Here is a 72,079-nt window from a genome sequence, read left to right as displayed (position 1 = left end):
ATCCGTTTGGTCATTAACTTTAAATGCATCATTATGCATTAATATGAGGAGAGTCTCTGCATGAAAGACCCACGACTGCAGGTCAACGTGCTTCTGCATTTCTATCCGATATTGTATGAAATGAAATGTGGAGGATTTTATCTTTGACAAGATGATTGACAGGTCAGTTTACTGTGACAGGAGGCGACAGAGAGCAACCGTTAAAGACGCAATTGTATGATGTGATAGAATGTCCCAAAGCTTGTCTACTCTTCTACTACACACTCAAAAGTACCTACTTTTTCTTCACAAAAAGAGTACATACTTTTAGGGCGTAGTATAAGTAGGTGAATTGAGACGCAGCATCTGTCTCATCTCTATCCCGAGGTTACAGCAGTCAGCCAGGGATGCGTTTCCCGTACAACGATGTAACTTAACTGAAGAAATCAACTAGCTAGTCACAACTGTTTCCTGAAACCGTATTGTCGCAAATTTGTCGTTCCTACCACACAACTTTGCAATGCTGTTTGCGAGTGTTCACTGGAAACATCATAAATGTAAACAAACCTTTGTATTAAAAGTCAAAGAAAACATGTGTTTTAAGACAGGATTTCAACTCAGATAAGGTAGAAGCCATTCTGATATGATTTGATAGACTATTCCATAGAGTGGGACCAGCCACGGCTCTCTAGGCGGGCTCTAGAGATCTGGAGTAAGTTTTTATCTTCAGATCTAAGACCTCTTGAGGGAGAGTTGGGGTGGAGTAAAAATGTGGTCATGTGGTAAAACAGAGGCCATAGGAAAGACTCATAGCCCTTAAAACAGACTTTCCTGCATTCATTTATAGACAAACATCTATAAATGAACATGCATCCCAGGACATTGTGTGTTTGATATTATTATTTCTTGTATAGTGTCTCTTGCACTTGTATTTATTTCATGCATGCTTTATGAGAGAACTAATGTAACCCCACCTAGGCTATATCATGTCTCCTATCTAATTAATACTCATTTAATGACTCACACTTTAGTGTACATCACCTTCTCATAGAATGCAGCATGTGTTTGTTATATTAATCTGAGTATAAATGGACACAAACGGCAAGGCCCATGTCTAACCACACTTGAGACAGTCATAAAACCTCCCAACAGAGGAATTTTCCTGCTTGGAAATTCCACCTTTCTTATTGGTCAAGCCGATCCTGAGAGGTGGGACCTTTCTCAGGCTTTAAGAGCGTCTACACAAGCCTTTCCCTCTCTTGGCCTTCTCGGTACCTTCGGGTTTGTCGAATGTGTCATTCCCTGTTCCATTTATTAGTTAGTTGTGTTTGTGATTTAGTTAATAAAACTTGTGCACAATACGTATTTAGTTCTTATTCTATGCTTGCAACAAAGTCAATTTAACGATTTCTGATTTTGTGACGCTCTAAGCGCAAAATTACGTCACGAAATATGTCAAAAATGAAAGTCATATTGATGTCAAAGTGTCGATGTCAATTTGATGTCAAGATTTTGACCTCTGCTGATGTCATTTTGATGTTATTTTGATGTCATGCTTTGTTGGTATTTGATGTCAATTCAACATTTATTTGACGTCAAGATGTCATGATGTTGATCCCAGCAGGCACAGGATATAGACTACAGCGTCGGTCAGACGTTGGATTTTGGTTGAAAATGAAAGTCGGGTTGATGTCTAAATCCAATGTTTGTTTGACGTTCAAAGGTGAAATGCATGGCCGTACACTTATTACCAGCTTCACTTAAAACTAACCAGATTTACTTTATTTAATTTCCGTTTTAATGAAATCATATTTTGTATTTTAAAGTCACCATGATGGTGGTTAGCGTTTGCTTTAGTTGTGCTCTTGACCCTTTACTCATTAATATAAAAATTTCTCTGGCTGCTATAATTGTGTGCTTATAAAGCACAATTGTTGTAACAAAAAAAGCCATGATAAAATGAGATCAGGTGATGTTGGCTGTTTATTGATGATGATGACAATATCATCATGTAATTGCCTGAATCCCTGGTCTTATTCAGCTTTGACTATATAGGACTTGTGGTTTTAATATTGTTTTATTCATAATAGAAATCATTTGATTCTACAGCATATCTAGCTGTGTTTATCAAATAATATACTTGGATTTTGAAACAGTTTAAGGATAAAACAGTCGAATGACTGAAAGAACCCCCCCCCCCCCCAAAAAAAACCCCTGTAACATTAAAGGAAAACATCCTAAATTTGTTATTTCCTGAATTATACCAATAATTGTATGTATTAGCTGAGTTTATTAGCTGAGTTTATGTAATATATATATATATATATAGAGAGAGAGAGAGAGAGAGAGTATGTTAAATGTAACAAATTTCCACATGACCCTTGAGATATTTTGTTATCAGTATTATGATAATCTGAAATCAAAAATATATTAATATATATATCATACAGAAAATGTTTTGCACTGTTTTTTTTTTTAGGAGTATAGAGACATCAAGAATCAACATATGAATCTCAACACTAGTGACAATCAACAAAGCTTTTTTGTGACTTTAGTAGCTTGTTTTGTGACGAGTTCAGAGTTGATCTGAATTTTTTTCATTGTCACCATTGTTGCGATTCATATGCTGATTTTTTATGTCTGTGTGAGTCTAGGTGATTCTGTCAACATTTTTTTATATATAACTTCATAAAATCTTTCAGAGCACTGTATTTGCAAGCAAAGTTTATAACCAATATTTAACAACTTAATCCGATATTAAAGTTCAGGTGGTGTCAATACATCAGGCCATGATGACTAACATCTCTAAAGTGACCAACATCATCTGATCTGAGTTTCTCTTGGATTCCTACCATAACAAATATGTGTCAGAGACACAGTTAAAGAAGCCAGAGAAAAACTAATGTTAAAACTGAAGGGTCAAGAGCCCAACTAAAGCAAACACTGATCATCAAACTTTATTATTCTCAATAAAATAGAGAAAAAATTCTCAACTTCTAAACCTCTGTTCATTCTCAATAAGAATGTTAGTATGAAAGAAATAAAGTCTGGATTGTAATAAGTGAAGATGCTGACATCTTGAGAGATCTGTTAGTGTTTAATGTTCTGATGGGATGTAAAGTGTTTCTGTATGGTGTGTTTGTGGGTCATCATTGAGCTGGAGAGTAGAGCCTGAGCTTCAGTCCAGGATGAGCAGAGAAACACTGATGATATGCTGTGTGTTGCTTTGTTTAAAATACAGTAACTGTGTAGTTGCTGATGCAATTACATATAATCACAGTAAATCACAAATGAAATAAACTGATCAGTAATTCTGAAAGTGAATAAAAATCATGAGCACAATATCTTTTTCATGCAAGTTTAAGTTTAAACACAAGTTAATCATGCAGTCACACTCAGACATCAAGATTTTGCATTTGAATCACAACACCGGTAACAACCAAAACAAAAAAAGTTTCATGCTGCAATGCATGATGGGTGGCTTCATATATAATACAAAACTCATCCTTAATTCCCAAGCTAATTTGTATTTATTGTCACCATTGTTGCAACCATCAGTGGTTGGAGAGAGCTGTGGTGAGGAGACCTGAAGCACCAGCCAGCAGCGATCAACCTGAAGCTTTCGCCTGCACTCCCACCGAAGCTCAGGTGGGTTGAGCCCAGTCTTCATCTGGATGGGAAACCTCTGGGAGACTGGGTTGCTGCTGGAAGAGGTGTTAGAGAGGCTACAGGTCTGATCAACCTGAGGCCTGAGTGGGTCCTAACGCCCCAGTACAGTTACAATAAGCTGTCCTGTATAAAGGGAAACCCTGGTGTAAAATAGTCTTTATAACACATATTGTCAACCTCCCAGTACAATCTTCATAAGCTGTACTGAATAAAGGGTTCAAATAAACCCCAGACAATAAGGGGTGTAACCCTGGGGCAAAAAATAATCCTAAATATAACATACTTAGTTAGTTTATTTCAAATCACAAATGATATAGTACTATATTTACTTCTTACATGGAAGCCAAAAAAAAAATGCCATGAAACAAGTTTCTTATGCTTATCAAGCCTGCATTTATTTGATCAAATACACAGAAAAAACTATAACTGTATTGTAAAATATTATTACAATTTAAAATAATGGTTTTCTATTTGAATATACTTTCAAATATAATTTATTTCTGTGATCAAGGCTGAAATCCGATTGATCCAATCGGATACGCAAATAATCGAAGTTGGACTGACAGTCTGAACGTAGCCTTTGAGTCCACACTCAAGAAGCAGTGTTAAAGTTAATGAGATAATTAAGTGATTAATTGAGTGTTGATTGACAATTATTGATGAACACTTGATGTTAACAAGCAGAATCACTGAAGGAAAGAGTCAAGAGTCCTTTTTTTAAGTTGCCATTATGGAGATCAGTGTTTGCTTTAGTTGGGCTCTTACCATTGATTACTTTGCATAACTTTTCTTCTGGTTGTTATAACTCTGGGTTTTTGGCTATGGTGAAAAAAAAACAAGAAAAAAAGTCTGGTCGTTTGTTGGTGGCTATGGTTTAACCTCATTAATGTTTTTCAGTGTTAAAACTTTAGAGGTGAGGTGAATTTATCTAGTTGATTGTAACAGCCCTAAGAATCTTAATCTGAAGAAGTTTCAGAAGTTGGTTTGATATATTCTATCACTTACAGTGTATAAATCACAACAATGGTGACAATAAAAAAAGTATGCTGCAGTGTCTTCTGGGTGCACCAATCAAAACTAATCCATGGCTCCCAGCATGCATTGCGGCATGAATAAATTATGAGCCGAATTCTCTTAGTAATTTCTGTTAATTTGACTATTTTCTTTTTTCTGTTTGCTCTTTTGATGTGACTTTTTAGTAGCTTACTTTGTGATGTTCAAAGCTCTGCTTATCTATTTGACTGCCATTGTTGAGATTCATATGTTGATTATTGATGTGTGTGTGTCTGAATGCTATAACAGTCATCATGTCTAAATTCTTCAAAAGTCACAGGGCTGCTTTAAGCAATAATGTAAAAACAACACATCATCCATATGAGCAAATCTCTTTGAGTGAAATCATTGATTTAAGCACTACATGGTGATCACACCCATCAAAATATAAACACCTTATTCATTTTTTGCTGTGCTTTCTTTGCTATAACAAATATGCTTTACAAACACACTATTACACCAACCAGAATAATAATAGTAATAATGTTAAAAAGTCAAGGATCAAGAGCCCAACTACATCAAACACTTAAAACAGTGAATCTTTCTTTCAGTGATTCTGCTTGTTAACAGCAAATGTTCATTACTAAAGTTCAATCATCACTCAATGAATCACTTTAACTCTAACACTGCTCGGGTGTTGCTTTTAACACCTGCTGGTGGCCATATAAACACAGTGGTGTTCATTTTACACCGGGGATTTAACTGGGGATGAGACTCGAGAATGGATTTGAAGCGCCCAGGTGGCAGTTAATGTCCACTGCATTGAATCAACATCTCTTTTGCTCCCGCATTTAATGTTGAAATTTTTTCGAAATTTCGTCCATAAATCAATGATAATCAATGATAATGGCATTGAGTCAATGTTAATGTTAATGTGTTGTTGGTTCAACATCATGCCTGCACTCTCAGAAAATGAAACAACAATTACAACAGACTTAAAGCCACACAGCCTGAAACCAACTGCAAATAAAATAAGACAATACATCTCTCAAGATCTCAGCAGAAGGTTTTTTTTTTTTTTTTTTTTTTTTGAGAATTAACAGATGTTTAGTAGTTGATGTTTTATTGAAAATATTTGGTCAACATTACAGTGATCAGTGTTTGCTTTAGTTGGACGTTTGACTCTTGGCTTTTATGTGTGTTTCAGGTCTTTGTAACAGTGTTTAGTTGCAAAGAAAACTAGAAACAAAGTTAATCAGACAAAACAGTTTTCAGCATAATTAGACGTAGACTGGTTTACTAATTTTATCCCTGAACAAAAATAGTTTTCCTTTATCAATAATAACATTCATTATCAATTCAAAAACTATTCTTGCAACATATCAAATTTTCAGATTTTTGATTAATAAATACAAAGCAAGCATTTTCTTTGCTTGACACACATTCATCAAGAATCAGCATACAAATCTCAATAATGGTGACATGCTGGTTTTATACTATGGTGGCTCCCAGCATGCACTGCAGCATGAAGAATATCACCATTGTTGAGTTTCATATGCTGAATCTTGATGTCTGCATGTGTATCCAACAAACAGTTTTCCTTTAATGTATTTAAAAATCTCACAATGTCTGATCTGTGGCAAGACAGAACTGTTTGTGAATAGAACTTAATAACAAATTATCACTTTTGGTCAGTGGTAAGATTAGTGAATTATGATGCTGAAAACTATTGCACCTGATAATTTCTGTAATTTCTGTAAATTCTTTCTTTGCAGTAAATTATGTGTTTTAGAATACACGGTTGCAAACATCACAAACTAAAGGAAACACTGATCAACATAATGGTTACCAAACATTTTCAATAAACCATCATCTAAACCTCTGTTAATTGTCAAAAAGAACTTCTGCTGAGTTCTTGAGAGATTTATTGTCTTCTTTTATTTCTAGTTGATTTCAGGCTGTGTGGCTTTAAGTCATTAGTTGTTGTGTTTCATTTTCTGAGAGTGCAAACATGATGTTGAACCAACTTTACATTGCAACATTGATTCAATGCCATTACCATTGATTTTTGGATGAAATCTTAAAAATATTTCAACATTAATTGTGGGAGCAAAAGTGATGTTGAGTCAAAAATGTACATATTAACATTGAATTATCATTGTTTCGATGGTTGCTGTCTATCTGGATCCCTAATCAAACACACCTGAAACCAGCTAATCAGTGTCTTCAGAGAAAGCTACAGGCAGGAGAGTTTATCAGGGTTGGAGCTAAACTCTGCAGAGCTGTGGCCCTCCAGGACCGAGTTTGCCCATCGCTGGTTTAGAGGGAACTATAGGGCAGACAACAACAGAACCCTTACGAAAATGGTTTTTACTACAGATTTCCCAGCCTGAAATTTTGTCCCATTCCGGCCCTGTTCTACATGGTGGTTGTTCAGTCTGGATACATTCATCAGCTAACAAAATTTGAAATGTAAGTTTGTTTGTATTAATGTATTAATATGATGTGAGGTCCAGTTACCAGCGTGACACTAAAACAGGTGGTAGTACTGACTACACTTTTTTACTCTAGACTTTTTAAACATGAGTATCTGTACTTCTACTTTAGTGAAGGATGTGTGTAGCTACTTTTGCCATCTGTGAGGACAGAACAGTAGTGATGGGAGACAGGAATACTGTTTTGTGGGCACCTTTAAAAAAAAAAAAAAGATTTACTTTGACTTTAGTGGACAAGAATGAAAGTCAATGTTTTACACAAAATGATGGTGCATAACATTATACTTTCAATAAAAACCAAAAAAAGTTAAAAAGTTTAATGAAGATGTCTGTAAAAGTCTTTTGCCATTGCTGACAGGTTTTTTTTTTTTTTTTTACAGTAAAGATAATTGACTGTTATAATTCAGGAAATAGCTGTAAAATAGCAGTGTTTTTCTGTAAAACATTTAAGGAAAATATCTGTAAAAGTTTTCTTCACTTTATTTAAATTAGGATATTTTACTTTATTTTGAAGGTTTTTGTTTGGCAGCCGCAGCTGACAGTCATTGACAGCTGATTGACAATCAGTACATTTTTTTTTACAGTGTAAAGTGTAATGTTTACACATGGATAAATGTGTGCTACTGAAGTTCACAGTATGACACTTGAGTTAATTATATTATGTCTTCGTGTTTTCTAAATGAGAGTATGGTTATACCTGTGCAAAATGAGGACATTTTTCTGTAGAGTTTTGCAGAAAACATTGAGAAGCTTGGAATGCTTGAAAACATGTGTTAAACGTTTTGAGAAACGTGTCTGTTTCAAGAACTGCATTAATGGTTTGGGAAATTGGGCCAACTGAATTAGTTATAATGTGTTAGCAATTGATAAAATCTGTAAACATTTTAAAATATTGCTTATTACTTACAAAGCACTAAATGGTTTAGCTCTGTTTTAAGCGAGCTCTTAACGCATTATAGTCCTTCACGTCTATTGTGATCTCAAAACTCTGGCCAGTTGATAATACCTAGAATATCAAAATCGACTGCTGGCTGTAGATCCTTTTACTATTTAGCACCAAAACTCTGGAACAGTCTTCCTAACATTGTCCGGGAAGCAGACACACTCTGTCAGTTCAAATCTAGACTAAAAACACACCTCTTTTACCTGGCATACATTTTTTCAAATCAGTTGAATAATAAAATGATTATTAGGCTGCATAAATTAGGTCAGCCGAAACCGGGAATCACTTCCTATAACACACAATGTACCCGTTACATCATAAGAAGAATTGCATCTACGCTAATATTAGTATCTATGCTTATTCCGAGGTTTACCACAGTCTGCTGGATCAAGGCCGTATTCAGATCAGATGGTGGACCTGCACCTATACACGACCACAACGCATGATGAAGTCAGCCGGATCCGGGCCGTATCCAGATCAGATGGAGGACCTGCACCTGGACACGACCACAACACATGATGAAGTCAGCCGGATCCGGGCCGTATCCAGATCAGATGGTGGACCTGCACCTGGACACGACCACAACGCATGATGTAGTCAGCCGGATCCGGGCCGTATCCAGATCAGATGGAGGACCTGCACCTATACACGACCACAACGCATGATGTAGTCAGCCGGATCCGGGCCGTATCCAGATCAGATGGAGGACCTGCACCTGGACACGACCACAACACATGATGAAGTCAGCCGGATCCGGGCCGTATCCAGATCAGATGGAGGACCTGCGCCTGGACACGACCACAACGCATCCCTGAAGTGTCAGCAGAGATTGTGTCAACTAGACTCTCCCCTGTGAAGGCCTCATCGACACGACAGCCATCAGCACTGATCCTCAGCAAACCCTTCTCCATACCGGCGTGACTCCGATCTTCAACCAGATGAACTGGATAATACTCTGAATGTTCTGATCCAATCTGACCTCTGACCTGTAATGCTGCCTGGATCATAATCATACACTGTTTGCTCGTTGGCCAGAGGAGAACTGGCCCCCGACTGAGCCTGGGTTCCCACAAGGTTTTTTTCTCCATTCTGTCACTGATGGAGTTTTGGTTCTGTGCCACTGTTGCCTTTGCTTTTGGCTTGCTTAGTTGGGGACATTTAATATTCAACAATATCATTGATCTGCAGCAGTAAGAGAAAAATTAATGTTAAAAAGTCAAGAGTCCAGAGCCCAACTAAAGCAAACACTGATCTCTACAATAGTAACTTCAAACCAAACATTTTCAATTAAACATCTCAATAACAACTTCTTTAGATGTATGACAGAAATAAAGCCATACTGTTAATAATAAGTGTAATAATGTGTAATGGCTGGAAGTCAGGTGTAGTTCTCGTGTTTCTCTGTTTCCCGTTCTTGTGTTTCTCTTTCCCTCAGTGATTCTGCTTGTTAACAGCAGGTGTTCATCACTAATGCTCAATCATCACTTATTTCACTTATTAACTTATTATTCAACATATTCACTTAATTATCTCACCGCAACATTGCATCAATGTTACTTTTGACTCTTTGTAGTGTGGATTAATCGTAAAAAAATTATATTAGTTCAAGTTTGCTCTATGTGGATGTATTGCTCTGTTCCAGTGATTTTCTATGACTAAACCTTGAAGGGAAAATATATCTCCTATGGGGTCAAAGCCTGTTCCCCAATGGTATCTGCTGAAGTCTTTGCAAGAGGCATATATTCCACTCGGGTCCCAGCAAGTTTTCACCAAGGTGGTCGGACCCAGCGATCCTTTGCGTCACTTTGCATACCTTGTTTATTCGTGTAGCCTGCCCTCCAGATAATAAAGATGAACTTGCTTTGCAATTCATCCATTGGGTTATTATGGAATCAAACTAATCAAGAGTTCTAGACTCTGACAGGTTCTTCTTATTTGTTTTCATTTTGCTGTTCTCATGATTGCTGCATGATATTTGTATAGACAACTACGCGTGTTTAGCTCTAACTCTAACCAAAACAAACGAACAAGATTAATCAAGAATTACTCACAAATTATAGTCAGGTGGCTTAAATTGGGATTGCTACTAAAAGGTGTGTTGGACATCTGCAGATGGATGTAGCCAGTCGGCGAGAGTTGCCGCTTGCAGTCGCGGAGGAGCTGAAAACGGAGATGTGAAGTCAGACACTTTCTGCTTCCCGTAGTGACGCTCATGCAGTGTTTGCATATTTTATCATAGCTGAAGTTAAATAAATGCAGTTGTAACAAAGGACGAAGAAGTCAGCTCAGCAAGTTCTCAGATTATTGATTTATTTCTCTCAAACAAAACAAAATGTAAATCAAAATAGCACTGTCTAAATAGTGGGGTCTACATTTTTTTATATCAGTTTTATTTTGATAAACATGACAATATAACATTGCGACTACAAAACTGCACACCTGCAAAACACGGATTTGTGAGCATTATTGTACGAATAAGCATGAAACACACGTGATTGTTGTCATGTGGTGAATCCGGCCAATCGTGGTCAAGTGTTAAGACAAAATTTCTAACCAGCATGCACTGGTTCAAGTCAGAAATTTCAATCTGGTTTCCGTTCCCGACAGCACTGAGACTGCTCTGGTCACCAATGACCCACTGCTTGCAGCAGACACTGGCCTGTACTCCATTTTAATTCTCCTTGACCTCAGCTCAGCCTTTGACACAGAGTTGGTTGGCAACAGGCGGCCCGCGGACCAAAACTGGCCGTCAGCAATAATATCTGTCCCGCGCCCGCAGCCAGATCACCCTGATAGAGGCTGGTTCTGAAATACAACTGTTACTCACAATCACTTCGTCTTTAGTTTTTGCCTTCAAAATAAAAGTATGGGAACGTTTTTGCAGCAATGTTTTATTTTGAGATGAATTGAGAGCTTTTAATTTCTGAAAGACATTCAAAAGAGTCTGTGGATCGCTTCGTTGCAGATAAGACACACCGGCTTTGCATTCACAAAACTAGGTAGGATGAACACAGTTGTCAAGTCAAGTCAAGTCATCTTCATTTATATAGCGCTTTTAACAATGTAGATTGTTTCAAAGCAGCTTTACAGAGATAAGCGTATAATTTAAGGTAACAGAGATTGTTTTGGCTTTATAGCGGTTCTTTAAGTTATTTTCCATCTAAAGTTAGTTTTGATTGATTCGCTTCCGTCGCAACGATCATTTGTTATTAAATTAGGGGCCGCTAAGACGACACCATTCTCTCTACACAGACTTTAAACGCGAACCTGTGAGAAACGCTGATGGCGTTCACGTGCGCATTAAGAATTGGTTCTATAGTTATGTGCGTTTGAATATGTGTGCGCAGGTTTGGAATTCCCTACAGACCAAGCCTAAACAAAGTACTGGTGTTTCCTTATAAATTTTGATAAAGAATTTTATTTTATTTTGTCACTTTGGGGTAGGAACGCGAAACTAAATTTCCCGACAACGCTTTATCTGGAGTGGTAAAGGGATCCTCCATAGGGAGAGACTAGTTGACACTTCAGCACTGCGTTGTCATCGGGTCCAGGCGAAGGTCCTTCGTCAGATCTGGATACGGCCTGGGTCCGGCAGGCTGCGGGAAAACCTCGGGATAAACACAGACACTAAAATTAGCGTAGATGCCATTCTTCTCATGATGTAACGAGTACATCAGGATTTATGGGAAGTGTTCCCGGTTCCGGCTGACCTAATCTATGCAGCCTAACATTGAACTATAGAAGTCTATAATGTATTATGTGAATGCTAGGTCAAAGAGATGACCTAGCATTGTCTTTCCATTCTTCTTTGTATGCCCTATTTTCGGCGTCAGTTTCCTCTTTAGACTCTTTGATAGTGCCATTTTCTGTCACCAGCTAGCTTAAATGTTAACATCACTCTTCACACGACGTAATAGCGTACCTCCAGCACGCAAACAATAATTAAAAAAAGCAGTTTAGTATGTGAGGATGCCAAGGAATAATTCTGAGTATAAAAATTGTCTATGTCAAATAATTATTACAATAAGTTAGCCTCCATTGTGTAACAATCAAATTAAAATGATACAAATGTATTATTCACAATATGGAAAGAGTAAATAAAACAGTTTAAGAGCATGACTCAAACATGCCATTAATTAAACATGCTTTTATTTTCTGAGTTACTTTCATTCATCCCGCATCTCCCACATATGTGTGTTTTAGCACGGCGGTGCAAGTTGCTGAATGAAGACACTTGCTAGGTTACGTGTCACTACTGCTTTATTAATTTATCCAGTGTAAAACCTGGACACCGCCACACAAATGTGGCTTTTTGTTAATGACTGTCCTACTACAGGATTTAACAGAGTAAACGCTCACTACCAGTTACAAAAGACACTGTAACAGTCTGTCACAGGCAATTCTAGTAATCAATTAATGTCTTAAATTATCATTTGACTATGTTCTGGCCCGCCATCTAGTGGCAAATGTTTTTTTTTTGCCCGATGCCAGACGTACTTGCCGACCCATGCAGTAGACCATAATATCTTAATTAACCGTCTAAAGACCAAGCATCAGTGATGTGGCTTTGGATTGGTTTACTCCCTATTTATCGAACGGGTCCTTCTCAGTAGTGCTTGGAGTTGCGTCCTCCTCCTCTCTTGCTCCTCTATTTTGTGGGGTCCCCCAAGGATCTATTTTGGGTCCCCTTCTGTTTACCATTTACATACTACCCTTGGGTCAAATTATGCATAGTCATCATGACACAGATTTCGACTGCTACGCAAATGACATGCAATTGTATGTCCCGATAAAGCCTGGTACCACGGATGCATCCTGCATCATGTCCTGCTTCACCGAGATTAAAAATTGGATGTTGAAAATAATTTCTGCAATTGAATGACTCCAAATCTGAGGTACTTATAATCACCCCAATTGTCCCCAGTACTAGTAGCATTAATAATCTCTCCTCTAGTCAGGGTGCCTTATCTAATAATGTTCGAAAAGAGGCCCGCAACCGAGGTGTCATCTCTGATTCAGGACTGTCCTTCGATGCTCAGGTGACTAAAGTGGTGAACTCCTGCTTTGCACAACTGAGACAGCTAACACAGTTCAAGTCATTCCTTTCTTCTGCAGATTTAAAAAAGGTCATTCATGCTTTTATCTCCTCCAGACTTGACTATTGTAATGCACTTTATCTGGTATAAGCAGGCAAAACATCCACAGACTGCAGCTGATTCACAATGCTGCCGTCTCACTAAGAGAAGTGACCACATTACACTGACCCTTGCTGCCCTTCTCTGGTTACCTGTGAGTTTTACTGCTTGTTTGTAAAGCCTTGCATGGTCAGGCTCCTGATCTGCTAATTCCCCATGAGCCTGATCGCTGCTTGAGATCCTCTGCTAGGGCCTACTAATGGTCCCAGAATCTCGAATGTGGGCTTTTTGCAGTGCGGGCCGCTCAGCTGTGGAAGACCTGGGCATCTCAGGCATTCAAGCACGCTATCCTCCTTTACATCTCTTCTCAAGACTCAGCTTTTACTTAATCTGATGGTATTTGTTGTAATTATTTAAATGACTCTATCATTTTATAAGTTTTATTATATGTTCTTATTGTTAAGCACTTTGTAACTTTGTTTTGAAAGATGCTATATCAATATAGCACAAATAAAAATGAATTATTAAAACAAACAAATAAATAATCATCTCGGCAGTGACAATTTTAAGGGAATTTTGAGCACATACACTGGATTTCAGACTTTCATCCTTCAAAATGATGGGATCTAACTCCTCGCTATATGCAATGATGCAGTCTCATATTGTGGCTAAAATCAAGCACAATCAGACTTTTTCAACCAAAGTTTTGTTTTCCCAGTAGTAAGTATATATATATATATGTGTGTGTGTGTGTGTGTGTTTTAACGATAAAAGCAGAATACAAAATAAAACACAAAAAATCTATTAATTTTGATCTCTAACTGTATGTCTCCAGAACTCCTCCAAGAGAGGCACCTCCTCCTCTCTAACACCGTTTGCTGTCTTAAGCATAGATTCATGAGATTTAATGTACATTCTTTTAATTCTGGGGCTTTCAGTGTTTCCCAGTGTCTTAGAATAATCCTGCTGGCCATTGTGATGCATGCCATAATAACAGAACATACACCTTTTGAAACATCTGGTATTTGGGACTTGCTTAAATTAGGGGTTAAAGATCATCCAAAACGGTTTGACCAGACTACATCCCCTTATACAGTACCGGCCAAAAGTTTGGAAACATTATGATTTGTTTTTGTATATTTATTTGAACAAAAATTCAGCAATATTGTGAAATATTACACTTTAAAATATCTGTTTTAATATAATATGTAATTTATTCCTGTGATCAAAGCTGAACTTTCAGCATCATTACTCTTCCTTGTACCTTCAGAAATCATAGTAAAATGCTGATTTTGTGCTCAATTATTAATAATAGTTCCTATTTTTATCAATGTTGAAAAACATTTTTGCATGCTTAATATTTTTGTGGAAACATTTTTTTTTTTGATGAATAGAAAGTCAAAAGAACAGCATTTATTTGAAATATAATCTTTTGTAACAATATTAATGTCTTTACTGTAACTTTTGACCAATTTAATGCATCATTACTAAATAAAAAGTATTATATATTAGCATATAGCATTTTTTCATATTTATTACTCATCCCAAACCTTTGAATGGTAGTGTACCGCTTAACACACTAAAAGTAGGAAGCACAACTGTTTTCAGCATTGATGATAATGAATGTTTCTTGAGCATCAAATCCTCATATTAATGATTTCTGAAGGATCATGTGACACTGAAGTAATGATGCTGAAAATTCAGATTTGATCACACAAATAAATCACAGCTTAAATTATATATATATATATTTTTCACAATATTAGTTTTTACTGTATTTTCAATCAAATAAATGCAGCCTTTGTGAGCAGAAGAGACTTCTTTCAGAAACATTACAAAAATCTTAGTTTCCAAACTTTTAACTGGTATAAATTATATATTAACACACACATAGATATCCCAAAGCTTCATTCCTGTCAAAAATTAAATAAGGTGCTACTCTGACTAAGATATATAGGTTACAAATATGGCCAAAACATATATAAATGCAAAAATGATGTCAAAATCAAACCACACCCTTGCAAATAAATATTCCAACAACACTTCTGTTCTTGATTTGAAATCAGTTTATTGAAACACATTTGTTAAGAGCATATGGACCTTCGGGATGAACTGTATTCAACAGGTACGGCTGGCAGGAACACGCATCACACTGAGGGAAGGTTAAGATCACGTGATGTGAACCGGTGACCGCCACACCCGGTCTCATGGCTTCCTCTATTCCTGCGCTCAATGACAGTCAGTAAAGCACATTCAGGCAGATTGACGTCCGCTCCCATTCCCTGCAGTGAGTCCAGCCATTTTGTACATTGTGAACAGTGTTTTATTCTGTGTCGTGTTTCTGCGAGCCTAGCGTTGAGTCAACGGCTGCATGATCAGATTTACACATGACCATAAGATGTGAAGCCCAAGAAATCCATGTGTAATCAAACATTAGTGAAAAGCAGGGTTTATTTGTCAAGAGTAAAATTAGGACAAAAAACAGTGACTACAAAAGGGATTATACAATTCTTTACTGAAATAACAGCTTCCACTGCAGGTCTTGGCCAGTTCACACTTACTCCAACTCAAACTGGGATGGTTTGCACTAGAAAGCTTTAAAGCAAATTATGCCAAGTTACAAATGTAAAAAAGTCTAGTAATTAGTTTGAATGGATTAATCAAAATCACATGATTGCCAACAGGTACTAAACAGAAACACAGATGATTCCACCTATTCACGTATGAAGGCAAAAAGAAATAGAAATTCATAATGAAACATTTAAATCCAGCAAGAGACAAATGTAAATATTAAGAACTAAAAAAGCCAAGCTGATCTCTAGAAAGTACAGAGAAAAACACAAATGATTTAAGAATGTGAATGTGTCACTCATTGGGATTGGGATTGGCATCAGGATACTGGGAGAGGTCAAAGGTCAGGACTTTACTGATGACGCAGTCTCCTTGCTGTTGAGACAGAAATGCATAAATCAAGTCAGTTATTTGTACAGTGCCTTTATTTAAAACTACAGTTCACATGGTTTGAAAACAGCTTTAAAGTGTGTCATACTGTTAAAGGGCACAGGCACGTTTAGTTCGGTTTCTGTAAATATACACTCACCGCCACTCTATTAGGTACAGTACACCTGTTCATCTGCTGTTAATGCAAATATCAGGGTTCGTACACTTTTTCCAAGGTCAAATTAAAGCACTTTTCAAGCACTTTCCAGGTCCATTTTAAAGCTTTTTCCAGCACCTTACATACCAAATTACGTAAATTACATACCAATACATACTTAAAATTATTATTTAGTGTTTTTATCACATCAAAAGAGATAAACAGCCAAATGTTTCATAATAGCAGAGGGCTGCACGATATTAAAGAAAAATGAGATATGCGATAACTCATTAAATAATGCGATATTCAATATGCAATACGATAATGCTTAAAGTGTGTCAAATTAACTTAAATTATCTTTAAAATGATATAACCTACACATACGTGTTTCACATTCTTTTTGTGATAAGAAAATATCCCTACAACTTCAAGACAGTGAACATCAGTGTTTTACTGTAGCATAAGAAGTGTTATTTTAACACCACTGGGGTTTAGGGGTTCAGGTTATCCTACATTAGGTTTATTTAACAACAGAAACTGATTAATCAAATGTAAAAATAAACACTGCTTAGTTTTCACTGCATGAATTAAATATCCTGATTCTTATTAAAGCTACAAAAGTTATTCAGCCAAAAGCAGTGAGTGATTTTCTTTGTCTTTTGTTCATGACCCCAGTTATTGCAAGCCGTTGCGATATGCAATTATGCATATTGTAATATATACATTTGCAATATTTCGATGTATTGTGCAGCCCTAATATTTAAGCCAATCGCAAGTTTTATTCTTCAAAATGTATCACTAAGTATATGAATAATATACTTTTCATTATATTAATGTCCAAATATTGCTTACCAGATAATGTGATTTATAGGCTGTAAAACTGAATTAATTTCAAATATGAAGACTTAGAAATATTTGACAGGCCTTCCCGTTTTGGGACACATTCTTGATATAGACGAGGTTTGAACAATATCTGAGTGCACAGGCACCTGCCTGATAAATGTATTTCATTGCCAAGATGTCTTGGGCCAAGACACAACGTTAGCTAATACGTTTACTGGAATAGAGCAGTGTAAATATTGCATAGGGCCATCCTAACCCTTACAGTAACAGTATACTAACTTAAGACACTGACTGATTTCAGTTCAGCAATCAACGACTGTTGTTATGCACTGGGCTAACGTTTGCAGGTTAATTTGCACGTTACAGTTCTGTAATTCTGGCAATGTTCACTGCATATTCCACAAATGAACATAACGGACATGCAATACTTACATTACATTATCACACCAAGTACTCTCAGTCACTAATGGCCCTTTAGGACGCGGCCGCGCTGCGCTATGAAATGAAACCGATATATTTCAATGGCTTGCGCCGCGCGACTCGGACCAAAGCGGAGCTCAGCAAGCTTTAAAATAGTTCAACTGTTGCCGCTGCGTGGCCAATAAAAACGGTGCATCCAAACAACCGCGGAAATCAAAATGAAAACTCCGCCTACTTTTGCTCTGGCCAGCGTAACGCAAATCAATCTGTATCTGATTCTGAAGGGCTACATTTTTTTCTCCATCTAATAAAGAACTATTTCGTCAAAGATATTTCTTGTGAAAGAAATACAGTTACAAATTCAAGCATTTTCAAGTATTTTATCCAAAATTCAAGCACTTTTCAAACCTTGAAAACACAACATCAAAATTCAAGCACTTTCAAGGATTTCAAGCACCCGTACGAACCCTGAAATATCTAATCAGCCAATCACGTGGCAGCGCCTCAATGCCTCAAGCATGTAGAGATGATGAGACGATCTGCTGGAGCTCAAACTGAGCATCAGAACGAGGAAGAAGAAGATTTCAGTGACTCTGAACGTGGCGTGTGTTGTACTCCAGAAACTGCTGATCTACTGGATTTTCACACACAATCTCTAGCTTACAGAGAATGGTCTGAAGAAGAGTAAATATCCAGTGATCTGCAGTTCTGTGGGAGGTCAGAGGTCAGAGGAGAACGGCCACACTGGTTCCAGTGGATAGTAAGACAACAGAAACTCAAATAAGTCTGCAGAAGAGCATCTCTGAACGCTCGACACACACACACACACCTGTGAATCTCAGCAGACTGAGGCCACAGTTCACACAGGCTCAACAGGACAGCAGAAGACTGGAGAAGCGTTGCCTGATCTGACGGGTCATACTGTGAGAATGTGCCGTGAAAGCCTGATCATCCGGCCTCGTGTCAGCGGTTCAGGCTGCTGCTGATGTCATGGTGTGTGGGATATTTCCCTCAGTCCAGCTGAGCACCATTTACACACCAGAGGACTGTCCATCCCTTTATGACCACAGTGGACACATCTACTGATGGATCCTCCCAGCAGGGTAACACGCCGTAACCAATCATCATAACCGGTCTCTTGATCATGAGTTCACTTGAACTCAGCCGGCCTCCAGTCTCCAGATCTCAGTCCAGGAGAGCAGCTCTGAGATGTGCAGGAACGGGAGATTCACATCATGATCATGACGATATGGACCCGAAGCTCTGAGGAATGTTTCCAGCAGCTTGTTGGATCTGTGCCATGAAGAATTAAGGCAGTTCTGACGGCAAAAGCGGGTCCGACCCGGTACTAGCAAGGTCTACCTAATAGAGTGGCCGGTGAGAGTATATCGCTGTATAGTCAGCAGGTAAAGCAGAACACGTGTATAATAGCTGTCAATTCAATTTAATCATTTATTTTTTCCATGATATTGAATATTATCTGTATGTTTTTGGGTAAATGTACAACATTGTGTAGTGAGTGACAAACACACTTCCCCCAGAATTACTAGGCGATGAGTATCACTGCCATGATTAAATATTTTGGTCATATTGCCCATGCCTAAGCAGTTTCATCGAGAAGCTGATTTAAAGTCATTATACATCACAGTAATGTACAGAAATAAAGCATGCGTGTGTGTGTGAACCCTGACCTCAGGATACACCCCGATCAGGGAGTCTGCCTTCGTGTAAAACTCCTCTTTCAGAGAGATCACGATCGCCTGGAAGTTCTGCACCGACTGATCCTTGATGTAGTTTGCGACCTACACAACACACACACACACACACAACACACGTCAATCTCAGAGAATGAAAATCAGGAGCATTCAAGTTTTGTTCATGGTAATGGTAACGCGGTCACAATCATGATATTAGGGCTGTCAATTCAAAAAAAATTTTTTTTTTATTTCTAATGTTAACACGTAAGATTTACACATAAACCTTAAAGGGATAGTTCACCCAAAAATGAAAATGATGTCATCATTAACCCACTCTCATTACAGATCTGTATGACTTGGAACATAAAAGATGATATCTTAAAGGAGTCATGACCTGTAATTTTCACTTTTCCACGAGAAAAAATGTATGTTATGATTGCCTAACGATTATACACTGGCCGGGAAGCCGATATTTAAAAGTGAAGCGTTTGTTTACCCCTGGGTTCGTCAACCAGCCCACGCGCACTCAAATACGTGATGTTAATTTCAGGATATGCCATATATGGACACCGCAGACCTAAGCTGCAGGAAGCCCCGCCCCTCCCCCCCTCATATTCAGTCGAGCGCCGCCATTACTGAATCCCGATTCGAAGTACGCACTCGACCGTGACAGATGCAGAAACGTGGTGCACACGTGAGTTGCTCTGTTGTTGACTGCCAGAATCAACATGGAAATGTTTTTTCTCTCGCAAGAACGGACCAAGCTATCAGGGACCAGTGGATTAAATTCATTTTTATAAGGTTGAATCCCGTAGGTCGCGGCCAGGTCGGGTTCATTCACAACTGAAGCGTCACCTGCGGTGTCAACCCCCCTCCTTCCTGCCACCAATCAACGCGCCCCTCATTTGCATTATTACAATGACCGTCCATGACAGCCAAAATATCGCATCAGATCTCGCGAGACAATAATGCCTTCAGAAATAAGGGTCAGAGGAGCTCTGTGTTTATTTTTTTTCCACTTTTCTTTTTTAGAAGGGCCTGAAAGACTATAATAGAGCGTGGGTATCCAAGGTAATACTAGGTTATGACTCCTTTAAAGAATATTTATAACCAAACCAAAACAGTTTTGATTACCAAAAAAATCCTGAGTGGGGGGAAAAAACAACAACTATTCCTTAAAATGCCTCTTTCTGTTTTCCACATATAAAATCATCATATAGGTTTGGAGTAACAGATGACAATCTCTTCAAGAACAAGTCATTGATCAACATGAACTATGAATCATACAGTAAAGCAGCGGTTCCCAAACTTTCTCTGCCAGCCCCTGTGTGACGGGTTTCTCCTGCGTTGAAAATGTTTTGGCCGCCGCCAAAATTACTCTTTTTCCTGATCATGTATGTGACAATATCTGCCTGTACCCACTGACAGCTGTCTGCTTTAAAACACTCCCATGAGTGTTTGTGTAAGCACTCTGTGAAGAGCATCAAAGGTTTGTGAATCTCCAGTGTTGAGATTTGTAGCCGATCACAGACACACCGCTGAGCGCGTGAACTCAACGGATGTGTTTAAGTTAGTCAGAATCCACTCAACTCCTTTCAAAGCAGGAGTTTCTGTTCAGTGTGAGTTCTGCACACTCACGAATCCTTTCAATATGACTAACAAAGTATAAGCACAATGTTAATAAGATTGATTTTACAGCTTCACTGATTATAGTGGGAGTTTTCGTGAGAGTGCAGATTTGCCATATTTCTGTATATAATGTATATTTTTCATGTGGCTAACTACACATGTACAAGTGTCTGGATGACAGCCGTATTTAAATGCATGATTGAATCCGACTGACAGTGGACGAAGTACACAAATCAAGTACTTGAATAAAAGTACAGATATTTATTGCTAATTAATTACTGCTCCAGTAAAAGTATTAAGTACTCCTTTTCAATTTTACTCACGTAAAAGTACTTGATTTTCAATGTACTTAATTATTAAAAATAAAAAGTACTGATCAATGAATGTTTATTTTGTAATTATGTTCACTTGTATATTTGATATTTGATAATTACATCCAGCGCTGCTCAGCATGGCTACACACACACACACACACGTTACAGCACAGCGGGGCTGGTGCTAACAGACAACTCTACTACTGAGACATTTCATGTCGGCACGTTATTTGAGCGGACTTCGCTTTCCCGGTGAGCGTGATCGGTGCATGAGTGGAGCGTCGGCATGGAGCAGAGCGTCACACTGAACACTGAGGGCTGGGGCGGCATGTGTGTTCGGCCCTTTCTCTCTTTCGGCCAAGAACCGAAAATTGGGTGCATCCCTAATGGGTGCTTCGTACTGTGTGTGGATGTACGGATGTGTGTGACCGTGTTTGTCTGCCACCGCTGAAGACCATTTTGACCCAGGAGAAACCCTGGTGTGTTGTGTGCCTCAGAATATTAGCTTCTGACTATATAAAGCTGAACAAGTTAAGCTGCTACCTAGGCTTCTCTTCTGTGTTTATGGTGTGAAGTGTCTGTTACAGCTGAGAAGTTGTAATACTGTATTAATTACAATGTTTCAAATAAATCCTATAGGATTTGCAAGCAAGGTCATGTCTAAAGAGTGTCTCTATGTGGGTGGGTGTGGGTGTGGGTGTGGGTGAGTGTGTGTGGGTGAGTGTGTGTGGGTGGGTGTGGGTGGGTGTGGGTGAGTGTGTGTGGGTGTGGGTGAGTGTGTGTGGGTGAGTGAGTGTGGGTGGGTGTGGGTGAGTGTGTGTGGGTGTGGGTGAGTGTGTGTGGGTGTGGGTGAGTGTGTGTGGGTGAGTGTGGGTGAGTGTGGGTGAGTGTGGGTGAGTGTGGGTGAGTGTGTGTGGGTGGGTGTGGGTGAGTGTGTGTGGGTGAGTGTGTGTGGGTGAGTGAGTGTGGGTGGGTGTGGGTGGGTGTGGGTGAGTGTGTGTGGGTGTGGGTGAGTGTGTGTGGGTGAGTGAGTGTGGGTGGGTGTGGGTGAGTGTGGGTGAGTGTGGGTGGGTGTGGGTGTGGGTGAGTGTGGGTGGGTGTGGGTGAGTGAGTGTGTGTGGGTGAGTGTGGGTGGGTGTGGGTGAGTGTGTGTGGGTGTGGGTGGGTGGGGGGCTTCTCTACAAAAGGAGCCCGGCAGAAAAAGCTCGGAAACCGCTGAACGCAAGTATGTTGTTCCATGCATGAAAATATGAGAAGTTAAATGTTCATCATGTTGCAGTTTAAATTGCAGAAGCAATATGACACAATGATCACAGTGACAAAACTGCGTGGCCCTTAATGACTGTGTGTGACACTTATTTTAAACAGGTTTTGTAATAAACTCTGGTGAGAAACAGACCTTGCCAATGTTTGTATTGTCCAGCGCTGCATCAATCTCATCCAGCACGAAGAAGGGAGCAGGCTTATAGCTGTGGAGGTGGAGAAGGTCGTCAGGTACACACTGGTGAAGGATCTGACATGAAGGAAACGCACGTCTACACACCTGTGAATGGCAAACAGCAGAGCTAGAGCAGCCACAGTCTTCTCTCCTCCAGACAGGTTGTCCATGGGCCTGAAACGTTTGCCTGGGGCCACACAGTTATAGTTGATGCCATCCAGGTATGGCTCCTCGGGGTTCTCAGGCCCCAGAAAAGCCTAGCAAAACACACCAGTGGAAAGATTTGTCTTAGTGTTCAGGAGAGGATTAGTTCTGCACTGACTGTAGCAGAGGCAATGCAGGTTTACACAAGCACGATACACACTTCATGGGTTGTAAGCATATGGTTTCATGTGGCCAGGCTATACACAGTTACTTTTGTTGTTTATGCAATCAAAACCACACTTGCTTTGCATGATGACCCCTCTAGATGACCAGTGGTCCGTGACGTCTATGTAATAGGTAGTAGGAGTGCTCTGAGGCTCCGCATTTGTAATGTGGACATTTTCTTTGCTTCATCTCTTCTGATCAGTCCATTGAGGTCGGCATCCGCGTGTAACAACTGTTTTTTCACGTTTAATACTGTAAAGCTGATTACTTTTAAGTTATACACTGTGTAAAAAGTGGTATATAAATAAACGTGACTTGACTGCCGAACTGGTACAAACATATCTATGATATTCAATTTTTCCCCCCTAAGCGAAGAACGAAAAAGAAGTTCGCCGTGAGTGTATGGTGGCCTTTAGAGAGGAAGCATCACTGTACCTGGGCACTGCTGTTGCGGGACAGAGCTTTATAGATCTCGTCGATGTTGGTGGCCACAGACTCAAAGCAGGCATTGAAACGGTCAAACCTCTCCTTCTTTATCTGTTCAAACGCCTGCTTGGCTTTCTTCGCCCTCTTCCTGGCAGCTTCAAACTCTATGACATTAAAAACAATTACATTCAAATGACATTAAACAAACAAACATACAGAAAATGTTAATGCAATTCTGGGTGAGCTGCAAAAACAGACAAGCTGAGTGATACAAACAGTGATGAAAAGAACTATGGCGCTTGTAAAAGTTTGTAAAGAGATCGTGAAGAAATCTATATGAATCGAGTGGTTTAATCAAAACTTCCGCTGACCATATTTAATGTGTTTTGGTGGACCAGACATCTCCAGGTTTAAATAATATCTTCATGTGTGTTTGACAGATTAATGAAGACCCCTGCACTATTGTGTTTCTGCTTTACAGCTGAACTGAACTCTGTTTGCACTGATTCTCTTATTTTATCCCTGTAAAGCTGCATGAAACAACCTGTTCTGTAAAAAGCGCTATAGAAATAATGGTGACTTATTGCGCATAACTTAACACGAATCCTACTTATTATAATTATTATATATTGTATAATGTTTTGGGGTTTGTTGTCAGTTTAATTTATAAACCTGGATTTTGTGTTAAGTTTACCTGTCTGATTAAATGTGTTGGGAGTGTATATATATACACATACACACACAGTACCGTGCATGTGTCTTAAAGGTCCCGTTTTATGCCCCTTTTCACAAGATGTAAAATAAGTCTATGATGTCCCCAGAGTGTGTATGTGAAGTTTCAGCTCAAAATACCCAACAGATCATTTTTTACAGCATGTTTAAATTGTCATTTTTTGGGGCTCAGAAAAACGCGCTGTTTTAGTGTGTGCCCTTTAAATGCAAATGAGCTGCTGCTGGACGACCCAGGGGGCGGAGCTTCATGAGCTCGCTCAGTCTCTCAGGACAATTTCATCTCACGGAATGATGATAATATCAGAAACTCTCAGTAACGGTGTTCATTTCGAGTCGGACAATAATGTCTACAGAGTCAGAGTGCTGTATAGAGATGAAACAGGTATAGTTTAGTAGTTTAATTACGGTTATTATAACGTATTTGTCATCTGCTTGTATGTATCCATTTATTAATAGCCTACAAGTCTGCTGTCCGAATGATGATCAAACATATACTGATGAGTTTAATAAAGTTTATTGTACATCACACAAAAGATGAAGCGTCAGTTTTACTTCAGAAAATCACCGTAAGAGCTGAGTAAACAGTAAGTTATAAGAAGTGCGCAAGTACATAAACGAATTTCGGTAGAGTTGAGGGAGCATTCCTGTGGGCGGAGGTTAGTCAAAAAACGGTTCTAGTGACGTCATTAAAGAAGGAAGTAGAGGGATGTAGTCCAAACGGGCCGTTCGATGTAGGCGACTTCTGTTAAATAAAATATCTCCCTTGGCATTGAACTTTGAGCTTTATAATTTTACAGATATTATTTATACTCTAACAGCAACATTACACACTAACTAAAGTTTGAAACATGGGATCACGAAGAACGGGACCTTTAAGGCTATAGGAAGGTTATTTATATATTTTGCTTTAGTTAGCCAATATTAACGGAATTTTACATTTTAAACAATTTTTTCTATGCACAAGGAGTAGGACAACAGACGTATGGTCCATCCGATCTCATCTCATCTCATGAATTAGATTAAAGGGACAGTTCTCCCAAAAATGAAAATTCTCATCATTTACTCTCTCTCAAGTTGTTCCAAACCTGCATAAATTTCTTTCTTCTGCTGAACACAAAAGATGATATTTTGAAGAATATGGGTAACCAAACAATTGATGGACCCCATTGACTTCCAAAAAAGGGAATGAAATAAAATAACGTGAATGTTAAGTCAATTTAATGTGTTTTCGTCTTGATCTTCATGTGTGTGTCAAGTTGTTCAGCTGTTCGGCTACTGACATTCTTTAAAATATCTTTTTTTTTTTGCACGTGTGTTCAGGAGGAAGAAATTCATACAGATTTGGAACAACTTGAGTGAGAGTAAATGGAGAATTTTCATTTTTGGGTGAACTGTCCCTTGAAGAGAGAAAAAACTGACCGACGAAATCCATTAGAAACGTCTTTCTTAGTGCCACACTAAAGCAAAAGTATATAAATAACTGTTTTAAAACAATTTCTAGCATGCCTAAGACTTTTATCTGTCAACTTTTTATGCCATAAGCACATTTCTTTTCCATGAGAATGGATAATGAAGTTTAAAGTACTAGGTAAATAATATAAAGTGGCATTAACTGCTTAGACTAGTCTTACAAGTTAGTCATCTAACTTTTTTCTTTAAGACTGGTCATCATTTTTTTAAGCAAGTTATTAAAACCCCCAAGGGTAGATACCATAGACTGTAAAAAAAGATGGACGACGCCCCTTCGCTCTCTTCCATTGATGAGAACTGAAGCCGCCGGAGTCCCGATATGGCGCTGACATATTGGAACTTGAGTCTGCGCAGTAGCGATCTCGGGACCAGACCCGCGCAGTAGCGATCTCGGGACCAGACCTGCGCAGTAGCGATCTCGGGACCAGACCCGCGCAGTAGCGATCTCGGGACCAGACCCGCGCAGTAGCGATCTCGGGACCAGACCCGCGCAGTAGCGATCTCGGGACCAGACCCGCGCAGTAGCGATCTCGGGACCAGACCCGCGCAGTAGCGATCTCGGGACCAGACCCGCGCAGTAGCGATCTCGGGACCAGACCCGCGCAGTAGCGATCTCGGGACCAGACCCGCGCAGTAGCGATCTCGGGACCAGACCCGCGCAGTAGCGATCTCGGGACCAGACCCGCGCAGTAGCGATCTCGGGACCAGACCCGCGCAGTAGCGATCTCGGGACCAGACCCGCGCAGTAGCGATCTCGGGACCAGACCCGCGCAGTAGCGATCTCGGGACCAGACCCGCGCAGTAGCGATCTCGGGACCAGACCCGCGCAGTAGTGAACAGGAAGTAAAGCCGTGTAATCTACGCTCCGCCCTCACTCTCGCAGAGAGAGTGCATTCTGTACACTTTTTTAAAAATTGATTGCAGTACGACAAGAGGCTTGTTAAATACAATCTCCTCAGTCCTCCGAAGATCCCGAAAAAATGTCTGTTGGTGCTTCAGTGACTACTTCGCTCAGAGAACCTGTCAATCACGGCTGTCAATCATGACGTTACACCACCGCATCACGTAACTAACTAAAAACCAACTTATTTTTGAAACGGACACTTGAACTTACATCAGCGTGATAAAAACGACAGCAAATGAAAGAAACCACCTTTGGAAAAAAGATATTTGAAGTGTAATTTAATTGTTTAGTTGGTCTCACGTCCCGTTGAATAACACGGGGAGGCGGGGCTTATGACCTATACTAGGACCAGTCACCAGGGGGCGATCGAGACGTTTTGGCTTCACTTTTCAGGGCTTGTGCGGCACGCTTGGTAGATACCCCTTGGCTAACTGCTAGTGGGTCAGACTAGTCCGCAAGACTCAGTCTGAACATAATGACTGTTATTGCATCTCATGCATGTGAATGGCTGACCGTCACTGGTCTCCTGGAACTTGTCTCTGACGCTCTCCAGCTTCTCCATGGCCTTCATGTTGGGCGCACTGATCCTCTGCAGGATGCTCTGCTGCTCATTGAGTCTCTGCTGTAACGTGTTCATCTCCGCCTTGAGCTCCTCCTCTGACAGAGAGTCCTGCAAGCAGCATCGGTCACGTCACATTCTGAACACAACGACGTGCTTCTGAGAGTGTACACAGTAATGCAAGTCTCGATGTACCTTTAGGTCTTCTGACAAGCTGCTGAAGTCGATCTCAATGAGCGCTTCCTTGGCTAGGACAGTGCTAGATGCCTTCTGACTGCTGCTGAGGGTCTCCTCGGCCTGAGAACTGCCCTGCAACACACACACACACACACACACACACACACACAAGCAGGATATCCGGTGGAGTTAGCAGATACACTGGTAGAAAGCTTCAACACAACTACATGCTCTTTATTAGGATTTTTTTACCACCACTTATATCCCAATAATAGTAAAGTTTTATTTCAAAAATTGTTATAATTCATGAAAACTATGAAATAAAACAAATGTGGGACATTATAAGAATGGCAATTATGTAGTCAAAAATTGTTTGTTCACACAATTCATAACCATCTTATATTTTCGATTCTTTGGGTTATAGTTTAAAACTGCTTTCAACAACAGTGAAGTCACCTCTTCCTGGCTGATGTCGTCCATAGTGCCCGAGCGCAGCGGGAGTCTGATGTCCTGCATCTTGCAGGCCTGCAGCAGATTGTGTCTGTCACTGCGCTTCTGCTCCAGCTTGGTCTCGATGGCCGTCACCTCCTTCTGCAGCTGCGTCAACTCCCTGACCACACACACACACACACAGGTTTCTCCTTACAACATCATACTCGTTTGCTTGGAAACATCTACGCATGTCTGGAATGAAGCAGTGAAAGGTCTCACTTGTTAGCTCCCCCTAGTTTCTTGCGGATCTCCTCCATTTCGTGGTTTTTATCATTAACCTCAGATTTCTTGGCCAAGTGCTGGTTTTTCAGATCCTGCAGCTGTGCCATGGTTTCATCAATGATCTTCATATTCCTCTGCTCTTCCTGTTTAAAAATATTAAATGAAACTCAGCAAGCATTATTTCTAGGCTCGATCATCATGAGAGTGTCTGAATGATCTCTACCTTCTTGAGTCTCTCGATCTCGTTCTCATCTTTCTTGACCGTCTGTTCCCACATGATCACCTTCTCCTGGTCTTCCTTCAGCTGATTCTTCTCGTAGTCCAGCTGGATCGCCAGACGAGTCTTCTGAGTCTCAAATTCCAGGCTACCAGAGAGAGTTTGAGGAAAGGATGAATTATCAGTTACAGAGAATAAAATGGTTATCATAATTGTCATAATTCTCCATCAGATGAAAATATTCAAGTACTCTCCACAAATTCTGATTGACCTTGTTAAAAATATAAAGAATAATGATAAAAAAAAAAGGTTTTTTTTGTGCCATTTTCTTTGTTGTGATGTAAGACATCTTTGTTGAAACAATGTATCCACAACAAGCAGATTATTTCAATGATCGCACCGTTTTTTTGCAATCTCATTCTGTCTCTTGACTTTCTCTTCTTCAAATTCACGAATGTTACGAACTCCAATCTCTTTGCAGAAGTCCAAAAACACCTCGTCCTCCACCTGGAATGAAAGACAAACACCCACATGACCGCTGAGAGGCGATAGATAAACCACAGTAAAGCTGTTTTAGATGACTCTACTGTGTCCTACCAAGTTCATGCGGTCCTTCAGGTCTTTCATATCTCTCTCTCGTGACTGGACGATTCTCTTGATGTCATTAATGCGTGGACTAAAGTTAGCAAGTTCACTCTCCAGCTTTGATTTTTCCTGAAATCACCACAATAACAAGATATTTTTCACACTTACATATGAGAAAAGCAAAAAAGCAGGAAAACACACTGCTTTTGACAATCACTTTTGTATCATTATGAATCAATTTATATTTAATTCATTCAGTGAAGACTATACAGGGTTTTATTTCTGAAGCATTTCTTATAGCATGTTAAATAAAACATTGTTTTGTACCTACTGTACCTGAACAAATTAGTTTTTTATTTATTTATTTATTGACCAGTTTTACATTTGCAAAAGTTTTTTGTTTTTGTATCAAGGGATTTTATTGATGTACTAAGTAGTTTTTCTATTTGTCTCAGGCCTTACAGAAGACTGCCAGTCATGCGTGTAACGACTGCAGTCAGCTTCAATAATATTTGTTGTATAATATTGGGTTGACTAAAATGGGAAGAAAAAAACGTTCCAAACGTTGTATGGCTTGTAAACCCTGAAATGAGAAGTGGAGTAAGTGGTGGTACCTGCATGTTAAGGGACAGGTGTCTGGTCTTGGTTTGCTCCAGATCACTCTGAGAGTACTTGAGTCTCATCTGCAAACCATGAGCTTGAGACTGAACCTGACGCAGCTCTGCCTCCTTCCTCTTGGCCTTCATTTGCTCCTGATATTAACACGCAAACAGTCAGTCACGGCACATTTGCTCAAATCCCATAAACACCCTTCTAATTCAGCATGACTTACTTTAAGCTCCTCTGTGAGTTTTTCCTTTCTGTCTTTCAGTTTATCAACGGCCTTCTCATCCCAGCGCCGAGCCTTGGCCTTCAGATCACTGGCACCTCCGGAGATCACTCCAGACTTCTGGAATAACGTCCCATCTAGAGCCACAGTCTAAGCAATACATAAAACATGTCCAGAATCAATAAACTACATCCATTCTTACATTTCCCACAAAAAGTGAGCAGTGCTTGCCTACACAATAATCCCCAACTCTATGGTGTTTTGGGTTGCGGAAGCATTCAGATTAGTCGCTGGGGTGTGTGATGGATTTTTAATAGATAAGATAGTAAACTATCTTTTAAACTGACCATGATTCTACCATCTAATCCTTACTTCCCTTTTTTAGGCCTATCATTCTAACACTTGAACAAAATGTACTAAAATGTTCTGTTATTTGAAGATTGTCCATGGAAAATTCTGAAGTGCTGACCAAGACAATATCAAACATATACTGCCTGGAATAGCCTCATGGCATATTGAGTAATCGACTCTTAACCCTTTTCTTATTTTTTCTGATGATTCGAGATAATTTTGCTCATGCCAGTAACAGAGGGTGAAAGGCTTGCTTTTACAAACTGAACCAATCATATTGAAAGAAGGTGACGCGAGTTAAGTCATGAGTTGGTCACGTTGATCTTATTGTTGTGTCTGTCTTTATCCCATAAAACCTGATGTATTATTCTTTTTGGGTGAAATTCTCTGAGAAATGCTCGAGAACTCTCCCGGCCGTGATTAAAGCATGTGAAGGACATTGTCTGAAGACTGTCGGATATTATTGCTGCGCAGCAAGTTATTTAGTGAAACACTAGAGACCTTACTACCAAGTGATTGTGTTCGATAGGGGGCGAGACGTTGTTCGACTCTTTGTGAGACTCTTAGGTTATGTTAGATTGCGGTCAGGTAACTAATTCTCGGGCATTTATTTATGCGGTAAGAATAGCTATGCTTAGGCGTTCAGAGGCAACTCAACCGAGTATAATAGTTTCAGGTGTCAAGCACACTCTGTTCACCCTAAGTCAGGTGCGTAGGGGAAAAGTCTACCACTACTGCCACAGTCCTCATTCGGCACAACTATGGACCATCTAATGCATAATCCACTCAAAACTAGGGAGAAACAGATCCGATTTAGTGACTTTTTTCTCTGTACCTTGTGTCTGTATGGTCCCCCGAAAGCGATCCTGCGAGCGTCCTCCACGTTCTCACAGACCAGGGCGTTTCCACAGGCATACTGCAGGGCTTTCTTAATATGTGGAGGCTCATATCGAATTACATCAATCACCAATTTGGCACCACGCAGCTCACGCAGCTTCTCATCTGTGGGCTTGACCTGTTGAGGGCATTATAATACATCAACATGCATGGTTCACAACACATTCAGTGAAACACACTCCAGTGACGTCACCTCCAGGTAGTCCAGGGGCAGGAAGGTCTCGGGCTCGCCACGCTGCTCTTTTATGTACTGGATACAATCACGACCTGTCTTCTCAGAGTCCACAATGATAGCATCCATGTTTTTGCCCAGCACCTTCGTGACAGCGATCTGGAATTTCTTCTGTGTGGGCTGGCACAGGTCAATCAGTCTCCCGTACTGGAGTGTGAGAGGATCATATGTGAGCATACAAATATATAAGACACATTCATATACAAAAAAAACATCTACAAACCCCATCAAAACGGCAGCTTTTCAAACAAAGATAAATCATTATCAGACCTTTTGCACCTAAAAACTACAGCCTATGCAATGGCAGTGAAAACCAAAGACACATTTCAGAGAATAAATATGTGCAACCCTTTTATAATTTGGTATGTGTCCATGTTCAGAATTAACTAATCAAGCTCATGTGAAATAGTACACAGCCGTCTTCACTTACTCTGATTAACTCTAAATAAATCTTAAATTGTTACGAAGAATCAGCTGGATCTCACTGTTGAAATGTATCACTCAGGTGAGGGTTACAACATTCCCAAGTAGGGATGGGAACCGAGAACCCAGTGAATCGATTCCTTGGAACCGTTAGTATGCCTGCTTAACGATTCCGCTTATCGGTTCCGCTCGTTCAAATGTGACACGACGTCACACACGTGCTGCGTTGTTTTGGTTCAGAACGTAGCAAACACTATGAGCAAACATGGCATCGAGGCAGAAGCGCTCTGACCGCGTCCTAACAACATGCGACGCGACGGCGCGACACGCGATAAAAAGTATAATTTTCCATGTTAATCAAAGTTTAACCAGCCGCGACACGCGACGATTCTATTTGAAACGTATCCTATTTTACTGCGACGTCGCGCTGGAACAACAATCTCAAAGTGTGGCAATGATAATATCAGGTACTATTTTTGTGCTTTATTTAATGTTAAAAGCGTGTATAAAGTGACTGAATATCATTTAGTGCTCCCAGCTTTGTAGCTGTAAAAACAACAATGGATAAGTCACATCAGATCTTGAAATTAAACAAATGGAGACAAAAACGTTCAAAATGTGAAGAAAACCCGTGTATTATTTGACAAAGATTGTTTTAGTAACTCAATAGCCTAATCCAAATGAGCACTGTTAATATTCCAAAAGACACAAGCTCTTCCTTAACTGTTTTCAGTCTGTGTTTTTAGTTTTTATGGCACATAAATGGCAGTTTTATTTATTTTTTTGTCCGGACCAATGAATGTGAAAATTGTCAATTTCCTAATCCTAAGGCACTCTTGATAATCTTTCAAGGCACACACTAGCGTGCCATGGCATACTGGTTGAGAAACACTGCCCTAGGCTATAGGTCCCTGGACTTTACTTTGAGAAGTAGCTCACCTACTTTTAGGTTTGTTCTGAGGTTGCTACACATCATTTGTGTATACTCTGTGCTGTGTCTTCTGATCAGATATTAAAGCGAGTTAATACAAACAAATTTGTACTTATTCCCTCACCCAATAAGAATCGATAAGAGAATCGATAAGGAATCGGATCGATAAGCAATATCGATAATGGAATCGGAATCGTTAAATTCTTATCAATTCCCATCCCTATTCCCAAGGCATGAGATATACCATGGCACACATCAACGAGTGAAGAAAGTATGGCACATCAAGAACAGGTCATCCCTCTAGAACTGACCATGAAACTAAATGTTCAGGGAGGCTTTCAAAAGGCCAACAGCAGCATTACATGAGTCGCAGCTGTTTCTAGCACGTACTGGTTGCTCTATACATGTGACAAGCCTTTTCTGACTAAACCACAAACAAGCCCGGCTAAACCTTGCAAAAACAAACTCGGTCTCCTAAAACCATGTGGGGAAATGTGTTACGGTCTGAGACAAAGACTGAACTTTATGGTCAAGACTAGGGCTGGGGCGGTTACCGCATTACCGCGGTCACATGATGCCTACCGCGGGTCTGAGCTCGTCACCGTCATCACCAAAAAAAAAAAAAAAAAAAGCATTGGCCTGCATGTGTGCACGTTGTGTCTAATTACATTGATTCTAATGACATGGATTGTGTCTAATGACATTGTGTCTTACATAAGTTTTGTTTAGAAAACCTTGAATCCATTAAAAGATGGAGCACATCCGACCTTTCGCGAGTTGGGGAGCGCAATGTTCCATGACACATAATAACATTCCATTCGTATTGACTATTAGGCCTATATGCGAGAGTACCTACAGACATTGGGGTTGATTTAAAGCGGTTTACCGCTATACCGCGGGAATTTCTTGCTTTTCAACCACGGTAAGAAAAAATCCATACCGTCCCAGCCCTAGTCAAGACTGTAGAAGGAATGTCTGGCACAAAGACAACAGCACATCAGAAAAAGATCACTAACATTGGGAACAACATGAGAAACTCTGTGTCTGGGGAACTGACCCTTGAATAGCTCCAAGTACCAGACAAGTTGGGCACAAGACCTTCTGGCGTCTGCTAGAAAGCTGAAAATGAAGAGAACGTACACCTCTCGGCATGACAATGATCCAAAAGCCACTCCACTTGAAGATTTTTGCCGGTGGATGCTATGGGTGGACCTGAGAAGGTATAGGAGACCTCCGTGCAATTTAACAGATCGGGATCATTTTTGTAAAGAAGAGTGGGAAAATATTCCCAAGTCAAGATGTGCCTTTCTAAACAGACCGCTGTAATCGAAAGGGTGCCTCAAGTAATAGTTCAGGGGTGTGTACACCTGCAATCAGTTAATCCAAGCTTTTCATTTATCCTTTTCACTTTGCCTTTTAGGCATAGGTTGCAATTTCACAATTCATTAATTATACATTAAACATGCACAAGATCTGATATGATTAATCTTCGTTTTGTTTTTTACATCACAAAAACAGCCCCTATATCTGAATATACATCTACATATACGCTAATATACGCTACATCTCTCCACTATATATGAAATGAAGGCTAAAGGAGCCCCTTCTCACCACTGATCCAGGATACAGCCTCTTGATGCTCTCCAGGATCTCAGCCTTGCGCTGCTGTCTGCTGTTCTCCTGTCTGTCGATGCGAGCATCACCCAGCTGCTCCATCACCTGCACAACACACATCACACACTTCAGCAAACACAGCTCTTGTTCACGCCGTAACCTTTCACTCCTCTCAAAGACTGCCTGAGTTCAGGCCGCTGTTCTCTCAGGTATAGCGTGATAATGTACACCGTGTCAAAAGATGGCACAGCCTCGTGTCATTCTTGGCATGCCTGTGGACAGTCTGTCAAGTGGGTGAAAATGGGGTTTAATAATAAAAACGATGCGTTTAATTTACATAGCATTTTTCCCAAGCTCAATCAATAAATACAAATACATCAAAAACAAATATAAGAAACAATACAGTATACACATCAAACACCAGACGATCATGGAATCTGAGTTAAAAGCATAGTCTGGAGTGACACATACATGATCAACAACCCATGGTTGCATCACTATTACTCTATCAAAGAATCTGCTGACTTTCTATCAGAGTTAGTACTGGCTGCAGATAAAGTCCTAATTGTTGGTGATTTTAATATCCATGTCGATAATGAAAAAGATGCATTGGCATTTAAAGACATTCTGAACTCTATTATTAGACAACAGGTGTCAGGACCTACTTATTGTCGTAATCATACTCTAGATCTAATATTATCACACAGAATCAATGTTGATGCCGTTGAAATTCAGCAGCCGAGCGAAGACATCTCAGATCATCATCTAGTCTCGTGTAATGCTAAGAACTCGATGATGCGACAGAAGCTTTTGACTCTCTCTTTTCCAGCACTTTACACACAGTTTAAAAGAAGATTAAAGAAAATAGTCCAACACCGTGGTACACAGCATTTGATGATAGGACAGTGTTATTGCACACATAAAGGCTTTAAAAACTAAACTAACGAGAAATAAAGCTTCAACACCAAACGTTTCCAAGCAGAACTGCAGTAATGACTTTATAAACTTCTTTTCTTACAAGATTGATAATATTCGAGAGAAAATTATAACCATGCAGCCGTCTACTACAGTATCGCATCAGACGCTGTGCTGTAGAGCCCCTGAGGAACTATCCTCTTTACTCTTTGCTCTAGGAGAGGAAGAACTGTCCAATCTTTATAAGTTCAAACCTAAATTTGAGATTGTAATAAAACGTGGAGTCAGATAAAAGTTTAATTGGAATTAAATTACTTTGCTACACTGAAAAGAAAGAGCGCTCTGCGCAGGAAACCGTCTGCCACGCCACTGGCCACTGTCCTTGGGCCAATATACATGGTGGACCGTATACATGCATTTGGTCTCAGTCGAGAGCTCTGACTCGGTGTCTTCTTAGAGCTGCTTTAACGCTTCCTCTCAGACTGTACCTGGTTCAGCTCCATGTTGATCTCATCTATCCTCCGCTTGGCCTGTTCCACCTCTTCGGTGAGCTCCTCTTCCATCCTCTTCTGCTCGTCCAGAGACTGTCTGAGGAGCAGAGCGAGAGCGTGAAGCGCACACACTCACAGCTGTGTGCCGGGTCAGATGTGGTGTGTGATGTGTTTGTACCTGCTGGTGGTGATGTAGTCCTCCAGCTTCTCAATGCGCTTCTGGTTCTCCTCGATCTCTCTGATCTTCTGCTTGATCTTGGCCTATAACAACAATCACAGCAAATCAAGCTACTTACTCCGTGTGTTTATTTTCACTTAATGAGTGAAGTTTGCAGAAACGCTTCGCACCTCCGTCTCTATCTTCTTCCTCTCCTCCAGGTCCAGGCGGTCCTGGTCCGCTTTCTGGTCTCTGTTGAACTTCTCCAGCTCTTGAGCCAGTGTCGCCGCTCGCTTACTCGCCTCCTCCTTCAGGCGGTGATATGCCTTCACCTGAGCACAAACACACACCACAGTTATATTGCACGCTAAGGAAGCTGTTATTTAATCATTTTCAAGGCAATGCTCTGCAAGTTTACATTTTACCCTGGTAGAAGTATACTTTTACTATGCAAAACTAGATGCAACCAGATGAGTCCTCTGTATGGTCAGCTATGACCGTGTCATGCCAGGACCAGCTGGGGCCTAAACACAGTTTTTAACAAGGATGACGTTCTCTTGTGTGTGTGTGTCTTCCCCTTAGTTGCTTGTAGAGGGAAAAGCTGCCCATAACTGCTGCTCTAGGATCAGTTTTCTGCATAATAATAGCAGATCCGGCAGGCGATCTAGCGTTTCTATTCACAACGTCTTTTTGCAATGTTGACCAATATAGCCAATCCCAAACAAACATAAATGTTGATTTCTTGAACGCAATGGCCAATCAGAGGCGTTTCAGTTATTCAGGTATTTCATGTTCAGTGTAAGGGGATTATTATGAGGCCATGATTGGCGAGGGCCACTGGAGGGAAAGTGTCCAGGACACCGGGTTACACCCCGACTCTTTACCGGAAGTGCCATGGCATTTTTAATGACCACAGAGAGTCAGGACCTCGCTTTAACGTCTCATCTGAAGGATGTTAGACATTAACGTATCCGTAGACATTATGAGAGATTCTTTGTGCAGTCAGCTTTACTGATTATGACAGAACTTTAGATTAAATGAGTGACAGCTTTTTAGTGATTATAAAGCGAGAGCTCCCTGCACGCTTTCAGTAGCCTTGACTTGCTTTTCTGTTCAAATTAGCAGTGGTTTGAGCGTGTAGATGATGTGAACAGACGGTTAATGCTGGGATGTGTAGGGTGGAGCCGTCGATCAGCTGTACCTGGTTCTCTTCCAGCTGCAGATCTTGCCCCTGGCTCTGGGCCTCCTCCTCCATGCGCTCCTCAAACTCCTGTCTGGCCATCTCCACCGACCCCTGCTCCCGGTCCAGCTCGTCCATGTCTCCCTTGCGCTTCTTGTAGCACTTCTGTGCGTTCTGCAGAGACTTACGGGCAGCCTCCAGTTTCTTTATCTTGTGAGCAGTATTCTCCTTGGCTTTAATGTACAGAGGCCTCTTCTGATTGAGATCTGCATCCTTCTCCCTGTACACACGTCAAACACAATCAATTTACATTTCACAGCTCTAGCGGAGCGCTAATCGTGTATAATCATGTGTGATCATTTAGAGATCGCCATACTGTTTTCCATATCCTTATAGATAATATGGAATAAATTCTGCAAGAGCTCAGGGCTCTACATTTTTGTTTGTTATTTTTTATTTATACATTTTCATAGTTGAACTTAGGGACTTTCTGCTTGGTCGGGTGATCAAGCAACATTTATCATATATAAAAGCTGCCTCACGATTGTTTTCAGAGGTCCAACAAAACCTGCAGATATACTCGGTTTAGCTTTACTCGGTTTACTTTACTCCTATACTTATGGTCAGAAACTTTTGTCAGGCATTCAATGAACAATCTCCACAGACTGTGGTGACGTATTTCAACAGCAACTAACTTATTATTATATATTAAAATGTTTTATTTTTAATGAAATAAAATGCTGTGTGTGTAAAATATACACACAAACACTCAAACAAACTGATGTGCACACACACATGAACGGGTGTTACTGTAACTTTTATTCCCTAGATTTGTTAAATGAAATCAGTGTAGCCATGATGCAGTGGAAAGTGCACAGCAATGAATGGTTTACACTAAAACATCCAAGCCAGGATTAGGCTTTAGTTCAGTTAGGATATTTAAGCAGCTTTTATAAATGTGCCTAAGAAAAAAACATTCCTGGTGTGCATCTTGAGACAAAACGACACTGATATATTTTAAAATGTATCAGTGCAAGTTGCTTTCAGTTAAAACAGATCAAACATGCGTTTTAGTCTGGGACTAGCGTAAGCCTCGTCTGTGACACTGGGGGCAAGAGTGTAAAACACAAAGAAAGAGATAAAAAGATCATTTGGAGACTGTTTGACCAGACAGTGGAGCCAGAAGACTCAACAACAACATTTTACAAAGTAAACTAGCCAGAAAATATGATATATAACCTTTCTTTTAGTTTATTATGTAACACACAGACAGGTAGCCTATACAGGCTCTAGCACTAGCCAAATCAAACCCGAGTTCGCAGGGGTTTATTTCTTCAAAAGAGCCAGATTCAAACACCCGGTGTGAACGTGAATCTGTCTCTCGTCTACTTGTGCTCCGGCTGACCAAGCGCATCTTAACACACTCAGACTCACTTGATCTCCTTCTCAATGGTCTGCTGGTCCCTCATCATTCTGCCCAGCTCCTTCTTCTTGTCTTTCAGCTCGTCCTCCACGCGGTCCATGCGCTTCCGGTCCTTGTCGATCTCCTTGTTGCGGTGGGCGAGCTCTCGGTTCAGCTTCTCAATCTCTGACTCTCTGTGGAACAGTTTGAAGAGCTGTAGCTGTACATGAGCGCGCACCACCTCGTCCTTCAGCCGCTGGTACCGCTCCGCCTGCACACGGCACATGGAGAACACACAGGTTCAGGGTTTCTGACACTCACATCAATTAGAAGAAAGAGAAGATGTACATTAGGAGCCCACCTCTTCTTTCTCCTGCTTGGCCTCCTTCCGCTCAGCAGCGATGTTCTTCTTGCGATGGTAGTTAAACTGTGTGTCCTCCTCGGCCTTCACCATCTCCTTCTTGAGCCTGTCGTACTCCTGCGCGAGCTCTCCGGAGCGAGAGATCTCCTCAAACAGAGCCGTTCTCTCTTTAGGGTTCTTCATAGCGATCGACTCCACCGCACCCTGAGGGAGAAACACACCAGAGAGACATCTGCACTTACTGGAGATACTTCCTGCATGTTCTGGTTTATGTCCATTTATCTGACCTGTACACACTTAACGCGTTTTTCTAAAACGTGAGGCACACAGCACTGCCCCATCACACAGAACAAGCAGTGCGCTGCGTTTTTTATGTTGCTAGGCAACCACTGAAACAGCTGTCCTGTCAGTCAAGTAAACACCAAATCAGCCTTTTATTAACTTTATTTACTTTGTTAACATTGTGGTAGTTAGGTTTGTGAAGTCGTTAAGCTCCTGGTAACCCGCGAGAGCACCACAACTTTATCCTCCATCATCGCACTCTCCGGGTGATGAAGCAACTGTAGCTGTCATCAGTAAAACGCAAGGCCCACCTCTCCATTCATTCGATTGGACAGTGGAAAGAAACGCTTTTTCCGCTCGGAGTTGCTTTTTTTTCAACTGCAAAAACGCGAGGCGCAGCAGGCGGTAAAACGTGAGGCCCCTGGGGTGCGTAAACAGCGCGCAGAATGCTCACGGCCAAAGGAAACCAATTGAAAAAAGGCGCCTCACTGCAAAAAACGCGTCAGGTGTGATCGGGGCCTTACAGGGTCTTATGAGACCTTTGTCAGACCTGAAGATATAGAAATGAATACTGTACATTAGGGGTGTGCAATATTGACAAATTACATCTCTAAAGATTTTGTTGATAATAATTAGATCATATTATTCATATTCTATGCGATGTTCAGTTCACAGTGAACGGAAATTGTCACGTGAATAAGCAAATCCGCAAAGAAAGATTAATACAAATCTTTGTTAGATAGTTTTAATTTGGTAAAGTGTTTATATATGTCTAAGTCAAAGTGTAATCTAAAATGTAAGACATTGCATAAGTAAAAAGACTTTATGACCTTACATTTTCTTAAAAGCATCATGAGCTAAGTTGATGGTAGGGACCACTGGTGCCAGTGTTATATGATGGACTTATGCTTACGATGCAGCCCAGGACTGCAGAAACGACACACTCCACCTTTAAAACTGAACAAGTATAAAGCAGCAGCTCTAATAACCTGAAAGACGAGGAAGTTTCTGGCCTTGATGAGGATTCCCAGTTTCTCCAGTTCCTCGCTGTATTCAGCCAGAGCCACCACTTTACTGTTGATGCGGTACTCTGAGGAGGAGCCTGCACAACACATGAACAGTTCAGACACCATGCAGAAGACAAGCACTCCTCTCTGTTCTAGGGCTGCACACTTATTACACTGAAACAAATTTGGAGTAGGATTTACTTGAAAAAAGCTAGGCAACTTTTTTCACTCAGAAAATGCTAGTAAATTTACAAAGATTTGCCAAGTAAAAACCTAAACACATTTATCAGTAGCTTTAATTAGAAATCTTTAAGTTAAATTTACTTGGAATATGGAATTAAGTAAACTTTACTTAACCTAGTTAAGTGAAAGTAACACAGAAAATAAGTAATTTTAACTTGCCTAGTAAAAGGTTGATTAATATCGATTTAGTTGAAATTTCCTTTGCATTACATTTGACTCAAACAATAATATTGAATTATACCAGTCATTTATAGTATGTGCTTTACTTAGATTATCTAAGTAATTTATACTACAGCATGTCAGATGTTAAGCCTCATGTGAATGCAAAGACCTCAATACTTGGTAGACAATACACAATGACGGTAACATTTGATGGATCGTTTTTGTGTTTGAATGTGTCATTTTGAGCAGAAAATGTACTCGAAATGTCACAAAATGGCAAGTTACTTAATCCTGACAACAAAAGCAATGATAAAACAGTGTAAATACAGCTGGTGGAAACCAGTGAAAAATGAACCTCATTAATTATTCAAGGTCCAGTGCATGATGGGAACCCCAGTATCAGAAAAGCTGAGTAATTTTTACTTAATTTTATTGAGTTGATATTTACGCTTTCATTTCTACTCGCTTGAATTAAGTACTGATATGGAATTTACTTCGTTTTTTAAATTCTTGCCTGAACTAACTTTTTCATGTAAATTACATTGTTTTTTTTCAGTAGTATTTACTTCACCAAAAAATCATTTTTTACAGTGTAATAATAATAATAATAACAATAAAGTCAACTCCTGTGGTTTCACTGAAAGTATGTTATTGAACAGCCAAACATGTAATCAAACACACTCATGTCCATTGAGCGCATGAAAGGACATCTGGACAAACATGTTTCAGTCCTGAGACTTCCACAGAAGATGTGTGTGTACATGTTTTAATATTTAGACCAATCAGAATCCAGTAGAGATGCATCGACCGGCCAGGGACCAAAACTGATCAAAATTTGTTTATTTATTCTTATTTATAACTGACTGTTTACTTGTCTTTATTAATGTTTGAAATGTATGTTAAACCATAGGCAAAAGTTCCTAGTGTAAGTGCTGCCGATTCTTGCTGATGTTACTCAGCAATATAATGTTTTGCAAAAACACAGAATAAATAATTGATATCTAAATGACTGACTCTTTTTTTTTTTACCTTATTGGAGTCAAAACTGGGAATCGATAAGCAGAATGGGAATCGCTAAAACTCAAAGATAGCCTGTTGTGTGTGCAGGCCTAAGGCCAGCGTGAGCAGTGTGTGCAGTACCGATGATGATCCTGGAGAAGGTCAGGTCCTGTCCGCTGTCCTGCTGGTACACCATGCTCACAAACGCCCGGTTGGCTGCAGGCTTGCCCACTGGAGCTCCATGAATCAGATCCTTCAGAGTTTTCACACGCAAGTTGCTGGTCTTCTCTGCCAGAACAAAGCTGATGGCGTCCATGAGATTGGATTTGCCTGATAATAAAAAAATATTCATTAGATAAACGTCAATAAAAGACAATAAAAAGAAAACTAGATTTGATTCAGAATCACAAGCTTGGGGTGTAACGACACCCTCACGTCACGAGTAGTTAAATATCACAAAACTGAACTCACGATACGATATTATTGCGACCCTCCAAGACATTAGGTTATCAAAAAATGAACTGTTGATTTAAAAAGGTAAATCTGGTTTCACATTGTGTGTGTAAATGAACAGGCTTGGACTTGGTGCTGAAACCCAAAGCACAGGACAATAGAGACGCCAGAATAACAATATTCATGATTCTGAAGCTGAAAATACAGGATTATTGTAGATGAATATGCTTGATCTCTGTCACTGACTAGATATATTTATAATAATGTAGGACACTTTTTACTGGTAACATCAGACATCTGGCTTTATCAGGACCCACAGATATTCCCCCATTGCATTATTATACATTATATTCAACATTATATACAGTAGTTTAATGTAGTACTGACACTAAAACTCTGAAAACTTAATTTTTTTCTCACAGTCATTTTTATTTTTAACCATCCACGATACATCTTGTTGCATTCATGTATTGTGATATAATGTGGCAGGATATATGTTACACAGCCCTATCACAAGCTCTTCATTCGATTCGGATCTTGATTTGATATTTATTCATTTGGATATATCAGGTACAGTACACATAATTTTTCTAAAGAAAAAAAAAAATCTCTGTCAAATAAAGCTGTAAACTACACAGGGAACTGTAAGTACACACTGTTAAAAAACGAACAAAAACAGATATCGGCAGGTTGCAACTGTGTACAAGTCAATTCAGTTTTTTGGGGAAAAAGTTTCAATACAAATATTCTCACTTCTTGCTCTTGCACTGAATACACACACTGTGAATTAAGAAAATGTTAAAAATTACAATGGAAAACTATGTTCTGGAATGTTGATTATATGTGCTTTGGTGTGCATAGTTTTGAGCTATATTAACTCCTTATAGCCTTTGGATAGCGGGTGTCCTTTAGGAGTCTCCAAGTGAACCTCCTCAAGACTCCTGAAGGCTCCGAGGTCCTCCAGCCAGTCTAAACTAAATCAGGTAACACTAATAATAATAATAATTGCATATTGTCATGTTGGATGGCTCAAACACAGTAAATGTGGCCTTTGATAAGTCAAGTAGTGAGATTTTTTTTTTAACTGATCACTTTATTGGCACTGAAAGAGGTCTGAGTTATGTTTTGTAAAGAGTATATCCAAGAGTAAACACCCTTTAAACACCACATTTACACATGTATACCACATCTGAGCTGCATTAGTCTGTACACATCTGGATGAATGCCACTTCATATGCAGCTTTAGTATCACCCTTTACAGTGCAGAGATGGGGTTCACTGATACTGACTTTATTTGATTGGTAAATTACTTTAATGAACTATTAATATGCTGAAGAATTTGACAAAAGAGGACGGGGACGTCATAAACTGATGGACATAAGGGATATAAATTAATGCGGTGATATGTGCATATATTAATAAGGTTAAACGTGTAATTATCCTTGATTGTTTATTAAAAGTGTTGTTATTATTATAAGCGAACTGTGAACACGCTTACCTGATCCATTCGGCCCGATAATCGCTGTAAACTTGTGGAAAGGCCCGATTATCTGTCTGCCTTTGTAAGATTTAAAGTTTTCGATCTCTATTAACTTTAGGTAGCCCATGGCGAATTACTTGTTCCGGAGAGTTTGATAAAAAATAAAATAAATAAATGTGAAGCTGTTCAGAGCGCCTAATGCTAGCACGAAAAAAGCAAGCAGGCTAACATCGACTCTGAGCACTTCAGATATATTCAACGGCAGACTAATATAGCTATAAAATAACCTGCACTTCAATAGTGCAATCCTGCACTGCACTAAAAAATAAACTAATATATATTTGTGATATTCGTTATAATAACACAACTAAAACAGGCGGCCATTGAATCCCGCCGCAGCGCGCGCGATAACTGTCTGTTCCATAAACACAACACATATCGCGAGAAGATGCTAATACTCTCTTAAACATGAAGGATATCGCGAGAATGTAGTACTGCGTCAGACGCCCCGCCCCAGCAAGCCCCGGCCTAGCGCGGTTTGTGTGTGTGTGTGTGTGTGTGTGTGTGTGTGTGTTCCTTCTCCAGATTGAAGTGATGTCCTATGAGGAGGTCTTTAAATCTTAATATTGCTGGGACTTAATGATATAATTAATTTATCCCAAATTAAGCTTTAATGTACGGTGAAAATGCATCACTATGGATACAGAGATATCGCAAAGGCTCCCTCTAGCGGCCATTGGCGGATGCACGATAGAGTTGCGGGAAGCTCGTTCGAGAAGTGTTTGTTAGTGATGGGCATTCCGGCTCTTTTTCGTGAGCCGGCTCATTTGACTCGGCTCACTGAAAAGAGCCGGCTCTTTTTGACTCACAAACGGCTCTTTAAAAAATATATGTTTTAACTCGCTGAAAGTCCACCAGACAACTGTGCAACGTGAATATTCACATTTTTAACTGTCCATAACAACCCAAAAACTAGCCTGCTTGCCTTGCACATCTAATTAATGGGCAAAGTTATGACTGACTATTTTTCTTACCTTCTTTTTTACTTTTTAATGTGGATATTATTGAGCTTGTAGAAGTTTAGCTCTTGCGTTCTTCTGAACATCTTGCGCTTCAATTGCCCGATGTCATTTCTGAGTCATATCAGACCATAATCTGTCTCTCTTTTAAATGCATATTCCACAGTGGTAGTAGGCTACGATTGGCTGTTTTAAAATATTATTAATATCGAAACAAAATAACACTCATCTAAGATACGTTTAGGCCTCCTCCAATAGTACTGACAGCTGGGCATAGCTTGCAGGTTTGCTTAGTGGCAAACTTTTTTCATTTGATTGGTTCAACCGCCACCCGCCCGAATTTAATTAAAATATTATTTTTCGTCACGTCATCCGCCTGATCCGCGGTTTATCCGCATCTCTAGTGTGTGTGTGTGAGTTTGCTCAGCCCTCCCTCATGCAGTTTAATTGGTTGAAATCGCGTGTATGATTGACAGGAACAGAATGTGAGGCTGATCAGACAGTCGAAACAAATGTGTGTGCGCCTTTAGGCCTATATAATTATGTTTTTGTTGGTTTTTGAATTAGTCAATTATTTTAAATGCATTTAAAATCATTCATTATTTCATTATTAGCCTACATAATGATTTAATTTCTATAGGCTATATTTTTAAAAATAGAGTCGGCTCTTCAGATATGCGAGCCGGCTCCCGTCGTTCACCTACAAGAGCCGGCTCTTAGATCCGGCTCATTCGCGAACGACCCATCACTAGTGTTTGTGTTGTTGTTTATCAATAACTGTGTGCGTCCATTCCAGAAATCCGCACACACGTATAATGTAAACCCATCATCTCTATCAATATAAGCTGAGCTGCATGTCCAAATCAGTTGAAGAAACACTCAGTGCTCAAACTAACCCCTGCCTCATGTCTGTGTACTGAACTACACTTAGCGCCTGTGGTCCTGCTCTCACACATACATGAAGAGAATAAACACTGCTTATCCCTCCATATAGCAGAACTGAACGCAAGAAAACAAGTTCTAGTTATGCCACTGCCACTAAACAAGTCTTTTCTGGAGTATTTCTATGATCCCATCACAAGATACATCTCATAACTTCATTACCAGAACTCTACTGTACATCTGCAGATTGTAGATACTGTAAACGTGTGATTTATTAGGATGAACCCCTTGAGATGAACCATCTCGTTCTCCAGGGAGTCCTGTACACCACACAGCGTGTAACAGTCACTATATCAAAAACACAAAACAAATTAACAATACATCGACAAACAACAAACCACAAACATTGAGAAATAACACCACAAAGTTGAAATAACAACAACTAATAAATGTACAACAAAGTATCTGTATCAATCTAATTATAAATAACATCCAATATAAAAATAAAGTGTCACCTTCAATGATAGCATGTACAGTCCGACGCAAAATGAGAGTTTGTTTAAACATCCAAAATGATGTAATAATTGAATTATTCCAGTCTATTGGGCCTTTAAACATAAAAGCTCTTTTACCGATTGTTTTTTGTTTTGTTCAAAAATATTGTTGAAAATAACTAGGATATTTCAAATAAATACATTTACATATAAATTGAAGCCAATGCATATGTGTTCTCAAAAGCAAAGATGAAAAGCTCACTCTAGAGAAAGCTATTGCTGATTTCCTTCATCTTTCTACAGGATTTATCCACTCCATGTCACAGCTTTTCAATTCCTTACATACACTGCACACATTTAAGTGTATTCATTTTGCATTATTACTATTTTAACATTTTATAAATATTGCAAAGTCATGTAAACTGACTTATGTCAGCAAAACTGTCGGTTTATTTTGATGCACTGATCTGTGAAACGGCTGGAATAAGCTGTTGATTATAAAGGTGTGTTTCTTCACTTCTGGCCACACTGCAGACTCACACTTGGAGTGTGTGGCGTAAACCACACCAGACACTGAACGCAGTAGATGAGAGAATTGGAAAATAACTTTATTTGTTTACAAAATACAAAGAAATGTAAGAATGAAAGCAGTGCACATAAGGGTTGTGTGTGAGTGTGAAAGCAGAGCTATGATGATGTCCTCTGGCTGCTGGTGTCCACAGTGCTCTGAGTGCTGGCCTCTCTGAACTGCTGAGTCCAGCTCTGAGGATCCTGCTCAAACAGCTGCCGGAGCACACACACACACACACACATCATTCAGATACATGTGTTCAACCGAAAGGCATTACACTCATGCATAAATCACCTCGGCTGTTCAACAGTCATTTTAAGGGTAACATGTCAGGGCCGTACATCAGTAACAGAAATACAGCTTGTTTTAAAGAGCCTGTGCAGAGCCATGTCTGTTTATTAGCCGACTATGATCACGGATGCAAACACAACACGGGTGAAAAGACCAAAGTGTAACAAGGTTGGGAAAAGACATTTGAAAAAGAGAGGTCAGTGCCATTCAAATGTAATTTAGTACAAGGCAGAGTGGTAATATTAGGGTTAAGTTTATATATTATATATATTTTAGTGCTGGGCAATGATTAATCGCATCGCAAATACAAGCGATTTGTGTTTACAATAATTTGGGTGTACTATGTATAAATATTTTGTTTAAGATTTTTTTTTATTCATATTTAAAATATTTATATATAATATAAATTATGTATAAATATATATACAGTATATACATGCAAATATTTCTTAAATAGGTATGCATATGTATGGAAGCCCTGAACCGCAACGTAAAAAAAAAAAAATCAAAAATCAGAGAAAATTTCGAGAATAAAGTCAAATTATTTCGAGATTCGAGATGTACTCGTTACGTTTAACTAATGTTAGATTATTTTGTTCACAGATTTTCTTTTTTTTTACGTTGAGGTTCAGGGCTTCCATACATATACAATATGTACATACAATAATTATACACACATATATTATGTAAACACATGAATGTAACATTAGTAAACCTGAACGGACCTCTCCAACGAACTCCAGCATCTTGAGTTTGGACACCTCCTTCTCCGCCCGCAGACCCCAGCGAAACTCAAACTCCACCGGCTCCGTGTGAGGAATCTTCACATACTCCAGATACCTGAAGCACAGGAGACACGCGACATGAAGATCAAGAGGCTTCGCTCATGTTAACAGCCTTCAGCCCTTGTGTTGTCAGCAAAGGGCTTTAAAGGAAGAGTTAGAAATGAAAACTGTCATCATTTACTCTCCCTCAAGTTGCTCCAAACCTGTATGAGTTTCTTCTTCTGCTGAACACAGAAGATGTTTTGAAGAATGTAATGTAATTGACTTCCATAGTATTTCTTTTTCATCCTATGGGGTCCATCAGCTGTCTGCTTACTGACATTCTTCTAAACATCTTCTTTTGTGAAAGTACAGGTTTGAAACAACTTGAGGGAGAGTAAATGATGACAGAGTGTGTGACCATCACCCACTAGGCTCTGACTAAAGTATTTCATTAGCAGTCCCTCTTGAACAGTTGCTGAACGCCACTATGGTTATAGTCAGACACATGTCAGGAGTCCTCTGATGAAGATCATGAATCTGTTTCTGTCTTCATTCTGCTGGACCCTTTATTGTCTATGGTGTGATATAAACCAGCTGTTCATGGTCTGAGGAACAGCGGCTCTGAACACACCACCTAACCTGGGACTCAAACACACAACCTGTGTGTTTCAGGGAGTGTGTTCTCGAGCCCCAGGCACTGTTGTTGTGCGGATGAGCGGACCGGAGCGCGCTGAGTGTTTTCTGTTAGAACGGTGTGTGTTAGCGGCCCCTAAGTTAATAACTAATGATCGTTGCAACGGAAGTGAATCAATCAATCAAAACTAACTTTAGCTGGACAATAACTTTATTCTAGAGCTGCTGTAAAGCCTAAACACTCTCTGTTACTGTAATCTCTGATTATCACTGTAATTTCTCTCTCATACTGATCAGAATCCCCATCGGATCGCAAGGAAGTTATTTTAAACACTCGCTGGGGTCTGAAAGTGAGTTTTGAGCTGAAAATTGTTTAAAATGTCTTAAACGCTGAAGTTAGGATAGGCCCGGATGAGGCCCGGATGTCCCCGGAGGAACAGTGGAAGCACGGCTAATGAGTATTGAAAGTGAGGGCTTGGGAAACACACACCATTTAAAGAAAGCCAATCATTTTGTCGCAGAAAGACACGTTCACTTACTTCTGCCGTACAAACTCATCTGTGACCACCTTCTTCACATCACCAAACTCGTCGTGCTTCTCCCTGCGAGGACACACCCGTGATTCATTAAAAAAGAAAAACAGCTAATCAGTAAAATGAGTTTTTCCAGAAGGATCTTGTCCACCAACCCTGGATCCACGCGCAGCTTCTTGAGTGTATTCCACACCAGATCTGCAGCGTTCATGAAAACACATGAACACACACATCAGAAAGAGATCAGCAGGGGTGTGTGTGTGTGTGTGTGATGATGAAGCACTCACTCTCTTTGATGACACCACCCTTCATGAAGACGACACTGAGGATGACGAACAGCAGCCCCTTCTTCGGGGTTAGAGGACGCCTGTGTGGACAGAGGAACAGCTGGATACTGTGTGTCTCACAAACACTCCATCATATCCAAAACATTATCATGGCAACAAAGTTCGTCAGAATCGTCACATTCCCATTATTGCTCACACAATGTGTGCGAGACAGGCCTGAGCGATAAAGGGCACACGCCACACTGATGTTAAACTTCATATTCATCATCAATATCACTGATCTGACGGCACTGACTCTATTATACTGAGCGGATGATGACATCACTGCTTCTCCAGAGCTGCTGTACAGCTGAAATTAACTCATTTTATTATTGATGGACTTTACACAGCTAGTGAACTGAATCAACACTGAAGAACGACTGAACTGTTCATCACTGAATCATCATTTTCCTGTCATCTCTGTAAAGCTGCTTTGACACATTCAGTATCATATAAAGCACTGGAGAAATAAAGGCGACTCAAAGATGTTCCTCTGTTGAGCTGTACAAGATGCAAGCGGTCCCCTGCTAGCTTAGCTCATGTCTTCTGGGTGCTTTTTGGTCTCAGATTTTTGTGTCTTATTCTAGAATATTCAGTAAAGATGTTTGTGCACATCCTTTAACTGCCATCTTTGGTATTGTGTGTGAAAAACACACTGTCAGAAGGTGAGTTGGACTGTATAGCCTTTCCCTTCTCTGCTGGCAAGGCTTCCCCCCTTCTGTTAAACAGTGTGTGTTACAGTTCCTGAGTTTGGGAAAAATAAGACTTCATTTCAGGGGCTCTGGGCCTAAGCTCACTGTCATCTCCAAAACCAGTTATAACTGGAACTGGACGAACTGATGCTGGCGTCAGGTTTTGCCTTTGATCTGCTGATGCTATTCTTTCTCTTTCTCTTTATACACACGATGTAAAAGCACAATGTATGTCCGCATGTATGTTGTGTTGTTGGTTGTGTTGTGAATGTGAATATGTATGTTGATTGTAAAAATGAACATAAAACAAAAAAAACAAAAACAAATAAAGGTGCCTCGACTTAAACCCAGACTGACAAAATCCAGTAATGTGTAAGTAGAAGTGCATTACTACAGAAGCGCAGAAGTCTGCACTGATCTCAGACACAGCACTAATGAGGGAGCGTTTCAGCCGCTCGTTTACACGACAGCAGCGTCTGAGGGCCTGAAAACACACACTTCTGAAAGCGATACAGTTATCGTCTCCATGTAAACTACAACACGAGTCTGTGAAAACAGTGACATCACGCACATCACACACACACACACACACACACACACACACACACACACACACACACACACACGAGTCTATAGGCGTGTTTCTTTAAAAAGTGACATGGCCGACTCCTGGCCTGTCATCAATAACACAGTGTGTTCAGTTGTGTTTGCAGATCCGTGTGAACGGGGATCATTATGACAACCTTGTCTTGTGTTCGCAAAGGACAAACTTTCCAGTGTTTAGTCCAGCGCTGTCATGCACAGGTCTCCTCAGACTCTGGCTAATGCTATATGCTCAAATACTTCACTTGTGCTATTTTACTGACTTTCTATCTGCATTTTATGGAAGCCTTTGAAAGCACTGCATATTGTTTTCTTTTGACTAATACATACTTGTACATGGAAGCGTGTTATAGTAGTGCTTATCCAGAGTGTGTGTGTGTGTGTGTGTGTGTGTGTGTGTAACTTACATACGCACAGGCTCTCCTTGAATGGGATCCAGCTTATTGATCAGGATATAAATGTGATTTTTGGGATCAGTCTCCACCAGCTTTAGTCCAAACACCTGTCATACACACACACACACACACACACACCCCTGTCATAAATACACCTGTATCCATAGTATGGACACCATTATTATGGTAATAAAAAGATTCATGAATGACACACACACACACACGAGTTGAGCTCTGCTCATATTCACACTATAAAGGCCCTTCAGTCGAGGTGTTCAACACCTGCATCTCTCACACACACACACACACACACACACACACACACACACACACACACACACACACACACACACACAGTACCTGCTCAAATGTGCGACACACTCGGTTCATGATGTCAGTGTAGAGGAGTTTGTAGTCCTTTATCACATGTTTGCCGATGTCTGCAGAAATCAGTCAGAAGACAGAAAACAATGAATATGTATTACATTTTAATACAATATTTCTCTAATGAATCATGATTCTCTGTAAAGCAGAACTGTGATATAGACACTGACTGCAGGAGACACACCTGCTCTCCGAATGGGGATCTTCTTCTGGTCTTTAATCAGGATGAACTGGACCACCTCCGCCACCTTGGCACCAGAGCAGAGAAACATCAGATATAACTATTACTGATCAACATTTATATCACATTTTGGCTTGCTTAGTTGGAGAAACTTAATATTCATCAATATCATTGATCTGACGGCACTGGCACTGTTGGACGAGCACTGAGCTGATGAACTTTACACAGTTATTGAACTGAACTATCACTCATTTCAACTAAATAATGATTACTATTGTTTTCTTAGAGCTGCTTTACAGCAGAAGAGAGCATCTGATTAGACAGAAAATCTGAAGAGCCGAAAGATCAAGATCCTCATTGGTGGACGAGAGAGACTGTAGATCTGAGAGCATATATCCAGTATACGTGAAGCTTGTCATTGTTCTGGAGCACACTAGCATAAAGATAAGCAAGCATACTTATTCATATTAAGCCAACATAGCCTATTCATACTAAAAGCTGGAAAACTTCAGTTTTGCTTTCTTGGAGCATTCGAGATGTTTGAGTTTGGGATGTTCAGTGTCTATTGAAGCTCAGCTGAAGTCATGTTCATCTTCATCAGTGAAGAACCAGCTGTAATTCACAGTCACTCTCTAATCGCCAGACTAACTCTCTAATCGCCAGACTAACTCTTTAATCGCCACACTAACTCTCTAATCGCCACACTAACTCTCTAATCGCCAGACTAACTCTCTAATCGCCACACTAACTCTCTAATCGCCACACTAACTCTCTAATCGCCAGACTAACTCTCTAATCGCCAGACTAACTCTTTAATCGCCACACTAACTCTCTAATCGCCACACTAACTCTCTAATCGCCAGACTAACTCTTTAATCGCCACACTAACTCTCTAATCGCCAGACTAACTCTCTAATCGCCACACTAACTCTCTAATCGCCACACTAACTCTCTAATCGCCAGACTAACTCTTTAATCGCCACACTAACTCTCTAATCGCCAGACTAACTCTCTAATCGCCACACTAACTCTCTAATCGCCACACTAACTCTCTAATCGCCACACTAACTCTTTAATCGCCAGACTAACTCTCTAATCGCCACACTAACTCTCTAATCGCCACACTAACTCTTTAATCGCCAGACTAACTCTTTAATCGCCACACTAACTCTCTAATCGCCACACTAACTCTCTAATCGCCACACTAACTCTCTAATCGCCACACTAACTCTCTAATCGCCAGACTAACTCTCTAATCGCCACACTAACTCTTTAATCGCCAGACTAACTCTTTAATCGCCACACTAACTCTCTAATCGCCACACTAACTCTCTAATCGCCACACTAACTCTCTAATCGCCACACTAACTCTTTAATCGCCAGACTAACTCTTTAATCGCCAGACTAACTCTCTAATCGCCACACTAACTCTCTAATCGCCACACTAACTCTTTAATCGCCAGACTAACTCTCTAATCGCCAGACTAACTCTTTAATCGCCACACTAACTCTCTAATCGCCACACTAACTCTCTAATCGCCAGACTAACTCTCTAATCGCCAGACTAACTCTCTAATCGCCACACTAACTCTTTAATCGCCAGACTAACTCTTTAATCGCCAGACTAACTCTCTAATCGCCAGACTAACTCTTTAATCGCCAGACTAACTCTTTAATCGCCAGACTAACTCTTTAATCGCCACACTAACTCTCTAATCGCCAGACTAACTCTCTAATCGCCACACTAACTCTTTAATCGCCAGACTAACTCTTTAATCGCCAGACTAACTCTCTAATCGCCAGACTAACTCTCTAATCGCCAGACTAACTCTTTAATCGCCAGACTAACTCTCTAATCGCCACACTAACTCTCTAATCGCCACACTAACTCTTTAATCGCCAGACTAACTCTCTAATCGCCACACTAACTCTCTAATCGCCACACTAACTCTTTAATCGCCACACTAACTCTTTAATCGCCACACTAACTCTTTAATCGCCAGACTAACTCTCTAATCGCCACACTAACTCTCTAATCGCCACACTAACTCTTTAATCGCCACACTAACTCTTTAATCGCCAGACTAACTCTCTAATCGCCAGACTAACTCTTTAATCGCCACACTAACTCTCTAATCGCCACACTAACTCTCTAATCGCCACACTAACTCTCTAATCGCCACACTAACTCTTTAATCGCCAGACTAACTCTCTAATCGCCACACTAACTCTCTAATCGCCAGACTAACTCTCTAATCGCCAGACTAACTCTTCCACATGCCCCACAGAAGAAAAGGAGAGAGTTAAAGCACCTTGCGGTCGAGCTGGTCAGATGTGAAGTTCTCTCGGGCTCTCTGGACCTGTGTTGATGTCACCTGGCTGAAGGACGCCTCCTCCTCATCCTCATTCAGTGTGGCCTGAGAGCGCTACACACACACACACACACACAATCATTGACAATGTGTTGTGAACTTCTTACCAACGCAGCTCTCAAAATTCAGAATTTAAGTTAACTTACTCTTCTGTTTTAAAACAAGAATATGTTGTTTATTTAACACGTTTGTATTGTAAATGTGATTTCTTACTCTCTGAGTTTTGTTCTGAGAAGCTGAAACCGCTTTCTTCCTCTGAGACATAGCGATCGATCCCTACACACACACACACACACAAATACAAATGGAAATAAATACACAAATCCATGTAACGTTACTGTTTCTCTCTCATTTTGGATGTTACAAACGCAATACATACGTTACGATATTAACATCAGGACCAATAGATTAAATTATATAAACCATTAACATTACATATGTTTGAGTAAATGCCGTAAATAATAATGATAGTAATAACAACACAGGATAAGATGTTTGAAACGGTTTCCACCTGTCAGTGATGCTCTACCAGAGCAGTTTCCCGGTTCTTCTTCTTCTTCTGCTGATGAATGACAGTGAGCGGAAGCTGATCCTCGTCACACCGCCGCCATCTGCAGGACAACAGCGCACAGCACAGACATAATACTTACTTTACTTACAGTACCAGTCAAAAGTTTGGAAACATTACTATTTTTAATGTTTTTGAAAGAAGTCTCTTATGCTCATCAAGCCTGCAGTTAAAAAAAAACAAACAAACAAAAAAAAAAACAGTAATATTATGAAATATAATTACAATTTAAAATAATGGTTCTCTTTTTTAATATACTTTAAAATGTAATTTATTTTTGTGATGCAAAGCTGAATTTTCATCAGCAAGTACTCCAGTCTTTGGTGTCTTATGATCCTTCAGAAATCATTCTAATATGCTGATTTATGATCAGTGTTGGAAACAGTTGTGCTGCTTAATATTTTTTTTATAACCTGAGATACTTTTTTCAGGATTATTTGATGAATAAAAAGTTAAAAAGAACTGTATTTATTTAGAATAGAAATCTTTTGTAACAATATACACTACCGTTCAAAAGTTTGGGAACAATAACTATTTTTTTTAAAAGAAATTAGTACTTTAATTCAACAAGGATGCGTTAAATTGATAAAAGGTGATGGTAACGATTTATATTGTTAGAAATGTTTTTATTTTGAATAAATGCTGTTTTTATGAATAAATGCTGTTAACGTTTTACTCATCAATGAATCCTGAAAAAAGTATTCCAAAAAAATATATTAAGCAGCACAACTGTTTCCATCATTGATAATAACTGAGTATCAAATCATCATATTAGAATGATTTCTGAAGGATCATAAGACACCAAAGACTGGAGTACTTGCTGATGAAAATTCAGCTTTGCATCACAAAAATAAATTACATTTTAAAATATATTAAAAAAGAGAACCATTATTTTAAATTGTAATAATATTTCATAATATTACTGTTTTTTTTATTTTTATTTTATTTTTTTTAACTGCAGGCTTGATGAGCATAAGAGACTTCTTTCAAAAACATTAAAAATGGTAATTTTCCAAACTTTTGACTGGTACTGTACTTACTTATGTTATGTCTATGTCTACGCTGCTTCGTCGTGTGGATATGGAAGCTTGTTTTCCCATGGAATAAAAAATAAAAAAGGTAATTGCGACTTTTTATCTCACAATTCTGACTTAACGGCGAAATCTCATTCATCAACACGGTGCGCTTCACAGAAGGTGCGCTTTATATAGCGTATGGATGGCGACTGTACATTATAATTTACACACATCTGGCTGGGTGGAAAATAAAACTTTGTGTCGAGTCAAAAATAAAGCACTAAATTAAGAGGGACATTTTCAAAAAGTGGGGGAACAGGGAGCACACTTTCGGGTTAATAACAATAATGATAATTTATTATATTTTATTCTATTTATTCTACGTGCAATTCATACCAATTGCCGTTAGAGGAGGCAAGTGTAAAGGTTGAAAGATGTTCTGCAAGCTCAGGGAAACAGTGGTGAAGTCCTCTGATAGCAGATGATCAATGAAGAGAGCGCTCAGACACTCAGAGGAGTAGTTTGGGGAATATTGAATATTATATTCTGCAGTATAGTCGTAATAATGGATGCCGTCGAGCCCGACAGAAGGGTTTCTCCTCTGAGGAACTTCGTGGCTGGAGGGGTGGGTGGGCTCTGTCTCGTATTCGCTGGACACCCGCTGGACACTATCAAGGTAAAACTTGCCCAAGAATAGCAAGATTCATGAAGTAACAGAGCACAATGAAGAGGAACATACATTGACAAGGGTGTCATTTATAAAGTCATATTTTTATCTGCTTTAACATGATTTAGCAGGAGCTTTGGGGTGATACATTTGGCATTCATCTAGACAAACATAATAATGCATAATAGTGCTATTCTGCTACTGTAATATGTAAATAGAAGATCAGAATAGATCACAATTATTGTGCAACATTAATTCAGTTCTGGTTTATATGACAGAATTCACTCAGCTGAATTAAGAATAGTGCATGAACGCATTTTACTGGGTTTCTCTTCTCAGTTCCTTCAGTAAATGATTGCTCAGCAGTTTTAGAGTGGTTAATGTTTCGAGGACAGATGAAGAAACACAGTCACACATTTGTGACAGTAGTGATATGTTATCCAAAGACACAGAGAGAGCGAATAACACAGATAACGCCAGCTTTTACTGACATAGGGCTGTATCAGTTTTTATTAGACGCTTTATCTCAAATTGTTCTCAAGACTCCCTCCAGATAAAAGTGTCTTTCTTCACAGTGCTGCGAGTTATGTCATGTCTTCAGTATTCATGCTTCCACAGGTCCGTCTGCAAACTCAGGGAAGTGTTGTCTACAGAGGAACATATGACTGCCTCCGGAAGACTGTTTTCAAAGAGGTAATAGCTTTCTGTAAGCTCATGCTTTTGGACTAGCACACAGAAAGTGTCCCACTACATGACAGATGACAGATCATCTGAGAAACTAACAACACTGACAGAGTTTTGTTATAAGAACGTTCTCCAAATATTCAGTGTTGGTCTCAATATCAGTGCAGAAATGTTTTCTGAAAACACCTGCAAAGGCTGGAAAAAAGCAACTTAACATAAGGCAAGGGTCAATAGCCCAACTAAAGCAAACGCTGATCACCATGATAGTGACGTCAAACGAAACAGTCATTCATCAACTTCTAAACCTCTGTTAATTCTCAGTAAGAGCTTCTGTAGACGTCTGACAAGTCAGTCTGGTTAGTAATAAGTCAAGCTGGTAATGCTGTTTGTGGAGTTGTTTAATCAGATCTTGAGAGAGTTAATGTCTTTTATCTTCAGTTAATCTAAGACTGTGTCTGAAGAAAGTTGTAGTTTGTGTTCTTATTTCTCTGTCTTTCAGTGCTTGTTCACAGCAGGAGTTTGAGTGAAAGAATGTTTCAGGAACATCATACTAACCTTTAACATTCTCTTAACATTCAGGAAATTCTATGTTCTTGGAATGTTACAAATCAACATTCCTAGAATATTTAATTGTTAATCAAAATTAAGTTGAAAGAACGTTTGAGGAACATCATACCTTCTAAAACACGTTCTTCTAACGACATTTTTTACGTTCCCAGAACCAACACTGAATTAGTGAAAAAGGTCTATAAATGTAATTATTAATACATTTATTCCAGTCATGACAACTCTCTGGATAAATCTTTAGTGTGTCATATGACAAGTGAAATATCAATTAAATACTTTGACTGGATGCACAACCTTTGATGTCAACAACAAAGAATATGAGAAGTGAATTTAAAAGCACATATTTATATTGCTAACCTGCTCACATAAACTTCTCTTTCTTTTACCCTGTTTTGCTGTCTGCAGGGGGTATTGGGCCTGTATAAAGGGATGGGCGCTCCGCTAGCTGGTGTCACCCCGATGATGGCACTGAATTTCTTTGGCTTTGGGCTGGGAAAGGAACTTCTGCAACGGGACCCCACCGTACCAATCACGTTAGTACAGCAGAGACACGGGGCGTTTGTCATTTAAAATGATGTCAAGTCTGTGCTGAATATGTCACATTTAACACGCTCAGTTTCCATGATGTGTCTGAAGGTACAATTTGTAGTCTTAATAAAAGCTCATGTATGTTCATCTGTAGCTGAAGACAGCAGCAGGTGAACAGATGTGTTTCTCGTGGCTTTATCTCTGTCAGGTACACACAGATCTGCTTGGCAGGGATGCTGGCAGGAGTGTTCACCACTGTGATCGTGGCTCCTGGAGAGAGAATCAAGTGTTTACTTCAGGCAGGGCACATTACTGACACACACTCACACTCACACACACACACACACACACACACACACACACACACACACACACACACACACACACACACACAGTGACACACACACACACACACACACACACTACTGTCATAAATACACCTGTATCCATAGTATGGACACCATTATTATGGTAATAAAAAGACTCATGAATGAAGTCTAACCAATTTACTATAGCAACAATACTGTATAACTCACTCGACTTTCATTAAGAAAAGCACAAGACTATAACAGAAAAAAACTGTTCTTGAGAACCAAAACACTGTAAAATTAGGTTACTTTAGTAACCGAGTCGCTCCATTTCGAGCGGTCACTCGTATTCACATCACATCGAACCAATCCGTTCACGCCGTGATATGTTCAAGCCGAGCGTCATGTTCTATGGCCCCGAGGGCGGAGGGCTAATGCGTGCCCTGAAGAGGGTTCAGAGATTGGTAGGAACCTCTAAGAGTAATGGTGGGCTCTTTCAGAGGCCAGCTCCAACTATACAGAGAGGATATGTGCCTGTAGCGCAGGGACTTCCAGGTTATAAAATCTGGCGAAGGTGGACGGCGAGGACCAGCCGGCTGCCGCACATATATCGCCAATAGACACCGCACTGGACCACGCCCAGGAGGAGGCCATGCCTCTGGTGGAGTGTGCACTGATGCTAATGGGGCACTGAAGGCCCATTGAAGCGTAAGCTGAAGCGATAGCATCCAGTAGGTCTTGTAGAAATGACAGTACCAGCGGTACTTCGCATAATGCAGGGTCCTGGCTCCGGGCTGAGCACCAGCTGGAGAAGACGGACCACTTAAGGGCATAGGGGCGTCTCGTGGACAGGGCTCTAGCCTCACAAATGGTGCTTAGGACTCTCGCTGGGAAGCCTGTAAGCGTCGAGGGGCCACACATGGAGGGCCCATAGTTTGGGACGGAGGTGCCAAATCGTCCTGTTCGTCTGGGAAAGGAGGTCTTTCCTCAGGGGTATCGCCATGGGCTGCTGTCAGCAGCTGAATCAGCTCGAGGAACCAAGGTTGGGTCCGCCAGAGAGGGGCCACTGGAAGGACTACGTGTCCGCCCTCCCTGATCCGTTTGATGACCTGAGGGAGAAGCGTGACCGGGGGACCGGGGTGTACTTGCGCGAGGATTTGTTTCAGGGTTAGCATCTTGAACGGCTTGACAGCTCACCACGCGTTGGATCAGCTGGCTTGAAGAGCGTGCTGAATCTGCTGCTGCAGTTCGCTGGCTCGTTAGCTTGCTCGCTTGTTTCGTCGGCGAGGAAGGCTCTCTGGAGTTATCTGCGAAGTCCGAAGATCGTCGCTGAAGGAGATTAAATCTGAACCATATTGCGAAATGAGCTGCTTTTATAGGCAGGTGCCCCACCCCTTCTGGCGGGCTCTGCGCTCCGATCGGTGGGCTGTGCAACGATTGGTTCGCGCCGTTACGCCACTCCGCCACAGGCTCGTGCAGTTCCCACTGACCAGCTAATAGCGTGCATGTAGATCAGTGCATGGCTGTGCAGTAGCACTGTGTTATTTTATAAAAGGCTTCAGTAATTGGAGAATTGGAGTTTTCCCCATCGCATCTTGCAGACGCAATACGAGTCACCGTTCGAAAGGGAGACAGCCTTTATTAAACTCAAATACTCTGGAAAACACTAGAATTAACTTAATTACTTAACTAAAAAATTAATTAATTAATTAATTAGACATAAACCACACATGAACGAGAACCGACAAGCAGTGCGTTGCGTTTTGTCTGTGTTTTGGTGTCATGTTCAAGGACTGGTTTGTTTCTCTTTGTTTCCTGTGTTCCATATGTTGTCCCTGGTTGTCATGGTAATTCATTGTTTGATTGATTAGAGTACACCTGCCCACATTAGTTCTGTTGTTCATCTGTAAGTAATGCCCTCTGTTTCAGTTTGTGTTATACACGCTGTTATGTCTCTCTTCTTCTGTTTGGATTACTGTTATGTTTGGATAATGCTATCTTGTTTTTGTTAAATAAACTTTTAAGATCCTCTACTCCTCATCATCATTATCATCATCATCTGTCCGTGACACAATGACTAAAACACAGGAGTATACATACACACACATGATACAAATAAAGGAAACTAGATAGAGGAACAGGTGTACATAATCAATTAATCAAAGAGTAACTGTTGAAACACACTAGGGAGTAATAATGAGTACCAAGGAAACTAAACAGAGTGGGGAAACAGGAACTAAAGGAAACGGGCCAAAATTCTAAACCAAACAAAACCGTTACAGAAACGTGATCAGTAAATATAGTTAAATTTACATAATGTCTGTGAAATCACATTGGGCCTAGTCACAAGAGGGAACATTTATAAATCCCTTTAAACTTCAAAAGAAAGAATAGAAATAAGTAAAATTTTGTATTTATTTGACGATTGCATGTGTGTTGTAGACGCAGTCCTCAGCCTGTCAGCTGAAGTACACTGGACCAGTGGATTGTGGACTCAGACTTTATAAGGAAAAGGGAATTTGCGGTGTCTACAAGGGCACTGTTCTTACTCTAATCAGAGGTGTGTGTATACTGTACTGCACTGTATGTGTGTGTTCTTCAGATGACATCATTTAGTCCCTGACCTGTAAACTAAGATTAACAGGTGTCCTCTATGGATGCTGCTCAGTGTCATGCCATAGCCGTTACTATGTTGTGTATTTTATCAGAACAGCAACCCTTACAAAAAAATAAAGTATACTTCAAGTTCATTTTAATTTAGTACGTATATTAATATCAAGGTACTAGTTGTAAACTTGTAAGTGTACTATTTCAATACTAATTGGGACTAAATTGGCCCTCTTTTTTTCAAGTATACTTAACAGTAGTAAACTTTGAGTACACAACTAATTTACAACTTCAATTCACATTTATTTGAATAGCGCTTTTCACAATACACATCGTTTCACAGCAGCTTTACAGAAAATGCATGAGTCTACATTACAATTTAGAGTGATTTCAGAGATGACTTTCTTAGTTATGTATTTCAGAAATGTACATATACAAATCACACAGTTAGCTAACAATGTATTAATTTAAACAATATAATAATTTAAGTCAGAAACAATGTAATAATTTAAGGCAGAAACAATATATCATGTCTGTACCACAAGTAAACTTATACTGATATACTTATACTTTCAAATACGTGTAGCACATTTTTTAGTTTATGAAAGTACACTTTGAAGTATACTCTCTGTAAACTACTATTTTAGTAGTTTAATACTGCAAGTGTACTTGTAAGTTACACTTAAGTAAGTTATCTTAACATCATAATTATAGTTTACTATTTATATTTTATTTTTTGAGCATTAAGAATACTACTATGTTCCTATTTAGGTATTAATTTTTATACTTGAAATATACCTTTACTTGTACTTTAAGTAGATTTGAAGTAAATTCCATTGCACACTAACAGTGGACTAGCCTACGCAAAAAAAAATCACATACTCAGAATTATAAACATATCTGTTGCCTTTATAAATCAATAAAAAAGATCTATTATATGCCAAACCATGTAAGTTTATAAGACAGTTTTTTAAAACTATGTGGAAAAAAGTATTTAATAGGCTACTCGATCAAAAGTGTTAACATAACTACAAGCCAAGTATACTTAGAATACTCAATTATACTTTTACGTATATCTGATCAAGAGATTGAGTACAAGTACAGGCCAAATATACTTTTCTGTCAGTATAGGTGAAGTAATAACACCGTAATTTTAAGTATATTTCTGAGAAGTACATACAAAATAGACTGAAAGTATACTTTCTTATTTTTTAGTTTAAAAGAATTATTCTAAAAGCACACTTGAATAAACGTATTATTGTAAGGGAATTGTTAATCTGCCTTAAGGACCACAGCTATGCATTTTATGAAGATGATTGTGATAAACACTAACATATTTCTCTTTTTGATTTATTTAGATGTGCCCTCAAATGGTATATACTTTCTTACATATGACTTCTTAAAACACTACCTGACCCCTGATGGAGAGAGGTAAGAGTCAATTTGTTGTCCTGGCTATAAATAATGTCTAGATTTATAACTAATATTCTCAGATTTCCCCCAGTGTTCATCATCTCAGCACGTCCAGAGTTCTTCTCGCGGGGGGGATTGCTGGCATGGTAAACTGGCTGATCGCTCTGCCTGCAGATGTGCTGAAGTCAAACTATCAAACCGGTACACAACAAACATCTCTTCTGAATATGTCAATGTCAGAGTTGGGAGGGTCACTTTAAAAAAGTATTCTGTTACAGTTACAAATGATGTATTCAGTAACGTAATCCAAGCACCACAATATGGAAGTACTGTAATCTGATTACTTTTGGATTCCTTCAAGGTCACATACGAAAATAAAGTCAAGTAAAAAGCAGTATCTAGGAGAACGATTGCCATGCACCAGTGGGGGATCACGCGAGTATCAGCTGTCAGTTAGAGAGATGCGGATCAGTTCTAACGTCAACCGGATACTGCTAAAAATAAACCTTTTTCTCTGATTTACATATCCGCACCCAATCGACACATAACAATAATTATAATTCTCAGTGTTAAGCGTAAAGATATGGTAATATATTACACTGAAGTAGGCTGCTTTTAAATTAACATTAGTTATATAAAGTAAAAGTTCTTCTTTGGCCAAATTGCATTTCCTTTATACCCTAAACACAGGCTTTGTTTATCTAACAACAGTTTCTGTTGTCTTACACTGGAACCAGTCAGGCCGTTCTCCTCTGACCTCTGACCTCCCACAGAACTGCAGATCACTGGATATTTACTCTTCTTCAGCCCATTCTCTGTAAGCTAGAGATTGTGTGTGAAAATCCAGTAGATCAGCAGTTTCTGGAGTACAACACACGCCACGTTCAGAGTCACTGAAATCTTCTTCTTCCTCGTTCTGATGCTCAGTTTGAGCTCCAGCAGATCATCTCATCATCTCTACATGCCTGAAGCATTGAGGCGCTGCCACGTGATTGGCTGATTAGATATTTGCATTAACAGCAGATGAACAGGTGTACTGTACCTAATAAAGTGGCGGTGAGTGTAGAGAGAAATGCATAATAATAAATGATGTTACCCTTAATTAATTAGCAAGAATGCCTTTTTGAACATATTTTTTTTAGAATTGCTCAATAATGGAATTTAGTTAATTGTTAACCAATTGCAACATTAATATAACTTTTATTTTACGTTTTGGTGAGACATTTTCTTAAATATACATACATAAATTTGACTTTATTTAAAGGTTATATTTTTGCGAATACTTTGAATGGAAGAATTTTTGAAGTCCGGTTTGCTCATAATCACCAAGGGTGCCAATATTAGAGCTTTAAATGTGGACACTGTCCTGTGGTCTCTGTCCCACAGCCACAGACGGGCGTTACCGGGGTTTAGGAGACGTGCTGAGAACACTGTTACGGGACGAAGGAGCTCGCGCTCTCTACAAAGGCTTGAGCGCAGTCATGTTACGAGCATTTCCAGCTAATGCGGTGAGAAAACACACTCATGCAAAACATTTGACAATATCAGCACTTCATTTGGAGTTGTAGAAAATGGTTGGTGAGACGATTCGAATTTTATGGATTTCAGAATAAATAGATCTCAGTTGGTTTCAGTGGAATTGTGAATTATGAGAAAATTAAAGTGTATTTTGACATTGGATGTATGTACATAAACCTATTGTAGGAAACCTTTAAAATAGCATGATAGGGGTCAGATGATTATTGTAGGCAGAAATCCTGACCTTTCCAATTGTTCACAAACATTTTCTCACAACTCTGCATTTTGTAATGGGTCAGTGATACATTTTTAATTTTACAGTTGTTATTCAAGGGACACAGAATGCTAAAATGAGTGTTGATATGCTTCGAAAGGTTCTGCTTTTAATAGTGTTATTCTCTGTGTGTTTATCCTGTTTTTAGGCTTGTTTTCTAGGTTTTGAGGTTGCGCTAAAGTGCCTAAACTACATTGCTCCAGACTGGTGACTTCACAATGACAACTGATGAGGGTTATTTTAATTATTTAAATACATTGTTTTTTATGTAGCATGTTTTCTGACAGCCTTTAAGGGGCAGAAAGACAAATGCACATTGGTTTATCTTTTCCTTGCCATGTAATTTATAACAGATGACAGATGTTGTGCCTTTACAGTCAAGTGCCTTACATTTCTAAGACGCTCTCTTACAGTATGTCATGCCTATTACTTGAATGTATGTATGTATCATGAATGTTATCTTATTATGTAAATTATTTGCAATTTAATAATAACAATACTGTTTAATTTACAACTGACAGTGTTTCAATTGATTGGATGTTTAAAATTTGTTTTTGCATTAAAACCATGTAATCTCACATGAGATTAATTTCTACTTGTATGTGTAAAAATAAAAGATAGACCTATTACTTAATGTCCACAACAAACATTCATTCTTATATGGTAGTTAGTTGGCCACCTTACAAACAAGTGAAGAGCATCTGCATGTAAGCCACTGCAGAAATCAATCATTTATAGTCATTGTGCCTTGATCATACAATTTCTTAAAAATAAAGAACTGAAATGAAAAACACAAGTATTCAGACTGTTAACTCAGCACTTGTTTGAAGCCCCTTTGGCAGTGACTACAGCCTCAGGTCTGTTTGGGTGTGATGAACAAGCCTTGCACACCTGGAGTTCTGAATGAAGAACGATGGTGTCATGCTCCGAAACACACAAGTTATTCTAACTCTCTCTTTTCCAGCACTTTAGACACAGTTGCTCCGTTGCGCTTAAAGAAGATTAAAGAAATAAGGTCCAACGCCGTGGTACAACGAGCACACAAAAATGGAGCGCAACTGGAAGAAAACAAAACTAGAGGTATTTCGGATTTCATGGCAGGAGAGCTCGATTACTTACAGAGAGGCTTTAAAAGCTGCTAGATCTGCTTATTTTTCAACCCTATTAGAAGAAAATAAACAAAACCCTAGGTATTTATTTGAAACAGTGGCTAAACTAACGAAAAAGAAAGCTTCAAGCCCAGAAGTTTCCAAGCAACACAGTAGTAATGACTTTATGAACTTCTTCACTTATAAGATTGATAATATCAGTGACAAAATTACAACTATGCAACCGTCTACTACAGTATCGCATCAGGCAGTGCATTGTAGTCTCCCTGAGGAAATATTTGATTCATTCATTGCTATAGAAGAGGAAGAATTGTCTAAACTCGTTAAATCATCTAAATCTACAACATGTATGTTAGACCCTATACCGACTAAGCTACTGAAAGAGATGCTTCCAGAGGTCATAGATCCTCTTCTTACTATCATTAATTCGTCTTTGTCTCTAGGATACGTACCAAAAAACTTTAAGCTGGCTATGATTAAACCGCTTGTTAAAAAAACCACAACTTGATCCTACAGAATTAGTCAATTACAGGCCGATCTCGAATCTACCTTTTCTGTCAAAGATATTAGAAAAAACTGTATCTTCACAACTATGTTCCTTTTCAGAAAGAAATGATATCTGCGAGGATTTCCAGTCCGGATTTAGACCGTACCATAGTACCGAGACTGCTCTCGTTAGAGTCACAAATGATTTGCTCTTATCATCCGATCGTGGTTGTATCTCTCTATTAGTGTTACTCGATCTTAGTGGAATTGCACTAGCATGGTTTAAATCATACTTATCTGACCGTTATCAGTTTGTAGCAGTAAATGAACAGATGTCTTATCGATCACAAGTTCAGTATGGCGTACCACAAGGCTCAGTACTAGGACCGTTGCTGTTCACTCTGTACATGCTACCCTTAGGAGATATCATTAGGAAACATGGAATTAGTTTTCACTGTTATGCTGACGATACTCAGCTGTATCAAAAGAGGAGACCCAAGGTCTAGCTAGGACCAAGGAGCAGGACCGGAGCACACAACGTTTTAAGTCATTTTTATTGGTGCAAAACGACTAACGTTTCGACGCCCATGCGTCTTCTTCAGAGTCAAACAGTCAGTGGCAACGATGTACAGATTTTAAAGAATCAAAATACAAGACATTGGCCACTGGCCTAGGTAGGTGTGGTACATCAATTAACCAGTCCTATACCTATGCCAATGCCTTGTATTTTGATTCTTTAAAATCTGTACATCGTTGCCACTGACGAAGAAGAAGAAGATGCATGGGCGTCCTGCTCCTTGGTCCGAGCTAGACCTTGGGTTTTTTTTATTTCTGCGTCCTGTTCCGTGAGCACCAACCAGGCTGAAGCGCAAACGACCCCTTTCTGATACTCAGCTGTATATTTCTTCAAAACCTAACGAAACTTACCAATTCACAAAATTAATGGAATGCATAGTTGATATAAAAAACTGGATGACTAGTAATTTCCTACTACTAAATTCTGAAAAAAAAAACAGAGATTCTAATTATTGGACAAAAAACTTCCTCACGTAATAACCTAGAATACTGTCTAACACTTGATGGCTGCTCTGTTAAGTCTTCGTCGTTGGTTAGGAACCTGGGTGTGCTCTTTGATACCAATCTTTCATTTGAAAGTCACGTGTCTAGTATCTGTAAAACCGCATTTTCCATCTTAAAAATATATCTAAATTACGCCATAAGCTTTCATTGACAAATGCGGAACAATTAGTTCATGCGTTCATGACCTCAAGGCTAGATTATTGTAATGCTCTACTGGGTGGTTGCCCTGCACGCTTAATAAACAAACTACAGCTGGTCCAAAACGCAGCAGCTCGAGTTCTTACCAGAACCAGGAAGTATGACCATATTAGCCCTGTTCTGTCAACACTGCATTGGCTCCCTATTGAACATCGCATATATTGCTGATTACTTACAAAGCACTAAATGGTTTAGCTCCGCGGTACTTGAGCGAGCTCTTAATGCATTATAGTCCTTTACGTCTATTGCGATCTCAAAATTCTGGCCAGTTAATAATACCTAGAATATCAAAATCGACTGCTGGCGGTAGATCCTTTTCCTATTTAGCACCAAAACTTTGGAACAGTCTTCCTAACATTGTCCGGGAAGCAGACACACTCTCTCAGTTAGACACATCTCTTTGACCTAGCATTCACATAACACATTATAGACTTCTATAATTCAATATTAGGCTGCATAGATTAGGTCAGCCGGAACCGGGAACACTTGCCATAAATCCTGATGTACTCGTTACATCATAAGAAGAATGGCATCTACGCTAATTTTAGTGTCTTTGTTTATCCCAAGGTTTTCCCGCAGCCTGCCGGATCCAGGCCGTATCCAGATCTGACGAATGACCTTCACCTGGACCCGATGACAACGCAGTGCTGAAGTGCCAACTAGTCTCTCCCTATGGAGGATCCCTTTACCACTCCAGATAAAGCGTTGTCGGGAAAATTAGTTTCGCGTACTTACCCCGAAGTGACAAAATAAAATAAAATTCTGTATCAAAATTTATAAGGAAAGACAAGTACTTTGTGTAGGCTTGGTTTGTAAGGACATTACAAACCCACGCACATATATTCAAATGCACATAACTATAGAACCAATTCTTAATAAGCATGCGAACACCATCAGCGTTTCTCACAGATTCGCGTTTAAAGTCTGTGTAGAGAGAATGGTGTCGTCTTAATGTTTTGAAAGATAATAGAGAGCTGTTGTTTGTTTTAAATTTATTTCTTTATTGTGTAATTTTGCATATTATAGCACATGTTAGATCTTACCTGTCTGAGCCAGTGTTTTGGAGGTGGGCTCTGCCAGAACGTACCATTTTTCAAGATGAAGAAAGGCGGATGCCCCTGAGTTTCATCCACCACAGGAATGGTCTCATATGAAGGAGACCAAGGGCAGCACAGGAGAGGCTGCTGCCATGAGCCCCAGAAGCCTGCGACATATGCCCACCGCTACATGATGGCCGAGCCTGAAACGGGCCAAGCACGCACGGAAACTGGAAACTCGAGCAGGGGCCAGACGGGACACAGGTCCTATATGGGGCGCAGACCCCATCCTTCTTTGGGATGAGGAAGTAGCGGCTGAAGAAACCGCGGTCCAAGTCTGAAGGAGGAACCTCATCTATCGCTCCCTTCAGGAGGAGGGACGTTTCTTCTTGCTGTAGAACAGAAGCCTCTAGGGTGCTGTTCGTGACAGTGGGGTGAACTCCATCGAAGCACGGAGGGTTGCGGCAGAACTGGAGTATCCAAATTGGATTGTGTGGAGAACCCAGCACGACACACCTGGCAGAAGTCTCCACGCTGCTAGGTGATGAGACAAGGGCTGCGCGGGAATGGGCCTTTGTAGGGGCCTCGCCGCCAGACTCTCTGAGTGACAGCCAGCGAGAGGTGGTGGGCACAGAGCTAAAACGAAGGAGGGCCTGAGGCGTCCTTTGACTGTGAAGATTGGCCCACAGGGGTCACCGAGGTCTCTCTCATTCTGGGGTCTAGCATAGGGGCTTGAGCATTCAACACAAGGAGAAAGCTAGATGCGTCTCCTTCCGTGGGTGAAACAGCTCAAGCGAGAAGATGCATTGAGGGGAGATAGCCTTGAGCGTCTCAATCCTTCAATACAGAGAGATGGTTTTGGCAGGTTGACTCTGCATCCCCAAGCGGGGGGTGTTGGAGATTTTCCTTTGCCTCATGTAAAAGTCTGTATTTCTGTGTCTCAGTCAGAACCCAGGTTAAATCAGGATACATCAGGTCAAATTAGGTCAAGTGGTCTGTGAGGATGAAAGAGTACCTAACAAGCTCAGAGAGAAGATGTGTATAGGTAGCTGATAAGATGGTACTAAAAACGTTAATTAAAAATGATGGATGGTATTACAACACTGCAGGTGCATTGAATCATGTGACCAAAGATATTCTTTAAAAATGGGTATGACCAAAGATTTTTCCACCAATAGAATAATGTCTCCGGGAAAGATGATGCTAACGGTAGCGAGATCTTGATAGCTGATTGGCTACCTAGTGATAAGAAAAGGTATAAGACCTGAGGTTCTGACCATTGCAGATCAGATGGCCAGCTGGCATCTCACTTTGTTGCTTGTCAATAAAGTTACTTTTGAGACCTGGAACTTCGACTCTTAGAGATTTCTTCGAGACCCGATTTGAGGACTTAGAATTTGCTACAACAGGGGTATGACAGATTTTGATCCGGAGAGCATCTCGAGGGGAAACAGATACGCTTCAGCAGTCTGTCCCTCCCTTCTGAGATGGGGGAAGCTCTCCGTTTCCTGACACGTGGATCAGGAATGCCCCTGCGAAGCTGAAGCAGCGGGTTTTGTTGGCTGCCTCAGGTCAACGCGTCTACGGGGGCGCTGACGGGGCATCGGACGACCAAGAGCTCCCCAGACCGTGCGAGGTGGGAGATGTCTCAGCTAGTCACTCCTTCTAGGGGCCTCTTTGTGGTGTGTGAAGCGGTCTCTAGGCGCTGGGGAAGGAGTTGGAGGATCACAGGCCCTCCTAGGCATAAACTGCTTAAAGGCAGCCGGCGTGTCCTAGCAGATCGGAATTTGTCATTTGTCTCTTTGACCGTTTCCGGGGTGAGGCCCCCGTCCTCGTCCATTTCCTTGAGGGCTTCCGCTTGGTAGGCCTGGAGAATTGCCATGGTATGGAGCGCCGTGCAAGATTTTCCCACGAGGGCTACGTGGTCTTGCAGGGCTTCAATGGAAGAAGAGGGCAAGACTTCCAGGAAGGAGTGGACGAAGGCGAAAGGTGTGTGGACAATGTGTCCTCAACCACTGGAATGCACGTGTAGCCCTGCTCCACAGAACCAACCAGGTTGGTGAAGTCAGAGGCCGCAGCATTAGTCAGCCGCGCGGAGAAAGGTTGCTTCCAGGGCCTAGAAATCTCACAGTGAAGATCGTTGAAAAATGGCAGCTTTCTTCTAAAGTGTCGTGAAGAGATTGACCCAGAAAACGTTCGTTGAGCTTGGAGGACTGAGAATCACGAGGCTCGTCCAGCCATTCAATGCTAAGCTTCTCAGTAGCACGTGCTAACACATCCACGAGCTCGGTGTAGGCCGTAGAGGGCTGCGCTTCCTGGCCACTGGGCGGGAGAGCATTGGCCGCGGACCCGAAATCCTCAGAATCAGACACCGCGTTGAATAAAACATCCTCCAGTCCAAAGGAGAAGATGTTGCGTGCCTCTGGACTGGGGCATAAATAGTCGTGTAGAAACTCCACCAGAGAATCGCCACAGCGTGCGAGAGAGAGTGAGAGAGGGAATAGCAGGCCTGCTCACTTTCTAACGCCTCGAGCTCGACGTCCGATCCCCAGGCCTTGGCTTTATGAAGGCCGCGGGCCTCGTCATTAACAGCAGCGCGGCGGGGGAGTGCGGACTGGATATCTTTATCAAAGCAGGCAAGCCTAGCGCGGACAGTTTTTAGTCTAAAATTCTCACAAGACTTGCAGCTAGAAGCGCCAAAAATAGCCTCTCGAGCATGTGCTATGCCAAGACATTTCACACACTTACCATGCGGGTCGTCACTTGCAATGAAGCGAGAGCACTGAGGCTGGCAACGACGCAAATCCATAGTGCTTCACCAAGATGGCGCGTTCACTATATAAAGGGTGAGTGACGTAGCGCTGCTGAGGAGGCGCCCGCGCCATCAGGCCAATGAATTGCGTGATTCTTTACGGGTTCAGACAATCTGCACCGCCTTGGGGGCGTTCCCTTTGCGTCATCACTACGCAGCGTCGAGTGAACCTATGAAAGAGAACAGAACATACAAAACATAAGAAACCATATGTCTCTACCTTATATTTGCTCATATTGGAATCAATTGACAGACAATACTGTGTGGAAAAAGGTTTGGCTTATACCTAATCAATTATTTAATTGCAAACAAAGTTAAGGAGGAATCATTCAAAATTATACATAGAATTTACCCAGTTAAACATTACTTTGTGAAAAGTGAAAAAGTGAATCAAATTTTTAAAAGTGAATTTGATTTTAATTGCACTTTTTGCGACAGTTGTCTGAAACTGTGGTTCATTTATTTTGGCACTGCCCATTTGTAAGAACATTTATGGCCAATTTGTGTTGTTTTGGAAACATTTACTATTTGGTCTTTTTGGAGAACTATAGAGACAAGCACAGTCAGGTTTATATAATACATTTTATTATTTTAATGGCAAAATTTCATATTCACAAATGTAAATTTTCCAGTAAAAAAAAAACTGTTTTACATCATTTAAGAAAGAAATGGAGCTTTATATTGACTCGATTTTCTATCAAGCAAAAAGCAGTAACAACTTTGAAAATGTGTAAATGTGTAAATGTTTATGTAGATCTAATCCCCCTAGTGTGCAACTCGTTACGTTTGTTGTATTTTCTTGTGTAGTATTTATAACATACTCTTCTTTTCTGTAATACAAATAAATAAAATAAATAAATGCCCTTCAGTAGTCCTGCGACACTATTTTTGTCCTCCTAACCTAATACTAATATGTTAGAATAGATCCCTCAAGGCCAAGGAAACCAATAACGACTACAAAACTACACCTCCCACAATCCCTCACGGTGGAATAGTGTTTCCGGTTCCGCTGCATTTCTGCGGCCATCGGCTGACGGGACAGAAGAAGGTGGGAAGATTACAACTAAACTTACATTTTACAATAAACCAACCTCACGTAACAATTAACTTTGTTATTACAGACAATCTCAAAACAATGAACCACACCCATAACTATACTCAGTGCTGTTATCTTGTTTACATTACACGTTTCAGTTTAAAATGAGGAAGTTTCTCATGTTTTGACATTCAGCATTCATTTATGTCATATTTTGTCGCTGTATTTTGTGTATTCGCTATTACTACACACACTATTTCTCAATATTGTGTAATTAACGGCTGCCAGGCTGCTCCTGTATTTTTAGTTGGACATATGCTTAAACAGATCTCTACCAAAATGATAACATGCCACATCTGAAGCGAACATACACTCAGCAATTGAACTGCACAGACATGTACATTCCTGACAGACCCTGCCAGCTGTTAAAGCTGTGTGTTGTGTTGTGTTGTGTTGTGTTGTGTCAGTGAGTGTGTGAATGCTGAGAGATGCCCTTGGAGGTGGCATGGCCCTTCCCACAGTGCCCTCGGCTGGGCTGGAGGGTCTCCAGCAGGGTCATCACGGGGATGGTGGGCTCCTACAGTTACCTTTGGACCAGTGAGGCCAATGTTTCTCCATACTCGTATTTTCAATAACGTGTGCTATGAACTTACGGCAGATGTAACTGAATGACTTTCTCTGAATTTGCCTGACACTAGAGTATTTCAACTCTCTGATGGTGCACAACCCGGATGTGTTGCTGGACCTGGTGGACGAGCGTCCTCGGGACACCCCACTCATCACCCTGTGCAATCACCAGTCCTGCATGGATGAC

The 72,079-nt window shown here is 40.2% G+C and overlaps 4 protein-coding genes across 4 annotated transcripts in view; 2 read left to right on the top strand and 2 right to left on the bottom strand.

Annotated features, from left to right (window-relative positions):
* Window positions 1-15,647: 15,647 nt before the first annotated feature.
* Window positions 15,648-43,658, bottom strand: smc1al (structural maintenance of chromosomes 1A, like). The gene is made up of 26 exons (XM_084097916.1): window positions 43,233-43,658; window positions 41,423-41,611; window positions 39,860-39,972; window positions 38,589-38,792; window positions 38,260-38,498; window positions 36,847-37,105; window positions 35,837-35,977; window positions 35,667-35,749; window positions 35,486-35,585; window positions 34,080-34,187; window positions 31,076-31,261; window positions 30,821-31,000; window positions 29,638-29,784; window positions 29,420-29,557; window positions 28,818-28,934; window positions 28,621-28,727; window positions 28,227-28,368; window positions 28,001-28,146; window positions 27,746-27,899; window positions 27,308-27,421; window positions 27,067-27,223; window positions 23,457-23,611; window positions 22,758-22,909; window positions 22,614-22,683; window positions 19,266-19,376; window positions 15,648-16,160 (listed from the first exon to the last, which is right to left on the bottom strand). Exons 1-26 carry the CDS (start codon window positions 43,339-43,341, stop codon window positions 16,080-16,082), a joined length of 3,702 nt encoding a protein of 1,233 aa, XP_083954042.1. The 5' UTR covers window positions 43,342-43,658; the 3' UTR covers window positions 15,648-16,079.
* A 2,538-nt stretch (window positions 43,659-46,196) lies between these two features.
* Window positions 46,197-53,958, bottom strand: ndnl2 (necdin-like 2). Its single transcript, XM_084099710.1, has 11 exons — window positions 53,869-53,958; window positions 53,571-53,633; window positions 53,298-53,411; window positions 50,989-51,052; window positions 50,781-50,860; window positions 50,433-50,527; window positions 48,692-48,771; window positions 48,560-48,602; window positions 48,411-48,473; window positions 47,197-47,311; window positions 46,197-46,392 (listed from the first exon to the last, which is right to left on the bottom strand). Exons 2-11 carry the CDS (start codon window positions 53,619-53,621, stop codon window positions 46,297-46,299), a joined length of 801 nt encoding a protein of 266 aa, XP_083955836.1. The 5' UTR covers window positions 53,622-53,633; window positions 53,869-53,958; the 3' UTR covers window positions 46,197-46,296.
* Window positions 53,959-55,377: 1,419 nt separating this feature from the next.
* On the top strand, window positions 55,378-64,090 carry LOC311073592 (mitochondrial carnitine/acylcarnitine carrier protein-like). Its single transcript, XM_084099449.1, has 9 exons — window positions 55,378-55,617; window positions 56,227-56,301; window positions 57,265-57,392; window positions 57,596-57,686; window positions 60,138-60,255; window positions 61,661-61,733; window positions 61,807-61,916; window positions 63,102-63,223; window positions 63,656-64,090. The coding sequence occupies exons 1-9, from the start codon at window positions 55,423-55,425 to the stop codon at window positions 63,716-63,718; spliced, it is 975 nt and encodes a 324-aa protein (XP_083955575.1). The 5' UTR covers window positions 55,378-55,422; the 3' UTR covers window positions 63,719-64,090.
* Window positions 64,091-71,211: 7,121 nt separating this feature from the next.
* The window catches only part of tafazzin (tafazzin, phospholipid-lysophospholipid transacylase), a 14,990-nt gene continuing 14,122 nt past the window's right edge, over window positions 71,212-72,079 (top strand). The window contains exons 1-3 of the mRNA XM_084098783.1: window positions 71,212-71,277; window positions 71,733-71,862; window positions 71,964-72,079. The exon at window positions 71,964-72,079 is cut by the window's right edge and continues 13 nt beyond it. Of these exons, the coding sequence (XP_083954909.1) occupies window positions 71,754-71,862; window positions 71,964-72,079 (225 nt within the window). The 5' untranslated portion in view covers window positions 71,212-71,277; window positions 71,733-71,753. The remainder of the gene's footprint in view (window positions 71,278-71,732; window positions 71,863-71,963) is intronic.

Source organism: Abramis brama, assembly GCF_963993115.1.
Source record: "Abramis brama genome assembly, chromosome: 22".
NCBI lineage: Eukaryota > Metazoa > Chordata > Actinopteri > Cypriniformes > Leuciscidae > Abramis > Abramis brama.
This window is presented reverse-complemented; position numbering and strand designations above follow the sequence as displayed.

What these genes read in the sequence shown, in the direction of transcription:
- ndnl2 (XM_084099710.1), bottom strand. Translation starts at nt 53,621, where the DNA reads ATGTCTCAGAGGAAGAAAGCGGTTTCAGCTTCTCAGAACAAAACTCAG. An exon ending in GATGAGTTTGTACGGCAGAA is followed by an intron (nt 47,312 to 48,410) that starts GTAAGTGAACGT and finishes CCTGTGCTTCAG; the next exon opens with GTATCTGGAGTATGTGAAGA. An exon ending in TGCTGGAGTTCGTTGGAGAG is followed by an intron (nt 46,393 to 47,196) that starts GTCCGTTCAGGT and finishes GTGCTCCGGCAG; the next exon opens with CTGTTTGAGCAGGATCCTCA.
- smc1al (XM_084097916.1), bottom strand. Translation starts at nt 43,341, where the DNA reads ATGGGCTACCTAAAGTTAATAGAGATCGAAAACTTTAAATCTTACAAA. An exon ending in TATCGGGCCGAATGGATCAG is followed by an intron (nt 41,612 to 43,232) that starts GTAAGCGTGTTC and finishes TTTTATTATCAG; the next exon opens with GCAAATCCAATCTCATGGAC. An exon ending in GTTCCAGGAGACCAGTGACG is followed by an intron (nt 23,612 to 27,066) that starts GTCAGCCATTCA and finishes TTAATGTCATAG; the next exon opens with AGTTTGAAGCTGCCAGGAAG.
- LOC311073592 (XM_084099449.1), top strand. Translation starts at nt 55,423, where the DNA reads ATGATCAATGAAGAGAGCGCTCAGACACTCAGAGGAGTAGTTTGGGGA. An exon ending in GACCCCACCGTACCAATCAC is followed by an intron (nt 57,393 to 57,595) that starts GTTAGTACAGCA and finishes TATCTCTGTCAG; the next exon opens with GTACACACAGATCTGCTTGG. An exon ending in CTGACCCCTGATGGAGAGAG is followed by an intron (nt 61,734 to 61,806) that starts GTAAGAGTCAAT and finishes GATTTCCCCCAG; the next exon opens with TGTTCATCATCTCAGCACGT.